Source organism: Rhinopithecus roxellana, chromosome 19 (assembly GCF_007565055.1).
Source record: "Rhinopithecus roxellana isolate Shanxi Qingling chromosome 19, ASM756505v1, whole genome shotgun sequence".
NCBI lineage: Eukaryota > Metazoa > Chordata > Mammalia > Primates > Cercopithecidae > Rhinopithecus > Rhinopithecus roxellana.
Genome location: NC_044567.1, coordinates 42,461,512 through 42,532,747, shown reverse-complemented (window position 1 = coordinate 42,532,747; position 71,236 = coordinate 42,461,512). Strand labels below are relative to the sequence as shown.

Sequence of the window (71,236 nt, the reverse complement as noted above, 5' to 3'; positions counted from 1 at the left end):
AGCACGGTTTAAGAAATTGGTCCCGGCCGGACACGGTGGCTCAAGCCTGTAATCCCAGCACTTTGGGAGGCCGAGACGGGCAGATCACGAGTTCAGGAGATCGAGACCTTCCTGGCTAACATGGTGAAACCCTGTCTCTACTAAAAAATACAAAAAATCAGCAGGGCGAGGTGGCGGGCGCCTGTAGTCCCAGTCACTTAGGAGGCTGAGGCAGGAGAATGGCGTAAACCCGGGAGGCAGAGGTTGCAGTGAGCTGAGATCCGGCCACTGCACTCCAGCCCAGGTGACAGAGCAAGACTCCGTTTAAAAAAAAAAAAAAGAAAGAAAGAAATTGGTCTCTGTCTCATGGGACCTGTCCAACTTCCCCTGCTTTCCTGTCCTCTGGATAACTTCCTCCCCAGGAACCCCCTTCTCTCTCGGTTCCCACTCAGCCGCCTTCAGCACTTGAAAAGTGAGTTCATGACCTGTGTTCTCACTGCTCTCAGGGAAGCCTTCAGCCCTAAGAGCTGCCTCCCCACTGCTCAATCACCCCCTCCCCAAAACAGGCCCCCTTTTAAAATCCAGCCCTCACCCTTGCCTCCCAGAGCAGCCCAGAGGTTGATACTCACACCACAGCTGGCTGGGAGCAGAGGCTGCTGGTCTCGTAGTAATCTACCACAAAGTTGCGAGGAAGCTTCCTCACGGTGTAAGAAAAGCAGCAGGCGGTGGGACGGTCTGAGCCCACTGAAAGGAAAGGCCAGGGTGAGATCAACACTGCACATGGGAGCTGTTTATTTTGGCTTCTAATTTTGCGTCTTCATTGAGCATCCCTGTGGAGCTACCAGAACCCCAAAGAAGGTCCCTTGTATCCATTCCCACCTAACCTGAGCAGGACTCTTATTCTGAATAGTGGATCTTCAGAGAAGAACAAGAAAGAAATCTAGAAGGGTGGAACTGGATTCAGTCTCAGAACACATCGCACCCCCTTCATGTGACAGATGGGGAAACCAAGGCACAGAGAGGGACAGGGCTTGCTTGAACAAGTAATTAGAGGCAGAGCCAATTCAACAGTCTGACTTCCAGCCCATCCTTTTCCTCTGCTGGTTGCTAATTCTTAAGAAAATAGGAACTTGAATGTTATTGAATATCTACTAGACTCTACATTTAGCAGCAGACTTCGCGGCAATCTTCCTAGCTGCCTTTTGTCCCATCCCCAGATCCCACAGCTAGAATAAAAGACTCTGCCTACACCTTGGCTCTGGAAATAGCAGCTGCGAAAGTAGACTTACTTGGTGCTGAGAGTGCTGGAGAGCAGAAGGCAGCTACTAGCACGAGGAGAGACAGGACAGTCACGCACAGCTTCATGGTGTTGGTGGAAGAGAGGTTTTCTCAGAGGTGAGGCTACAGAACTCAGAAGCTTCGGAACCCAGCTGTGTCCTGTGCTGATACTGAGTTGGGAATCTCTCTTTATAAGGACTGTGAGGCCTGGGACAAATGTGGGGGCTCAGGAGAGTGAGTGGAATTTCCATGGTAGAGATGATGTCATGGCTCCTGAAGCTAGCTGAGTGAGGAGTTCCTCTCAGCTTCTCTTCCCCAGGGCAATGTCATCATAGAGCAAAGATGAGGGAGGTTCAAGGGAGAATAAAAGGGAAGTGGTACAACCAAAGGCAGCGACCGAGACTGGGGAGACAGCTGCAACCCCCAGAGGAAAGATGGAATGTTCACACCTGCTACAAGTGGCTTGTAGACAAGAACTGTGCTGCTCTTGGTGGTTGGCACCCCCAGATACTGGAGGGTTCATGTCAGTCTTTCCAGGATGGCCACAAGCCTGGCCCCCAGGACAAAGGGGGAGCCAGGACTCCCCCATCCCCTTCCTGTGCCTTCTTCTGCTGAGCTGAGTGCCACTGACTTTTGTGCCCCATGTGTTTCCTTGGGCATGAAGAGTCCAGCATTGGATGTGCAGAGGAACCCAGGAGGGTGACTCAGGAACATTTGTAACTTCTTATTGGACAATTACCTTGTATCAGGCACTGGGAAAGCTGTCTTACACATATTATATCTAATCCTACCATAACCCTGAGCAGGGGTGTGTAATCTCATTTGACAGATAAGACAATTGAGGATTCGAGAGTGGTCCACTGATGTGCTCACTGCCACAGAGCTGATGAATGGCACTGCCAAGATTTGAATCAAGATTCATCTGACTCCAAAGTCCACTTTCTTTCCATGCTGTAGTCTCCAGAATAAACATAGAGTGTGATCACAAAGATAAACCGTTGACTGATAGACTGCTAGGAGCTATTCCACACTCAGAGACCGATTGTATTCGGACTTAATTCAGGAAAGGGATAGAGCCAGTCTGTCCTAGAACAAGGAGGGAACGGAGGAGAAATAAAGATTTCAGGATATTTTCTTGGACCAACAAAAGAACAGGACAAATAAACCAGTAAGAATCAAGTTTGGAAGACCCAGACAGAGAATGTTCTTCTAGTATAAAAACAGGATTGAGCTGGGTGTAGGGCCTCACACCTGTAATCCCAGCATTTTAGGAGGTCAAGGCAAGTGGATTGCTTGAGCCCAGAAGTTCGAGACCAGCCTGGGCAACATGGTGAAACCCTGTCTCTACAAAAAAAAAAAAAAAAAAAAAAAAAAAAAAAAATGGCTGGGAGTGGTGATACACACCTGTACTCCCAGCTGCTCAGGAGGCTGAGGTGGGAGGATCACCTGAGCCCAAGAAAGTCCAGGCTGCAGTAAGTGGTGACTGTGCCACTGCACTCCAGCTTGGATGACAGAATGAGACCCCGTCTCAAAAACAAAGCAAAGCAAAGCAAAACAAAACAAAACAGAATTGTATACCTAGTAATAAGTTTATCTGTGTTACAGACAAAATGTGTAATCTAAGGATGTGGGTGTGTCCCAGCCAGTCCATGGGGAATGTCTGTGCTCATGTTAAGCCCTGACTGGTTTGACAGTTGCTGAACATCTGTACAGAAGGTGAAGCTTACAAAGGCCCTGCATACAGGAGTGTGCAAAGTTGGACAGTTGAAGGGAATTAAGATAACTGGATCAATATCTCTATCTACGTTTAGCTCTACTACTCTAACTCACCTGCTCACCCCTAACCCCACATTGTTACCTGCTATTCTCTGAGAAAGAAAGCAGAAGAGTAAAAAGAGGGAGCCATGACTTCAAACTATACTACAGGGCTACAGTAACCAAAACAGCATGGTACTGGTACAAAAACAGACACATAGACCAATAGAACAAAATAGAGAGCTCAGAAATAATGCTACATACCTGCAACCATCCGATCTTTGACAAAGTTAACAAAAACAAGCAATGGGGAAAGGACTTCCCATTCAATAAATGGTACTGGGATAACTTGCTAGCCGTATGCAAAAGATTGAAACTGGACCCCTTCCTTACACCATGTATAAAAATCAACTCACAATGGATTAAAGACTTAAATGTAAAACCTAAAACTATAAAAATATGACAACCTGTAAGATAACCTAGACAATATGATTCTGGGCATAGGATCTGGCAGAGATTTCATGATGAAGATGCCAAAAACAAATCGCAACAAAGCCAAAAACTAACAAATGGGATCTAATTAAACTAAAGAGTTTCTGCACAGCAAAATAAACTATCAGCAGAGTAAAGAGATAACCTACAGAATGGGAAAAAATATTTACAAACTATGTGTCTGACAAAGGTCTAATATCCAGAATCTATAGGGAATTTAAACAAATGTAGATGCAAAAACCAAACAACTCCATTAAAAAGTGGGCATTGAACATAAACAGACACATTTCAAAAGAAGACATACACGCAGCCAAGAAACACAAAAAATGCTCAACACCACTAAACATTAGAGAAATGCAAATCAAAACCACAATGAGATACCATCTCAAACCAGTCAGGATGGCTATTTTTAAAAAGTCAAAAAATTACAGATGTTGATGAGGTTGTGGAGAAAAGGAACAGTTATACACTGCTGGTGGGAATGTAAATTAGTTCAGCCATTGTGGGAAGCAGTTTGGCAATTTCTCAAAGAACTTAAAACAGAACTACCATTCAACCCAGTAATCCCATTTTTTGGTATATACCCAAAGGAATATAAATCATTCTACCATAAAGACATGTGCACATGTATGTTAATTGCAACACTATTCACAATAGCAAAGACATGGAATCAACATAAATGCCCATTGATGATAGACTGGATAAAGAAAATGTTATATATATATATGCGCCATGGAATACTTCTATCAGAAAAAAAAAAAAAAAAAAAAAAAAAAAGAACGAGATCATGCCCTTTGCAGCAACATGGACGGAGCTGAAGGCCATTATTCTAAGCGAACTAACACAGGAACAGAAAACCAAATACTGCATATTCTCACTTATAAGTGGAAGCTAAACATTGAATACACATGGACACAAAAAAGGGAACAGCAGGCACCAGGGCCTACTTAAGGGTGAAAGGTGGATGGAGGGCGAAGATAAAAAACAAACAAACAAACAAACAAACAAACAAAAAACCACCTATTGAGTACTATGCTTATTACCTGGGAGATAAAATAATCTGTACACCAAACCCCCACAACACATAATTTACCTATATAACAAACCTGCACATGCACCCCTGAACCTAAAATACAAATTAAGTAAAAAAGGGACCTACAGCATCTGGGAGCCAAAGGAGAGGTTGGAGCAGGATCCTGGGGTACTTCGGGGTCATTACATGAAGTACGAGGTCATCGTACCTTAGCATTCTCCCTCACTCCCCCACCCGCACACACAAGCTGCACTTCTCTCCTCTGTTCTCTCCCCCTTTTCTTTGAACAGCTCTTGCTTTAAATGTTCTGATCTTCTCCAAGACCCTTGCCCCCAGCTGCAATGTTCCGTGTTCCCTGGTAGCACATGTGTTGGTACCTCTCCTGACTTTTCCTAGTCGGTGCAGTTTCATCTTCATGCATCAAGGGCCTTACTTTAAGAGAAGCAGGCCGAGCTAATTCCCAGCAGGCGAGGCGCCACCGACCGCTGAAGACTACAAGCCCCAGCGGGCTATGACGGAACGCGCCCGGGAACACCGTGCCCACAGCTCGGGCCAGCGCCCGAGGATCATCCACAGGGCTAGATGGCTGCGTCGGGGCGGGAGCGGAGGTGAGCGGGCGTTAGGGCCCTGCGCCCCCGCCGGCCCTTCCTCCAGCGCTCTGTGGACCCCGCAGAAGGCGCTCGCCTTCCTAGCCCGCAAACGCCTAATCGATTTTTCTAGCTGTGGCAACTGGGAAGTCCAGAAAGATCCTCCGCTCGCATAGGCAACTTCGGCCTTCCCTGCCCTGACCTGGAACCTCTGGGAGGGCTGCAGAGTAAGTGCCGCCTCTGCGCTCTGACGGAGGCAGGAGGCCTGCGGAATAGGTCCCTCTGTTCCGACAGGTGCGACACTTAGCGCTCCATGCCTGCGGGCTCCGGGAGGCATGGCCTCCCCCAGGGCCGCCACCTCTGCTGGTTGCTCTGTGCTTTCACCTTAAAGCTCTGTCAAGCAGAGGCTCCTGTGCAGGAGGAGAAGCTGTCAGCGAGCACCTCAAATTTGCCATGCTGGCTGGTGGAAGAGTTTGTGGTAACAGCAAGAGTGCTCTCCATGCTCTAATTTCCAGGCTAAAACTACCCCTGAGTTTGGTCCCACAGGGTATGTAGAGAAAATCACATGCAGCTCATCTAAGAAAATTGAGTTCAAAAGCTGCCGCTCAGCTTTGATGGAACAACACTTATTTTGGAAGTTCGAAGGGGCTGCTGTGTTTGTGGCCCTGATCTTCGCTTGTCGTGTCATCATTCGTCAGCGACAACTGTACAGAAAGGCTCTGGAAAAGGTCCGGAAGCAAATTGAGTCCATATAGCTACATTCCACCCTTTTATCCTGGGTCTTAGAGACCCAGTCTCAGACAGTGAAAGTGAAATGGACTGATTTGCACTCTTGGTTCTTTGGAGGCTTGTGGTGGAATCCCCTTTTCCCCGTCCTCTTCTTTCAGATCATTAATGAGCAGAATAAAAAGAGTAAAATGGTTTCCTTCCCTTCTGTAACTTGGAGCAGGAAGTCATGGGGGCAGAGAGGGAAAGGAGGTGGCTACTTAAGGCCTCAATCTACCAAGTCTTCCCCACTACTTCTCCCTTGTTTCCCCTCTTCTACTACTTATTTCAGACTTCTGGGATACAATTTCAGTTAAAACGTTTATTTATCACTCAAAACTTATTTCCCCTCAACCCTATCCCCAAAGAAGAAATAAAATCATAGATACATAACCAAAAAAAAAAAAAGAGAGAGAAGCAGAATGTGTCTCATGTTCTCTAGATTCACACAGACTTCGTTATCTATGACATTTTTATTCAACCCAATGTACTAACCATCTGCTGTTTGTCAGGGCAGACAGAGCTGAACGAAGCCCAATCCCTGCCTTCAAAGAGTTCCATGTCTAGAGATGGCATTGACAGTGACAGAAATAACTATCCCACGAGGTAGAATAAGCTAAGTGTCATGTCAGAGGAAGAAACACAGTGTCAGGAAGCCTGAAGGATGGAGAAGGCTGTCCAACATCTGTAGATGAGTAGCTCCAAGTTAAGTCTCAATCCCCACCAGAGCAGCTGTCTGAATGAGCAGGGTGGAGGGGTATAGGAGGATGTCCTGTTCTGGGTTTCAGGAGAATATTGATTGATAAAATGGGTGATTAAGTCATCACTGAGCCATACAATGAGTTTGTCTGTTGACTTTTGTTTCCTAGCCTTGATCCGATCTTTGGCTCATGGAGGTAAAAGGTTTTGAGGGGTCTTCGTGAAGATACTAACAACAATACTGTGTCTGCACCAGTGGAAGTCCACACTGAGAGTAAAAAGGACTTGTATCATTTTGTTTAGCCACCCCAAGATTAACTCCCCCCACCCCAAGAGTTAGGCACTGGTGCCATTTGGAACTCCTGGAGGGCAAATGTGGAGACTGGAAAGTCAAGGGGAGCCAATAAACAATGATAACAAATGACTCTCGAATACACGACAAAAACGATGCTCATGTTCTCTAGAGAAACTTCCCTGACCCCTTTCCCAAGTAAATCCTGTGTCCTTCCCTGTGCTCCTACATTCTCCTGAACTACTTCCTTCTTGCCACCTATCACATATTGATCTATTCTTGTGGTTGCCTCCCCAACTGGAAAGTGAGCTCCTTGATGCAGAAACTGTGTTATGCTTATCTCCATGGAGGGGATGCGATGAGTAATATGGACTCAAGATGTGAACCCCTATATAGCCAAATGAGTAAGCTGAGCATGAGTGAACTGGGTGTTCTGACACTCCACCCAAAAGGTGATTCCTCAGCCCTGATAGTGTGGTACTTCCCCTTCTCCCCATGCTCAACCCACACATCCAGCAGTTTTATCATAATGGATGCTATTCTTGGACTCAATTCTTTGTAGCTCAGGGTTGCAAGAAGTGACAGCAAGGGTCATCCATGGTTCCAGGGAGCTCCATTCAGAGGGCCACCCCCTCACCCCTGAGCAGGGAAGCGCTTCTTTCCCCCTCATTTGTGGTCATTTAGAGGTTTCCCCCTCCACATTCTCGACCACCGCTATATTCTTAATTCCATTCTGGGCATTTTTACATTTGTCTTGTCATGTTATCCTCAACTTCCCAGTCTGCAGGCAGGCCCGCAGCCATAGCAGTAACGTGACCTTGAAAATGTCCTGCCATTTTTCATTTTCCTCAGCATATCCATGGCCTGTAGTTTTACCTGATCCCAATCTGTTTTGCCACTGAATAGATTAGGAAAGCAAAACCTAGAGAAGTGAAAAGACGTGATCAAGGTCACACAGCATGCATGTCAAGACCCAGGGTCTTCAACTCCCAGTTCAGAGATGACCAGAGTCGCTCTACAGGTATGACCCTCTGAGATTACACGTAGAGGCAATCTCTGATCATAACACTCAGTCAATCTGGACATGCTGGCCTCTCCTAGAGTGCTGAGGAGACCACCTGGGTGTTGGGGTCAAGAGGTAGCCTCTAGGAGGTGGGATGGGTAGAACTACAGAACCCCTGGAGAGCAAATGTGGAGACTGGAAAGCCTGGAACATAGGGTCATTTGCCAAGATAGTAAACCAAGAGGCAAATCTTGTGGTTTTGCCAATATGGTGTCCAAGTCTCTTTGGAGGAAATGGGAGCAGAAGCTGAATTGTGAATTGAAGAAACAAGTACACAATTATCCAGAGTGCAGAATTCTTCAGGATGAAATTCGTAGGACAATGAGCTGGTTGGAGCAGCTCATCAGTGACTGCCACTCTCTGACTACGGAGCTGGCCGGCCTCGCTCTTCTTACCGTGGAAATGGACCTTGGTCACCTGCCACAGCCTGCTCTTAGTTGTGAAAGGTAGAGGTCAGGAACTTCAGGAGATGTTAAATTCCTGAGAGAGGGGTAAAGCCTCACCAGCAGTCATGAGATCAAGAAAACTTTCAGTATTCCTTATGAAACATCTTCCTTCAAATTGTTTCTGGCCTCTTTCCATGCAGGTCATAGGGAATACTCCAGCAAGAGATGAACATAATTCAGTAAAGCTTTATTGAGTACCTACTGTGTGACAGGCATTGTGTCTGAGGGTGAGGGTATGTACTTTAGATGGTGGTAGTAAAGTGTTAAGGAAAACTTCCAAAAAATGTGAGACCTGAATTTTTTTTCTGAAAAAAAAAATTATAGGCCAGGCATGGTGGCTCATGCCTATAACCCCAGCACTTTGGGAGGCCGAGGTGGGTGGATCATATGAGGTCAGGAGTTTGAGAACAGCCTGGCCAACATAGTGAAAGCCCGTCTCTACTAAAAATACAAAAACTTAGTTTGGCGTGGTGGCGTACACCTGTAGTCCCAGCTACTCAGGAAGCTGAGGCATGAGAATCTCTTGAATCTGGGAGGTGGAGATTGCAGGGAGCCAAGATCGTGCCACTGCACTCCAGCCTGGGTGACAGAGCGAGATTACTGTCTCAAAAAAAAAAAAAAAAAAAATTATATTAGTTTGGTTTTCTTTTATAGAAAATATACATGGTCATTGTACAAAATTCAGAAAATATAGGGAGGCATAAATAAGAAAATTAAAATTCCCCTATCATTCTGTACCTAGTTTTATATTTTATTATCGGTATTTAATATTCTTTCATGAAGTAGTATATCTTATTGTTACTTAATCTTCTTCTGTGTCATTACAAACTTAAATATTACTCAAAAATGGCATGAGTATATGCATGATATTTTATTGCATAGATACACCAAAAGTATTTAATCACTCTACTACTCACATCAGTCCATTTACATGGCTCTAACTTTTCTTTATTACAGGTTGAACTGAGATTAGCCAGGCAAAGACAGGGACAGGGGTATACAGGCAAAGAACAAGAGACCTGCACTTGTTTTTGATGTAAAATGGACATATTGAAATAGTTCAATAATAATAAAACAGTAATAGTAATAATAGTAGATAGCACTTAACACAGCACTTACTATGAACCAGTAATGTTCTCTGCCTTTCATAGATATTAATGCATTTAATCCTCACAGTGGCCCTGTGAGGTAAGTGCTGTAACTATCCCCTTTTAAACACGAGGAAACTGAAGCACAGAGAGGTATGTAACCTATGGCAAAACACACAGCTGACACACAACAGATTTGAAGCTGAAGCCAAGAAGTCTGGCTCTAGAGCATGAATAAACCAGAAAAGGGAAGTGTGCTGTATTATAAATTTATGTTAAAAGCATAACAGCCAAAGTTTCTGTTATTCTAATGTAAAATGTCTTTTCCATTTTGCATTTTGCATGCCTTTGAACAGCAAGATCCATGGATTTCCTGTTTTCCTTAGAAAATTTGAGGAATTACAGGACAGGGTTGGTGGCTCATGCCTATAATCCCAGCACTTTGAGAGGCCGAGGCAGGCAGATCACTTGAGGTCAGGAGTTCAAGACCAGCCTGGTCAACATGGTGAAACCCCATCTCTACTGAAAGTACAAAAATTAGCCAGGCATTGTGGTGCATGCCTGTAACCCCCGCTACTCAGGAGGCTGAGGTGGGAGAATCACTTGAACCTGGGGAGAGGCGTAGGTGGGATTGGAGGTTGCAGTGAACCAAGATTGCGCCACTGCACTGCAGCCTGGGCGACACAGTGAGACTCCGTTTAAAAAAAAGAAAAAGAAAAGAAAATTTGGGAATGATGTAGTGTTTTTCCTTAATTGTTCTAAATATGAATCCCTGCAGCTGTCATGGGATGTGCCCACTTTTGTAGTGTTACACTCTGCCCCGTGGTTTATAAGAAGGGGAAATTGTGCTTTACCAAGTCAATACCTCCTTCATTAAAATCAGGGAAGAGAACTGCACAAATAAGGAACCACAGGTAGTGCAAATAGACTGAGTCTTGGTTTTCAGGAAGTCTCAGCATGGCAAGCCACGAGGCCAGAGAGTAGACAGGGGTCAGGGTACAGAGAAGCTTCCATTTCATGCCAGAAACGATGCAGAATGTTTGCAAGATGTTAAAAGGAGAGAAACTGAGACTGATTTGAGCTTTAACAAAATTATATTGGATGCTGTATGGTGGGATAGATTAAAAAGAGACAAAACTAGGCCAGCCGTGGTGGCTCATGCCTGTAATCAATCCCAACACTTTGGGAGGCCGAAGCAGACAGATCACTTGAGGCCAGGAGTTCAAGACCAGCCTGGCCAACATGGTGAAATCCCGTCTCCACAAAAAATACAAAAAATTAGCAGGGCTTGGTGGCATATGCCTGTAATCACAGCTACTAGGAAGGTTGAGGCACAAGAATTGCTTGAGCCTGGGAGGCCAAAGGTCGCAGTGAGCCAAGATTGGGCCAGTACACTCCAGCCTGGGCTACAGAATGATAAGAAAAGAAAGGAAGAAAGAAAGAAAGAGAGAGAGAGAGAGAGAGAGAGAGAGAGAGAGAGAGAGAGAGAGAGAAAGAAAGAAAGAAAGAAAGGAAAGAAAGAAAGAAAGAAAGAAAGAAAGAAAGAAAGAAAGAAAGAAAGAAAGAAAGAAAGAAAGAAAGAGAAAGGAAAGGAAAGGAAAGGAAGGAGAGAGAAAAGAAGGAAGGAAGGAAAGGAAGGAAGGAAGGAAGGAAGGAAGGAAGGAAGGAAGGAAGGAAGGAAAGAAAAGGAAGGAAAGGAAGGAAGAGAGAAAGAGAAGGGAGTTGCTAGGACCCTCTTCTAGTTGTCATGGTGAGAATCCATAAGAACCTGACCTAAGACACAGGCGGTGGGAATGGTGAGAGGCAGACGCACGTAAAATTGAACGTAGACTAGAGTTGGTGATTGAACAGGTGTAGGAAGTGACAGAGAAAGAGGTGACAAGGGTGACTCTCAGCTTTCCAGCTTGGAAGATTGATAGGAAGAGGCACCTTTTATTGCATAGAGAATATGGAAGAAGGGGCAAGGGACCGGGAGAGGGATCAGATCCAGTACCAAGACATACGCCCTGACCTACTGCACACATGCAAGAAATGGCCAGAGAAAATAACAAGGACTCAGGACAGGAAACAAGGGGCTGGCTGCAGAAAGAAGGGGCTGTGTCAATGAGACATTGTCTAAGATGCAAGACAGGGGACTCCAGGCTGCTGTTCTCTGCCTGCAGGAAAGGCGGGGCCCACACCTGCTGCAACCTGACCACACAGACCACATATGAGAAAAGGAGGCCAAAGCTGGGCCCAACAGTGTGTCATCATCAGTGAACCCATCCCTGGGGCGCCTGCTGCCAAAGGAGATAGCAGGGGGTGACACTCAGGGAAGTGGAGCATTAGGGCCAGAATCTGGAAGGAAAACAATGCCCCGCGCCAGAGCACGGGCAGCAGCGCACAGTGCAAGGGAAAGACGCCACAGAGGACAAACTGCTCAGCCAGGATTCCCCACGCTCGGACTGGGACGCTTTGCTGGACCAAGGTGGGGCCTCACAGAGGCTGCAATGAGCCAGAACGCTGGGACACAAATCAAACCCCTCCATGCTGAAGGGTCCACGGTGTTGACTGCTGGCTACTTTCTGTCACCACCACCTGAGGAATCTTGGGTGGTCTGTTTCCCAAAGATCAAGACCGTGACACCATGACCTTTTCCTTCCTTTCTTTTCTCTTTCTCTCTCTCTCTCTTTCTTTCTTTCTTTCTTTCTTTCTTTCTTTCTTTCTTTCTTTCTTTCTTTCTTTCTTTCTTTCTTTCTTTCTTTCTTTCTTTCTTTCTTTCTTCCTTTCTTTCCTTCCTTCCTTTCCCTTTCTTTTTCTTTCTTTCTGTCGTTCTTTCTTCTTTCTCTTTCTTCGTCTTCTTTCTTTTTTCTTTCTTCCTTTCTCTCATTCTTCTTTCTTTCTCTCTTTTTCTTTCTCTCTTTCTTCTTTTTTCTCTCTCCCTCTCTTTCTTTTCTTTCTTTCTTTTCCTTCCTTCCTTTCTTAAGCAAATCATAATCTTTTAGATCCAAGTTACTGAAAACTTCTTTATATAATTTACATTTCTCTTTCAAATTGCATCTTTATCAGGACATTCATCCTTTATTTTTTGAAATGGAATCTCACTCTATCACTCAGGCTGGTCACAGTGGTGCGATCTTGGCTCACTGCAACCTCCCGGATTCAGATGATTCTCCTGCCTCAGCCTCCCGAGTACCTGGGACTACAAGCATGTGCCAACACGCCTGGCTAATTTTTTGTATGTTTAGTAGAGACGGGGTTTCACCTTGTTGGCCAGGTTGGTCTCAAACTCCTGGCCTCAGGTGATCTGCTCACCTTAGCCTCCCAAAGTGCTGGGATTACAGGCATAAGCCAATGTGCCCCGCTTCAATTCTCATTTTATTTAAAGATTCTTCCTTGGCTCTGGAGACCTATCACACTTCTGACTCTCCTGATTCTCTTGTGTGTGTGTGTGTGTGTGTGTGTGTGTGTGTGTGTGTGTGTGTGTGTTTGGATGCATGTGCAGGTTTGTTATATAGGTAAACTTGTGTCATGGGGGTTTGGTGTACAAATGATTTCATCACCCAGGTATTAAGCCTAGTACCCATTAGTTATTTTTCCTGATCCTCTCCCCACTCCCACTCACCATGGCCTTTCTTATCCTACCCTACCCATTAGTATTTCAACTCCATAGTGAGAGTTCAGGCATAACACATATTGTTAGTCAAATCAGTGATTTATTTATTCATCAAATAGATATTATGCTTCACTATATGTCAGGCATTGTGATTATCACCAGAGATACACTGGTAACTAACACTGACAGTGGAATATAAAACTGACCAATTCCATCTGTATGACCCTGGCTACGTCATTTCAACTGGGAACATCAATTTACCACCTAGAAAATGTCTAAGACCCTCCCAACTCAACCCCGTCCTACATCTCCTTTACATTGTTCGTTCAAGGTATATAAATTAAGCACATGCTATGCATGCGACCATATTTCACTCCAAGCAAAAACACATGGTAAAGGGATATATTTCCTGGTTTGGGGATTGATAGGGAAAGTCTTACAAATATATAAACACTGAAATAGAATTACATATTCAATAAATCACCTTTATCATAAAGACCACAATAATAAGAGATAGAGACTAGGTCTGGAGGCTTATCGTGTTATAACCATCATGTGCTAGGATTTGGTTTAAATCAACCAACAAGACATGGTCTGAAGTTGGTTTATGATCTGAGAAGACACTCTAAAAAATCTGCCATTATAGGATTGTTGTGAGGATCAAATATAATAAGTTGTGGTACAGGACGTGTAGCATGCGGTACCTAGAGTCAGACTACCTGGATTTGAATCCCTGCTCTGCTAGTCATCAGCTTTATGGCCTTAGGAAAATTGTTTAACCTCTATTTACTTTGGTTTCTTCACCTGTTCAACTGAGAAAGTATAATGGTGACTAAATCATGGGGCTGTTTTGAAGAGTAACAGTTCAAACACGTAAATCCCTATTGTGGAAACTGGCGCATGGTGGTCTCTCAGTAAATATTACTTATTGTGAACTAAAATTTGTGTAGTTGCTAGTCTATCATTAGCACGAAATAAAAGTTTGTTTCCAAACTCTCACATTGCCTTCATTAAACTGTAAATTTCTTGAGAAAAAGAAACTAAAATAAAATCAACTGGATGTGGTCTAGATTTTTGAAGAGCAAATTACATAGATAACTAATATAACACACTGTGCAGTAATCACAGAGACAGAGGACACCCCTAACCAGAACACTGACTGATTCAGCAGTTTCCATTTCCTTTTCTTGCCCTCCACAACTCACAGAAGCCAGCTCTCAGAAACGGAATCACGAGTATGGAGGGGGTTCCCCTAAGAAGTGAGTGAGGGAATGCAATTCGGGGTATCAACCGAGAGCTAGGAGGCAGAGGGTGGGGTGAGAAGCAGGCATTGCTGTGATGTAGGTTTCTAATGAAACAAGTGGCAGAGATACCTTTACTTGGAATTGGTAGCAATAGGGGAAGATACGTGGATGCCAAAGCTCATGTGAAACCTACCACGGTCCCTGATCTTGCCTCTGCTTCTCCTCCCTCAGGACTGGCATTAGCCATCATTGGGGTAGGATGGAAAGAGAGCTCATGTGTATTAAAAGACCTAACTCTACAGACAGAAAGGACAGAATTCCAAAGGTGTGGTCCTACTTGGCTTCTGTCCTCCATTGTTCTCCAGCATCAGACATATCAACTCTAGCCCCTTTGGGGGGAATTCAAGGCCTGTCCTGGTTTGGTTCCAATTTAGCTTTATCGTCCATATTCGGCCACCACTCTGCAGCTCCACTGAAGCACCCCCTCTTTCCTCTGAGCCCACAATGTCACACCCAGGACTCTGCCTCAGCTGGGCCTCCACTGCCCACCCATCTATAGATGCCTAAATCCCGGGCAGTTATCCAAACACAACTAAAGTTCCATCCCTTCCATGAAGCCTTCCCCAACCCTCTGGTGGAAGGTCACTTCTTCCCTTTGTGGGGTTCTGAGCTTTCCCTTCTTTTTCTATGAGGAGTCTTAGCACTTTCTACTAAGTGCTACTATTACCTGTTCACATACTCTACCTGTCCCCACGAGACCAGAGGCATCTCAGAAACAAAGATCATTAAAACCAACTAAATCTATTTCTCATTATAAAATGAGGTATGCTGATTGATTGTGAAAGAATAAAATAATAAAGTATGGAAAAGAAAAAAAAAAAGCATATAATCTAGCTGAGAAGGTAGAGACCCTTCCACACCACTGAAATTATGTATTGAAAAGAATAAGGAAAAACTTGCTTCAGTTTGACACGATTTATGTAAGCGTAGTATAGGATCCTTAAAATGGTTCAAAGAAATGGAAAATCAAGACTTCATTTTGGCAAAGGCCATTGAACAGAAACTTTAGCGTATTTATCAATAATTTATTTCAGATTAAACAACTGACCACAATCCACTTTTCAACCAGTGATGCTGGAAATGTTTTAAAACAAAATTAGTTCATGAATATGTGGGCTGATCAAGAAGGTAATAAAGTCTCACTAAGTAAAATGAGAAAAATTCAGAAAAAGAAAAAAATAAGAAAATAAATCACCCAGGTACGTATCACACACATATAAGCACTATTCATTCTTCAAGGTTTGTATTTCCAAGCCTATGTATTTTTTCCACGCCTAGGGTTGGCAAGGAGTGTATATATATATATATATATATATATATGTACAAATATATGTGTATATGTTTAAATATATGTATATATTGTACAAATATATGCATATATAGTACAAATATATATGTAAATATATTTGTACAATTCTTCAAAGTTTGTAGAATTTGTATAATGTCGTATCTTGCTTTTTTAAACCACTGATGTTATAAGTGTATTTCTGCCACTTCATTCTTTTTAGAGACTTAATAATAAATGATCTAGTGGATAATTTATCATCCCCTGATAGAGAGAAATTAGCTTTGCTGAATTTAGAGTTATAAATGATGCTGGGTCAGGTGTCTTTATGTTTGAAGATGACTCCATATTTGGGTTGTTTCCACAGAACTCTTTCCTAGAAATGTTTTTTCTAGATTAATGGCTATGAATATTTCTAGGCACCTGACATATTGACACCCACCTCTCAAGTACTTTTATGATCCACAACTAGCATTTAACACAGCGCCCTAGTCACTCCGAGACTAATAAATAGACAAATGACTGAAACGTGACCTCCAGCTTTCTATTCCTCAGCTTTCATTCAGTTCCTTGCCTCTGGGAGGAGGAAGGGCTGTGCAGCCCTCCACAGCATCAGCCCATCAACCCTACCCCTGTTGTTATAGCAGCTGAGGAAGCAGAATTGCAACTCTGTGGGAAGGACTGGGGCCGGAGAGTTCATGCATAGACCAGTTCTTATGAGAAAGGACCAGCTAAGAATAGCTTTGGGTTGACACACACTCCTCTTCACACTCACAGGAGAAACCATTTCCCCATGAAGCTAGACCAGTCATGAGTTGAGAGCTGAGAGTTAGAGAATCGCTCAGAGATGCTATTCTTGGATATCCTGAGCCCCTGTGGTCACCGGGGACCCTGAGTTGTGCAACACTCAGCATGACAGCATCACTACGCTTAAAAATTTCCCTCCTCACCCCCAGATTCCATTTCCCCATCCGCCAGGGCTGCCTATAAAGAGAAGGAGAGATGGCTTCAGACTTCAGGAGGACACAGGCAGCAGAGAGTGGTCAGTCCCTTCTTGGCTCTACTGACACTCGAGCCTACATTCCAACACCTGCTCAGAATCATGCAGGTCTCCACTGCTGCCCTTGCTGTCCTCCTCTGCACCGTGGCTCTCTGCAACCAGATCTTGGCAACATGTGAGTCCAAGTTTTGTTGTGGGTAACACCACTCTCTGGCCATGGTTAGACCACATCAGTCTTTTCTTGTGGCCTTAGAGCCCCCAAGAGAAAAGAGAATTTATTAAAGGGCTGCCAAACATCTTGGTCTTTGCCTTCAAGACTTTTATTTTTATCTGTAGAAGGGATCTTAGCCCCCTAGTCTCCAGGTATGACAATCTAGGCAGGGGCAGGGGAGTTACAGTCCCTTGCACAGATAGAAAAACAGGGTTCGAAACAAATCAGTTATCAAGAGGCAGAATCCAGGGCTGGTTCCTTCCCACTGGGGTCTGTTGTTCACTGTCCAGTTCACCCTAGGTCTCTCAGGAGGCCTGTCCCTTGGATGTCTTATGAGAGATACTCAAGGCTTCTCTTGGGCTGGGGTATGACTTGAACCAAACTAAATTCCCTGAAGAGAGCTGAGATAAGAGAACAGACTGTTCAGGTATCTGGATCATACAGAGAAACAGAGAACCCAGTATGAAGAGTCAAGGGGAAGGAAGAAAATAGACAGAAACAAAGAGACATTTCTCAGCAAAAACGCCCAAATGCTTTCCAGTCACTTGGTCTGAGCAAGCCTGCCTTCCTCAACCGTTCAGGGATCAGAAACTGCCTGGCCTTTTCTTCTGAGATGTGCCTCAAGCTCATTCTCTTCCTTTCTCCGCAGTTGCTGCCGACATGCCGACCGCCTGCTGCTTCAGCTACATCTCCCGGCAGATTCCACAGAATTTCATAGCTGACTACTTTGAGACCAGCAGCCAGTGCTCCAAGCCTGGTGTCATGTAAGTGCCAGTCTTCCTATTCACCTCTAGGGAGGTAGGGAGGGTCAGGGTGGGGGCACAGACAGGCCAGAAGGCCATCCTGGAAAGGCCCAGTCTTCCAGAGCCTATCGGGGGTACAAGACGCAGGGCTCCGAGGTGTGACCTGACTTGGGGCTGGAGTGGGGCAGGTGTTACAGAGTCAGGAAGGGCTGCCCCAGCCCAGAGGAAAGGGACAGGAAGAAGGAGGCAGCAGGACCCTCTGAGAGCCCCCCCGCCCGGAGTCCCTGAGAGAAGCTCTCTAGACAGAGATAGGCAAGGCCCCCTGAGAGAGGAGCAGGCCCTGAGCTGCACAGGACAGATAATGGGATGGAGGGGCCATGGTGGGCCCAGGATTCCCCTGCTGGATTCCCCAGTGCTTAACCCTTCCTCCCTTCTCCACAGCTTCCTAACCAAGAGAGGCCGGCAGGTCTGTGCTGACCCCAGTGAGGAGTGGGTCCAGAAATACGTCAGCGACCTGGAGCTGAGTGCCTGAGGGGTCCGGAAGCTTCGAGGCCCAGTGACCTCGGTGGACCCAGTGGAGAGCGGGAGCCTGAGCCTTGGGAACATCCCTGTGACCTCCACAGCTACCTCTTCTATGGACTGGTTGTTGCCCAACAGCCACTGTGGGACTCTTTTTAACTTAAATTTTAATTTATTTATACTATTTAGTTTGTGTAATTTATTTTCGATTTCACAGTGTGTTTGTGATTGTTTGCTCTGAGAGTTCCCCTGTCCCCTCTCCCTTCCCTCACACTGTGTTTGGTGACAACTGACTGTCATTTGCCTGCCATAGGCAGTCATGGTACCAAAGCCACCAGACTGACCAATGTGTATCGGATGCTTTTGGTCAGGGCTGTGATCGGCCTGGGGAACTAATAAAGATGCTCTTTTAAAAGGTAAACCAGTATTGAGTTTGGTTTTGTTTTTCTGGCAAATCAAAATCACTGGTTAAGAGGAATCATAGGCAAAGATTAGGAAGAGGTGAAATGGAGGGAAATTGGGAGAGATGGGGAGGGCTACCACAGAGTTATCCACTTTACAACGGAGGCACAGTTCTGGAACATTGAAACTACGAATATGTTATAACTCAAATCGTAATATGCATGCTCTAGGAGAATTTACTCCTCGAATGGACACCATTAAGCAGAGCACTCTGTAGCGCATATTCATGATGAATCAAGCGTTTAACAGCAATTACTTACATTGCTGAGGCTTACTCCTTCTGAGTGCTTTTTATGCATTGTTCATTTAATCTTACCAATGCAATAGTACAGCTTAGGTACTATTAATACCTCCATTTGACAGAAAAGTAACCCAGGGCTCAGAAAGGTTAGGCAACTTGGTTGAGGTTATACAGCATGTAAAAGGTCAATTGCGTTTCAAAACTGGACTTTTATTGAACTACAGACTATGCTGTTAACCACTGACCAAGTTATTTCCCGAAACATGATCCACCTATACTCAAACCTTACCCTATGCTTTAGCGGATGATACTCTATCCATTGCAACCACTTTCTGGTCAGGATTCTGAGTTGACATAGAGTGTTTGAGCAGTGATTGTTGAAGCCACTTAAACAGGATCTTTAGGTGTAGACCTGGGAACTGATATGTTTATCAAGCTCATGAGATGTTCCACAGCATGTTAGTGACTAAGAGCCACTGTCAATAGAATTCACCACTGTTTTCTAAATTTGTTAAGTATCCACATATGGCAACAGGTGTATTATACAGTATTTCTCTAGAATCTACACTCTACAGAATAAATAGCTAATGTTAGAGAAGGAAAAGACAACCAAATTCTGTATGGATCAGGATGCTGTCTATAGGTTTACTGTGAAAGGTAAGTTATTTATTAGATGAATTGCTTGCATTATATATACAAGAAATGCACACTAAGCTGAGGTCCTTTTTGCAGAAGAAAGAGAAATTCAAAATATTTGTGTGAAAACCAAACGTGTTAATTTTTAAGAGCTATACTTATTTCATTTTGTTTAAAATAATCTAATTTTTGTGACCAAAGATGTTTAGAATTGTACGGTTCAAACTCTTTAAGGCATAATTAAATACTCCTACTTAGCAAATATTAAAATGCACATACTATGTGACCCACATCCCATTTGACCTGATCCTATTTCTAGGAATCTGCTTTATAGAAACACTGCCAAAAGATAAGAATATGTAGACATGAGGATATTCTTTGCAGTATGGTTGGTAAAGAGCAAAGAAATGCAAACAGTCATCACTAGGGGATTAATCAGTAGAGGATTAAGACATCCATCAATGGAACATTCTGCAGTCAGTAAAAAAACAGTAGCACACATCTATATCTGTAGGAAGCGTCCATAATATTATTTGTAAAAGGCATATCTATTTACATCCAGTATATGAATATATATTCTCTATATACGCTACAGAACTATCTGTAAAGGATACTATTTTGTTTTATTTTTTAAAGTCACATACACATATATATTTACATAGGCAAATATTTGAAAGATACACATCCAATAGCTAACCGTTGTTTCTTTGAGGAGATGAGGCTTTTTTTCTTTTTTTTTTTTTTTTTAGGAATGAGGGTTTTTCCTTTTTATATTCTGCACTTTTAAAACTTTGAGTTATTTTCTGATTAGCTTGCATAGCTTACCTCTCTGGTCTTACCATACCCTATTCTTTGATGGGTGATATTCCATCCATCGCAACTACTTTCTGGTCAAGATTCTGAGTTGATGCAGAGAGGATTGAGCTCAGCCTAGTTTACAGCATTTTGATGCCATGATGACTTTCATATAATGAGGGTACAGCAACAAACATGCCCTTTTGACAAGGTTGTTCTCTCTCTCTCTCTCTCTCTCACACACACACACACACACACACACACACACACACACACACACGAGCAGCTTTTGTCCCCATAGATGCAGTGAAGGTGTCATCATTCCTTCTTTATGGGCTTTCAGGAGAATATAGGTGCGTACAACCCTTGCCTGCACTGAATTGTTTCTCAAGGCCCAGAAACCCAAAGCTAAACAAAGTTTAATCATGCCCGACATTCCCTAAATACGAGTGTTATGAACAAACAGAGTAAGCTGAACAAAGACCCCTGTCAGGGAACGGGAGAATGGGAATTGCATTTTTAAGCAGTTCAGCCAGTCTGACAGTCCCTAGCTCTCCTCTCTGGGGGAACGTCCTCCATGGACAATCTGAGATGTGCATTGTGGAGGATTTGCTTTCTGGAGGCTGCTGACTTCCCATCTGTGTGAGTTAGCCTGAGGTTGCCTTTGGTATTGTGTAATCAGCAACTGTTTGGAACCAGTCTTGTGGTTTCTTTGGCAATGTGACTCCATTCTAATGTCTGTAGGCTACTATTTGTTTCTGATCAATTCCATGGGCCAGGTAGCCAGAAGCAGAGAAGTTGTCAGTTACATAGTTCGCATTTGCATTTTACCTGGGGTTGGGGATGTGCACTTTCTTTTTTCTTTCTTTTCCTTTTTTTTTTTTTTTTTTTTTTTTGAGATGGAGTCTCCCACTATCACCTGAGCTGGAGTGCAGTGGCATGATCGCGGCTCACTGTAACCTCTGCATTGCAGGTTCAAGGGAGTCTCCTGCCTCGGCCTCCCAAGTAGCTGAGATTACAGGTGCCTGCCACCAAGCCCAGCTAAGTTTTTGTATTTTTAATAGAGACGGCATTTCACCATGTTGGGCAGGTTTGTCTCTAACTCTTGACCTCGTGATCTGCCCATATTGGCCTACCAAAGTGCTAGGCTTACAGGCATGAGCCACCGCACCCGGCCGGGGATGTGGACTTTCTAGCACAGACCTCACTACCATTGTCACCCCAACCTCCCAGCTGCTGGCAAGAGACCTCTGCCTGCATCTGGACCCATGTGGAGGTGATGAATATTTGACCCTTGGCTTCGTTAGGTCTCTCATCTTCCTGTCTCTGCTCATGCTAACTTTATCTTAGAGTAGAAAATTCTGCATTTACAGCTCTTCAAGTCTCCAGATTACTGGATTCTCAGTCAACAGGCTGGAAGGGCCTTTTTAGCAGGTTGCATTTCTTCTTTTTCAATTTCAGATGGGCCCATTTCAAAGTAGCCTAAACTCTTTCTTAAAGGACTTTACTGATGTAATACATAGCTACTAAATTCCAATATTCAGAATCTTTTCTATCAAATTCCTTAATGCTGCAGCCTTGGTATTTGGCACAGGCTTTTAGCACCAAAATAAGACAGACCATAGTTCAACCAGCACGTGCAATACCTTGTAATGGGGATTGCAAAAGGTAGTGCCCAGACAGGACAGCATGGTGAGTATCACCTGGGAACATGGTAGCAATGCACATTCTCAGCCCCACTTCCTTTCTTAATGGACCAGAGCCCAGCAACCTGTGTTTTAACAAGGCTCCAGGTAATTCTGATGCATGTAAGGCTTAAAACTCACTTTCATTTCACAAGGTCCTCACCAAGTCACCTCCTACTTTCTCGTTTCAGCCAGTTCCACACTTCAGTCAGGGCCTGTGACTTTTAACAGACCCTGTGTCTCTGCACAGATACAGATCTCTGTATCTCTCAGGATGCTGGCAGTTTCCGGGCAGAAAGCAAACAAGCAAATCCAACTCAAAGAGGCTTTGAGTAAATGCACCTTGTGGCTCCAAGACTCCAGGGCATCGAGGTGGCCGTAGCTCCAGGCAAGGCTGGACGCAGCAGCCCTGTGGTATCTCATGAGTCCTCTTTGTTTCTCTTTCTGATCTCCCTTTCCTGTGAGAGGCCCTGGGTGGCTGCCAGTACCTGCCAGTGTGACATGAATCCTTGTTCATTTTCTGCCGTAAAGAGTGAGTCTGTGTTCCCATTGGAAAAAGTATCACTAGGCCCTTTCGGATTTGACTGACTTCGGAACCCAATTCCTAACCAATCGCTGTGGCTATGGGGATGGGTTTCAATGATTTGCTTAAGTTAATCAAGGCACATAACTTGAACCTTTGGGTTTAAAGAATTTTACATAAATTTAAAGCCTGAGAATTGTGGGGAAGGGGGTTATCCCCCGAGGAAATGCGAGTTTCTGGCATCAGGAAACATGCAGAATAGATGCTGGTCAGGAAACACATGTTTTCACTATAATGTGTTTGTTTTTTTCCTGTTAGTTTTGTCTTGGTGATATAACAGGCACTAATACTTTGTGTGTGATAAACATTTCTTCTCCCGTGCTCTCTAGATTAGAGACTATTAGTCATCCACTTTCCTGAATGACTTTATTTTTTGTTTATTTGTTTTTTTTTTTTTTTTTTTTTTTTTTGAGACAGAGTCTCCCTCTGTTGCTCAGGCTGGAGTGCAGTGGTGTGATCTCCGCTCACTGCAAGCTCCACCTACCAGGTACACGCCATTCTCCTGCCTCAGCCTCCCAAGTAGCTGGGACTACAGGCTCCCACCACCACGCCTGGCTAATTTTTTGTCTTTTTAGTAGAGACGGAGTTTCACCATGTTAACCAGGATGGTTTCAATCTCCTGACCTCGTGTTTCACCCGCCTTGGCCTCCCAAAGTGCTGGGACTACAGGCGTGAGCCACCGCGACCAGCCAAATGACTTTATTTTTAACAAGATGCTGACTTGTGCTATTTCCTGTTGCCCAATGAATGACTGTTGCCCAAGTTTAAGACAAAAGAAACATAAGCTCTTCATGATGTCATGGTAACCACTAGAAAATGGGGCTACATACCCGCTCCAGAACATACTGAGGAAGACAGAACTGGCCCTGCCACAAGCACTACCCACCTTCTTTCATACAAGCCAAAGATCAGCCACTGAGGATGCAGGAGGAGATGAGAGAAGTCTTAGAACAATGAGTCCTCAGTAGAAATTGCCCATGTTAAGGAAGAGAAGGGAGTCTTTTCACAGGAGATAGACAAGGGGACTGCAAGCGAAGGAGACACTTCATACTTGCAGTTTTTATTCCTCCTCTTTCCTGGGAACTGCACCCACAAAAATACATTATGTGGAATTGACCACATCTCAACTGTTAATCCCAAAAATTAAAATAAGCTGATTTGCATCTTGAGTTTTTTAAACTTATCACAACATAAGCATTTCTCATGTCATTGCATTGTTTGTAAAGGCTGCTTAATAGCCAATCAAGGGAAGATCCCATAATTTTCTTAGCCATTTCCATATCATAGGCAATTTAAATTGGGTCCAATTTTAAGTTGCTATAAATATGCTGGGGACCAAATACACTTATGCATTGTTCTTTTTTCCCGTATTTGAATTTATTTCTATAGAGAATAGATTCTTAGACATGGACCCTCTCGGCCAAAGGCTAAGAACATTTATTTCAAGGTTCCTGATGCATATCAGCACCCATATTAAACATATCTTTAGGTCCTTTGCTTAGCATGTATCTCTCTTGAATGAACAGATGTCTGAAAGCCTGGAATGAACAGATGTCTGAAAGCCTGGCTGTACTCTCATTGCTCAGTAGCTCAGGCTTCGCTAATACAGCTCTGTCCATCTGCGTGTGGTTTAAGTTGGGTTCTGCTGCTCAGGACTCCTGGCATCACTGCATAAGTCAAGTCTACACCATTAGAACAGCTGTGGGATAACACAGAAGTTTCTGCTCTGCCAGGGGAAACTATGACTACAGAGCTTTAGTGAGGAAGAACTAGCTAGGTGGTCCTGGGTGACACCAATATCTCACCTCCTCTCGCTGTGGAAACCACTTCCCCATAAACAGCCTTGAGACAACTGAGCACTTGAACTGTTCTCGCAAATACCCTGAGCCCTGTGGCTACCAAGAACCCCTCGCATGTGCAAGTCAACAAGACACCACAGTGCTTAAAAACATGCTCTCTCATCAGCCCCGGTTTCCATCTTCCCATGACTCAGGGCTCACCTCTTAAGATAAGGGGACACAGCTCGGACCTCACAGCTGGCGACTGAGTGCCCAAGCCCTGTCCTCTTCTGCTCACACTCTTGGGTCCCCACGTCCTCCTCATTCACAATGACCCCTGTTCCTGGGTCTCCTCTCACGAGTCTGTGTTTGTCCTGCTGTGTTTGTCCTGCTGCTGTTTTGCTGTTGTTGACTTCTGGCTGGGGTCAAACCACATCACCAAAGACCAAGGACAGAGGTACCTAAGTGAAACAGGAAACTTCCTAAGGGATTTTCAAAATGCCCTGGGCTGTCTGTTCAGGAAGATTTTCGTCCCAAAAGAGTTTTCACTTTCTATTCTATAAACCTTAAAGACAGGGTACGGTCTTGTCCTACTTAGGGAAGGAGAACATTGAGTAGGTTTCAATAAGGGGCAGAACTCGGCTACAATCGCTTCCCGGTGGCCAGCCTGGCCAACACGGTGAAACCTCATCGCTACTAAAATACAAAAATTAGCCAGGCATGGTGGGAGGCACCTGTAATCTCAGCTACTCGAGAGGCTGAGGCAGAAGAATCGCTTGAATCCAGGAGGCAGAGGTTGCCTCCCACCATGCCTGGCTGGGATGGCACCACCATACTCCAGCCTGGGTGGCAGAGTGAGCCTCTGTCTCAGAAAAAAAAAAAAAGACGCAAAGTGTTGGCTCATCACTGTTGTTTGCAACTCTGTTTGTAAAACAATCAATATAAATAAATTCTATAAAAGATGAATAGTGTAAACCATTATGGTATAGCCACATAATAAACAGAAAATTACTGAAAAGAATGAAGTAGACATACATACTGAAATGAAAGGTATCTAAGATATTAATGTAAAACTATGTATATAGAATATACATTCCATATGTGTATCTCTATACCAATCTCTATATTACCACATATTTATTATATAACTGTATATATAATAATATTGCTTTAGTAAAAGTTATATATATTTACACAAACACAAGGACATTTGATGTGATCTATCCCAACCTATTAAATGTGATTTCCCTGGCAACCATGATTTTTAAGAAATGAGGACCTCCACTTTTCATTTTCCATTCTTTGTGCTTTGATTTTCATAAGTATGAGTATGTGATTTTTAATTCAAAAACCAAGATTTGAGAAGCTGGGGCGTTGCCCTAAAAACTGGTTCTCTCTTAGTTCTCTTGAACCACTTGCTCTGGGTCTTCCATTGAGGGGACAAGCTTTGCAAATTTCAGTTTAGTTCAGAGAGCTTCAGGAATGTTCGCTGCTGCTATGTTACCCATTGTATCAAGAGATCAAGGCAACAAACATGTCCTGTCTAGATCCAAAGAGTACATTTTGACTCTCTCTCTCTCTCTACACACACACACACACACACACACACCCCTCTGCATAAATAGCTTCTCTCACGCAACATTTTATAATCCCTTCCAATTTTGAGATACTCTTCCTCTAGCCCAACATCATAGCAAACCAGCTAGGGCAAGTGTCGGGGCATTATCCGGAATCATGACAGTAGCAACCTCTGCCTTGATGAAGCCATAGAGTCTCATCCTTTTTTCCCCTAAGGGCTCTCAACATCTGATGACTGACACCACTGGCCCATGAACTTTCAAATATTTCAAATAGATCTAGGATTTAGTTCACATCTCAACAACATGAATATTGCATAAATCCTTCGTATATTAGATGAATAGTAAACTGACAGCCTATTATAATCAGGGGAAAAGGAAAAGCAAAAGATTCTAATAGGCTGCAAGTTCACATTGGCTGGGCCTCTTTCCCTGGTTAACCTCTTTTTTAAGCGGAAGTGGCAGACAAAGCAGGGTTCACTAAATAGTCCACATGATCCCCTTCATGGCATTTGCACTGGGCTCTTGTGGCTAATTCTGGCCAATGAATTGTAAGATTAAGTGAAGCATGTCACTTCTGGACCAAGACAGTTAAAAGTAGTATGCCTTTTCTGTCTTCCTTCTCATTCCAGAATCTATAGCTACAGGATGGAAGCACCTGAATTCCTGGGTCACCACCTGGAGGAGAGCTGCTCTAGGATCAGTACTGCTCAGAGTGTAGTTCATGGGTCAGCAGCATTGGCATCACCTGAAACCTCATTAGAAAGGCAGAATCTTGAGCCTTACCCGAGATCTTAGAAACAGAGTCTCAGGTGGAACCCAGGAATCTGTGTTTAAACAAGCCCACCAGGGGATTCTGATGCAACCAAATTTTGAGAACCAGTGATCTAGCCCACATTAGATTTTGTGTGAATGGAAAACTTTTACCTTGTTATTCTGCTGGGGGTTTGTTTGTTATCTAGGCACAACCTATCAAACCTTACTGTCACAGAGTGAAAACATAAAATGCTTAACTTTTCTCCAATCATCAGCTCCATCTTAACATCTTGGGCAGATTCCATCGTTTTGGTCACATCCAGTTATTAAAATTCCTTCAGTTTAGAACTCTAATCTTAAATTTGACTTAAATAACATTTCTACTTCTTCCTTTCTCCTTGCCCTCCACCACAGCAAAACAGGCTCTGGTAGTTGGAGTGTGATGAAGTGTTTGTTTGGTTCTGAGACACCCTCTCTCCTTCTCCTTTTAACTCCTCTGGCATGTTGGGAAGAGGGGTGGTCTGTGTGGGGTAATATAAAGAGAAAATGTTGCCGACGTGGTGGTTTGTACCTATAATCCCAGTGCTTTGGGAGGCCAGGGCCAGAGGAACACTTGAGGCCAGGAGTTGGAGACCAGCCTGGGCAACACAGTGAGACCCTGTCTCTACAAAAAAAAAAAAAAAAAAAAAATTAAATTAGCAGGCATGGTAGTGTGCAGCTATAGTCCTAGCTACTCAGGAGGCTGAGGCAGGAGGATGGCTTGAGCCTAGGAGTTCTAGTCTGCAGTGACCTGTGATCACACCACTGTACTCCAGCCTGGATTACAAAGCAAGATCCTGTCTCTAAAAGAAATTTTTTTTAGTTTTTAAAAGAGAAAAAAAATTCTTTTAATGTCTTTTAGATGTAGTCCCTGTCCCCACTGCTAGGTTATCCCTGCATCTTTTTAAAAAATATTGAAATTATGGGCAATGCATGTATATTTTCCTCAGATAGATGGGCATTCCTGAGGGTCCTCTCTCTGCATAGCTTCTTAGGTGAAAGATCCCACCCTGGCCCAACATCTTTCACCTCTCTCTTCTGCTCACACCACTGGCAGCATACCCTGGGCCTTTGCTGGCCTGGAAGACACCACTGAGCATGTTACACAAAAGCACCATGGAGCACACCTAGCCCCGTGCAAGTGCAAGACCTTACAGGTGATGGGCAGACTGCCTTTCAGCACCTTCTTACCCACACATCCAGGGGCCTTTGTAGACAGCAGCCCTGAGACCACCCCACCAGCTACTGCTGTTAAGATCCTTGTCAGCTAAGCAGTGGATCTCCTGTTGGTAGGATGAGCACTTTAAGACTCAAAGGGGATACTGTTAATAATTATGTTGGCACAACTGGCATAAACTGGGTCATTTCCCAGACAAAATGGGACATGTGATTCCCCTGACCTCTGCAGAGTGTCATGGGAGGATGGCTTGAGCCCAGCTCCCTTCCGCAGGATCAATGGAAAGCTCCCTTCCGCAGGATCAATGGAAAGCTCATTCCATGTGATGGGAGAGCAGCCTCCGGCAATCCTTTTCCCTGCTTTGGTTCCTATCTCCTGTTTTCTTCTCCCCTGCTCATTTTGGCTCAGGCAAATCATGAGGTTCACTGTGTAAGCTGACATCCAACTGGAAAATGAGTTGCCTTGTTTGCAGGCACTTCCAGTTTGTACAAGTTACCCTCTGGAGACCCTTTCACCAGGCTTCAAGAGCAGTTAGAAGTAATGACCTCTCCTTCACAAAGGTGGAACCCACTAGGCTGGCCACTTTCTTTCCTCTTCTTATGTCCACAATGCCCTGGAAGGATTGTCTGGCCCCAGCTGCTAGTGACTTAGTTTAGAATATAAAGTCTATAATGAAAACTTAGTCTCGGATTTGGGAACTAGCCATCATTTGTGGGGCAACAGGGTGTATCCCAATCTAAATCCTTTTACAAAAGCAGTAAAATAATTCAGGAAAGACCAGGCACAGTGACTCACGCCTGCAATCCCAGCACTTTGGGAGGCCAAGGTGGGCAGATCACCTGAGGTCAGGAGTTCAAGACCAGCCTGGCAAACATGGTGAAACCCCGTCTCTACTAAAAAATGCAAAAATCAGCTGGGCGTGGTGGTGGTGCGTGCCTGTAATCCCAGCTACTCAGGAGGCTGAGGCACGAGAATCACTTGAACCCAGGAGACAAAGGTGACAGTGAGCTGAGATCATACCATTGCACTCCAGCCTGGGCGACAAGAGCAAAAACCCTGTCTCAAAAAATAATAATAATAACAATAATGATTATTATTATACAGGAAAATACAGAATGGCAAAGGGGTATATTATTACTGTATTATTAATGTAAAAATTGAGTACAATGTTGAATAAAGTAAGAAAATCCCTAAGACAACTGGTATATAACAGGAGAGTCTGGACTGAACTCCCAGTTTGGGAAGAACATGTCTGGTATGATGTAATCACAGGCAGGGGATTGGTCATCTGCACATATCAAGACAGAATTAATATGAGAAAGTTACACACATTTGGTAGATACCAGTTGGGTCCCAACGTCTTTCTCTCTTTCTTTCTCTTTTATCCTTAAACGATTCTTTGGAAAAGCAACCCCTCTGGTAGTCTGTGTGGTTTTGAGCCCATCAGCATTGCTTATTATAGACACTGGTCAGCTCAAACAAATCAGTAAATCCACTTCCCTGGCCACAAAGACGAATTAAGATATAGGTTGGCAAACTTGCTCTGTAAAGGACCAAATAGTAACTATTTCAGGTTTTGTGGGTTATACAGTCTCTTTCACAACTACTCAGCTCTACTTTGTCATATGAAAATATGATTCCTTCCAGGTAAGGAGTCCTTGCTAGACTGTGGGCTATAAGCAATACACAAACAAATGAGCCCAACTGCATTCCAATAAAACTGTTTTATGGACACTAAAACTCAAATTTCCTACAATTTTCATATTTCTCAAAATATTCTTCTTTTGGGTGTTTTCAATCACTTAAAATGTAAAAACTTCTTAGCTTGCAGGCCATACAAAAACAGGTAGTAGGCCTAATTGGGCCCAATGGCCATAGTTTGCTGACCCCTGGGTTAAGAGATGGGCTCTTAATCCAAGCCAGCCAGACCAATAAAAGTGGAACTCAGGCTCTTGGCTCAAAATATGAAGATACAGACATTGTCTTCCCAATTTGCTCTGGAAGTTTCTGGAAGCTATTCTGCCAGTAAGGTAAGTAGGATGAATATAGTAACTTCGTTCTAGGATGGAGCTCTCAAACGTAGGGAGATCAGAAATTCAGAAAGACATGTATAGTCTACAGTGAAACAAGGACCACTGAATCAAGTTTTGCCTGCAACTAATTCTATTTCTTGAAGCTTCAGTTATGTGAACTAACAAATTCCTTTTATCATTTAAGCCAGAATGAGTTATTTTTCTGACACTGTGACTTAAACCATCCCTAACTAACATGGACTGCAGTGTTGTAAGTGTAGGTCCCCAAATGTGGAACTGGCTGAGGGCAGTAGCTAAGGTCAAAGTCAGTGGGGATAGCTCTAGTTAGCAAAACAGCCGGTTACCCCCATGGCCTGTTATATATTCTAAGGCCATCTTCGAGCCAAAGTTTTATCAAAACGGAAAATTCAGGGTATTGGAGACTATTTCTTGCATCAGTCTTCGTAAGGCCCATTAAGAAGAAATTAACTTACTTTGAAACTGATTCATCTGATAGCAGAGAAGGGGGAAAAGTAGTTTTTTAAAGAAGTGTACTTTCGGCCGGGCGCGGTGGCTCAAGCCTGTAATCCCAGCACTTTGGGAGGCCGAGACGGGCGGATCACGAGGTCAGGAGATCGAGACCATCCTGGCTAACACAGTGAAACCCCGTCTCTACTAAAAATACAAAAAACTAGCCGGGCGAGGTGGCGGGCACCTGTAGTCCCAGCTACTCGGGAGGCTGAGGCAGGAGAATGGCGTAAACCCGGGAGGCGGAGCTTGCAGTGAGCTGAGGTCCGGCCACTGTACTCCAGCCTGGGCGAGAGAGCGAGACTCTGTCTCAAAAAAAAAAAAAAAAAAAAAAAAAAAAAAAAAAAAAGAAGTGTACTTTCTGCTTGCTGCCTGAAAACCAAGCTATTTAAGAATCCAGTGATCTAGAGCTTCCAGACTAGAAGAGCAGAGTTCTCCACTCCAAGCTAATGTTAATATCAGCAAAAATGAGGAGGTGAGAGATTAGGCAGGACAGGAAAGCAGGTCCTGAAGCAGCCCAATCCACCTCCTTCTCAGATCCCACCTTGTCAATATTTATCTTGATGATAAAATGAATGTATTGGTCAGTTATCCAGAAAAACAGAAACAATAGACTATTTCTATCTATAGATATAGATTGGATACCAATGTTTATATATATATATATACCCCGAGATATTTATTAGGGGAATTGGGCTCCCACAATTATGGAAGCCAAGAAGTCCTGCCATCTGCAAGCTGGAGAACCAGGAAAGCCAGTGGTGTGATTTGGTCCAAAGGCCTGAGAACCAGGACAGACGAAGTTGTCAGTCCTGGTCCAAGTTCACAAACCTGAGAAGGGGTCAGGAAGGGGAGGTGATGGTACAAGTCCCTGTCTGAGTCTGAAGACTCAAGAATCAGGAGCATGGACATCAGAAGGCAGGAGAAGATGGATGTCCCAGTTCAAACGCAGACAGCAAAGTCACCCTTCCTCGGCCTTTTTGTTCTATTCGGGACCTCAGTGAATTGGATGATACCTGCTTGCATTGGTGAGGGCAGATCTTCTTTAGTCTTCTGATGCTAATCTCTTCTGTAACACCACACAGACACACTCAGAAATGATGTTTATCAGCTATCTGGGTATCCCTTAGCTTAGTCCAGCTGACACATAACATTAACCATCACAATGAACAGCTGTGCTCTTCGTGAAGGTGCGGCTGTATTCATCAGAGGCAGGGAGCTAAAGAGGGCGGCCTTCATGCCTGTGGCATTGTTTCACCAGCAGGGGGGCAATGTGGAGTTAATACAACGGGGAACCGGTGGGCGGTGGAAGGGCTGACCACAGAGCTCCCAGTGCTGTGCTGGAAGAGACGTGTTAAAAACCCAGTTCTAGAAATAACTGTATCTGATAGATTTTCTGCTTATGATTAACCATCCAATGGAATGAACCAAAAATAACTAGATCAGATGTCTTCAAAAATTGGAACAAAGTTGCATTGCCTCTGAAACCCTAATACTGGCTCAAAACAGCCTATGACCGCACACCAACAGTGGTTCTCAAACTCGGCTGTGCATTAACATCTCCTGGGGAGTTTTTAAATCACTGATGCTGGGCCCCACATCAGTCCAATTAAATTCATGACTTTGGAGGTGAGGCCCTGGCACTGAACTTTTTTAAAGCTCTCGTAAGTGATTCTAATGTGAATTCAAGGTTGAGAAGCCCTGTTCTACACTTAAGCCAATCACTAGACATCTCCAACAGGAAACAGACACCTCCATAAGCGGTATTCCTTCTTCGGAGGATTGCCAGATACAATTTAGGATACCCTGTTAAATTCGAGTTTCAGGTAAAGAACAAATCATTTTTTGTACAAGTAGGTCCTAAATATTGCATGGGATATGCTTACACTAAAAAAGTATCCATTCTGTATTTTTATTTGCTAACTCTGGCCACCCAGACCCAAGCCTCATCTCAGATAGCCATGGAAAACATCCTCCCCAAAGGCAGAGTGGGGAACAAAGATAACATGACCAAGACATTCAGCCAACTTCCAGGTAAGGAGTCCTTGCTAGACTGTGGGTGATGTTTCCCAGACTTTCACTAATATAAGTACTTGGCCCGAAACCCAGCACTTGGTAAGTCCTCAACAGATGTTAGCCATCATTCTGAGGAAAGCTTCCTTTATGAAAATGAGCTTGTGTGCATAAATATGCATTGCAGTTTCATCTTGGTATTCATTTAAGTAGAAAATTTTTCTATCGCATTTCAGTTACAATATGGTTTATAAAATAATGGTGTCTGTTTCAACTTTTCAGGAAAACATCTCCACGGAAACGTCTGGTATGACTGTAGAAGTACTCGGTCCCTACCTTGTGGTTTCTGCCCCTTTTCTCTACTCCTCCCCCAGAATTCCTGTCAATCTGTGATTCCGATTAGTGAAATAAAATCAATAGAGTCGTCACAGTGAGAATTCTGGTTTACCTTTTATATAAGTACTGCCAATATATTAAAAGGTGATGCTGAGCAAAACCATCCAATAAGCATTTGTCATTTGATACATATGTCTGCTGAGAAAGCTAATCACACTGATTGATCCACACATTGAATGTGCAAAGAGTTGAAGGGAAAGGGTGATAAAGACAATGTCATGAGATGTCAGAGAAAATACTCATTTCATAATGCAGTTCAACAACAGAAATCAGTTTCAAAATGAAATATGATGCATAAACTAAGATTAACGTTAGTTAATGTGGCTGGGCATAGCAGATGGGACTCTTAGAAGAGGTGGCCTCCAGGGTGGCAGGGTCATTGCCCTGGCTCAGGCTCCTGCTCCCTCCTGGGCCCACCAATGTCACTGGGTCCTCGCAACTTCCGGGCCCCTCAGGCAATCAGCTTCAGGTCACTGATGTATTTCTGGACCCACTTTTTATTGGGGTCAGCACAGATCTGCCGTCTTCTCTTGGTGAGGAGGCTGTGGAGAAGGGAGGAAGAATTAAGAACTGACGAATTCATCAGGGAAATCCTGTGGCCTCTGCATCCTTCTCTGTCCCAGGCATCTCAGGGCCTGTCCTCACGCCAGTAAAATTTCTCCTCAACTTCGGGGTTCACAGGCCTTCCCCAAGTGTCTCGGATGCGGTTCCTCAGGAAGTCAACTTCCTGCTGTCATGTCTGCTCTCTTCCCTCTGCCCAGGGGCAGGCTCTTCAGGACTCTGCAGGTCCCAGGCCAGGTCAGAAAACACTGCAGGGGCCTCCCATAGAGTCCTTCACCTTGATGGGCCTTAAAGAGCTGAGTACTCTGAGGGGACCTCACCCCAGACCTCCCAGCCTCCCTCCCGAGGGGTGGGCAGGAGCACTGGCACTTACATGACACCTGGTTTGGTGCACTGGGGGCTGGTTTCAGAATAGTCAACTATAAACTTTTGTGGAATCTGCCGGGAAGTATAGACGAGGCAGCAGAACTCTTTGTTGGTACCCACTGCAGGAGACAGGACAGAAAGATCCCAAGTCATTGTTCACAAGGCAAGCCAGCTGCTCCTGGTCCCTTTCCTTGAGAATCAGGAAGAACTGGGAGACATCACTCCTTGGGGTGGGGATGTGGGCACAAAGAGATCCAGAAGGAAGCTGGCATTTCTTCTTTCCCCTGACATTTTAATTTCTGCATCTTTCTCTTGGTATTTCTCATTCTCTGTCTGTCTTGGTTCTGGATCTCTATGTCTCTTTACTGGAAATTTAGTTTTCTGAACAAACTATTTTCCATCCCATCTCTCCTTGGGGAGTTCCATCTGAGTTCATAAGGAGAGCCAAGGCGTCACCACTGAGAACCAGCTGGACCTGATCTTGTCAAAATCCCCATGGGCCTCCATTTTCTCATCCATAGAACGGGACTCACTCACTCTCCCTCTGTCTCCCAGAGCAGGAGAACGGAGTTGCTGAAACCCCTTAGGAAGAAAAACTCTCCCCAGGAAATGGTCCCTGAAATCCTTCTGAAGTTCTCTACTTGGAGGTCTCAGGGATGGACTTGGGCAGTGGGGTCCAAGCCATGGCCAGACAGGGGGGCACAAAAGCAAAAGACAAATTCACATGGGGCAGAGCGGGTCTGAGGGCAGAGGCCGTCAGTGAAGAAAAGGACAGCAAGGGCAGCTGTGGGGGTCCCCAGGATGCTGGGCAGAGTGTGAGTTCACGTGGCGGCCGGGAAGAGCTGAACTCAGGACTTGTAGCTGCTGCCTCCTTCTGGGGTCTCAGCCGTCTCTTCTCTGTACGGGCAGCCTTGGGGTATTAGAAGATATAAACTTGGGGAGACTGAGGAGGAATTTTGTTTTCTCTTTTCATTTTTTAAGCTTTTAAATTCGGGGTACAAGTGCAGGCTTGTTACATAGGTAAACTCATGTCATGGGAGTTTGTTATACAGACTATTTCGTCAGCCAGATATTAAGCCTAGTACCCATTAGTTTTTTTCCTTATCCTCTTTGAAGGATAAATTTTTCATCATGATATTGGTGTCATGCTGTGCATTGCACAAACCAGGAGAGCCTCACCACAAAGGTTCAGGTTATTTGCAAAAATGGTTCAGTCGCTCCCTTGGTGAGGAAATGGTTTCCACAGTGAGAGGAGGTGAGATGCTGGCGTCACCCTGAGACTGGGTTAGCTGGTGCCTTCTCCCAAGGGCAGATCTGTAGATAAAGTCTTTTTCCCATGGAGCGGAACCTTCTGATAGCCTCCGCAGCTGTTCCGACAGCATAGATATGCCATGGACGATAATGCCAGAAAATCGTGAGAAGCACAACCCCAGAGAAAAGCATGCCTGGATGGAGACAGCAGAACTGGAGAAGTGCTACAGGAGGGGCGAGGTTGAGGTTGGCCTATCAGACATTAGCTCATTGAACCTCTACAATATGCCAGTCCCTGGGTTAGCTGGGTTAACTGACGGCTAATAGGAATGATGAACCTTAAAGAGTTGTTACTCTTTGATCAGCAAGGTGCTCTGCCAGGGATCTATCCTATGGATATAAACATAAAGATGAACAAAGTGTTTGCCACAGCTTATTTGTAACAAAAGATGATGTACAACTAAATAAATTATGGCATATTCACCTCTTGTAATAATAATTAGTCCTTAAAACTGAAAAAGTAAATAAATCAGAGCCAGGCGTGGTGGCTCATGCCTGTAATCCCAGCACTTGGAGAGGCCAAGGTGGGAGGACTGCTCGAACCCAAGAGTGTGAGACCAACCTGGGCAACATAGTGAGAACCTGTCTCTGTAAGTTTTTTTTAAGTATCTGGGCATGCCTGTAGTTTCAGCCACTTCAGAGGCTGAAGCAGGAGGGTTGCTTCAGTCCGGGAAGTCAAGCCTACAGTGAGCTCTGATCATGCCACTGCACTCCAGCCTGGGCAATAGAGTGAGACCTTGTCTCAAGTAAATAAATAGATAAATAAATAAATTTAAACAGGCAGTCCTCCCCAAGTTTGTTCAACAGCTCAATTGTGTCATCAAGAACTCAGGCTTCTTAAAACATCTCCCCTTCCCCCATCATTTCATTGGCTTTTCTTATTTGAGCTTGTCACCTCGTGGTCACAAAATGGCTGCTGCTTTCTCAGTCATCACATCCTCACAATGTCTCATCCACAAGCATACGAGGGGGTCTCATAGAGTACAGGAAGAGCAATGTTACTAGTGTTTTTAGTTCAAATAGCTTTTTATATGATTTGTCATGTGAACTATAGATTACACCGAAAAGTGGTAAAGCTAATTTTGAAAACATATAAAATACAGAAAAGAATAAAAACTCATTTAGGATCCCAAAGCTGGGCAGGCAGCAGGCAAATGGAGGCAAAAACGTGAGAATTTTTTCTACATTCCCTATTGTGGCATATATGCATTCTGATGCCAAATCTGAAAAAAATACATTTCATTGAAGGTAGGAAAAATTCTATACCCAAACCCAGCTACTTAAAAAAAAAAAAAAAAAAAAAAAAAAAAAAAACCACACACAGTTTGGTGTATTTCTTTCCAGTGCAGTTTTTTCCTAGGCTTATGATAGTACTTTGCTCATTTGCTTTTTTCCTTCTTTTTACTGTGTCTGGTGGGGGAAGACATTACTGTTGTCGTGATACAGGTTTTAATTTTGTATTTTTTTATTTATACAGCCATGCATCACTTAATGACAAGAATACGTCTGAGGAACTTGTCATTAGTCCGTGTTGTTATTGTGGGAATATTATAGACTTACACAAACTTAGATGGTGTAGTCTGCCATACACCTACGCTGCATGGTACAGCCTGTTGCTTCTAGTCTACACAGTTGCACAGCATGCCACTGTACTGAATACTGTAGGCAACTGTAATGCAATTTTAAGTATTCGCATATCTAAACATATCTAAACACAGAAAAGGTATAGTACAAAGACAGAATTATAATCTTATGGGACCACCGCTGTATAATATATGCAGTTTGTCATTGACCAAAGCATTGCTATGCCATACATGACTGTACTTAACATTAAAAGACTTTTCCACATCATTCCAGTATTTTTAAGAACTGCCTAATTTACTCAAGCCTAGTACATTAATATTATCATGTACTACTATAACATATGTGGGTTGGTTTCAATTTTTCTTTTTTTTTTTTTGGATGGAGTCTCACTCTGTTGCCCAGGATGGAGTACAGTGGTATGATCCCAGCGCAGTGCAACATCCACCTCCTAGGTTCAAGCGACTCTCCTACCTCAGCCTCCTGAGTAGCTGGAACTACAGGCATGCACCACCACACCCAGCTAATTTTTGTATTTTTAGTAAAGATGGGGTTTCACCATGTTGGCCAGGCTGGTCTCGAACTCCTGACCTCAGGTGATCTTCTTGCCTTGGCTTCCCAAAGTGCTAGGATTACAGCTGCAAGCCACCGCAACTGGCCAGTTTTTCATTGTTATAAATCATGCCAAACATCTGTATGCAAAAATCTTTCTCCATAAGTGAGGTTATTTCTATAGGATATTTTCCTAGCTGTAGGTTTCCTGGGTGAAAAAATAAGGGTATCTAAGGCTCCTGATCTATATAGACACCCCATAGGTAATGCATATTCATGTCTGTTACCCAGTGTCAAACCCAATGATGGCATATTGTAGGGACCTATGAATGTTCAATGAATCAAACAGTGGTTAAAAGCCTGGCCGCATCATTCTTGTTATTCCCATAGTCCAGACTTTCCCTATTCCATTTTGTCCATTTGGATTTGGATCAAACACAACTCGAACTACTTAAGATTCTGGGGTGTCATCTTACATGGCACTTCTGTGCAATGGAAACACAACACTAGAAATATCTGTTCCATAGGAGGAAATGACCATGGTGCCATTCACAAATAGATCTGTTCTTGATAGAATGTACCTGCTAAGCTTGGCCTCTTAGTGACACCAATTCTTGACTTCCTCCTCATGAGTTAACCATTTCTTAGAAGCACTCCGATTAACACGACATAAAGGTCCTTTTCACCCAGGGTGTGGTTTAAGTGTGACTTGTGCTGCCCAGAACGCTGTGGCATCACCATTTATGTCACACCATGTGGTCAGAGGAGATGCAGCACAGCATTAGAAATCTGCTCTGTGGAGGAAGTGTTAATCTGAAGATCTCTCCATGTATGTATGACTTCAACACTAACATCTCACCTTCTCTCACTGTTAAAAACATTTCTGCACATTCAGGCCCAACAAGTGAGCAGTTGAGTTGCTCTTGTACATCCTAAACCCCTGGGGGACCCAAGGTACCCCAACATGTACAACTCAGAGCATAACACCATGCACTTAACATCTTCCCCTCTGGTCATCCCCAGTCTCCAGCTCCTCATGGTTTAGAGTCGCCTGTAAAGGGTTGGAGACATGGCTTGGACCCCAGAAGGATGTAGGCGGGCAGCAAGTGCCCAGTCCTGTCTTGGCATTGCCTACACTCCTCTGCCTGCCCAACACTGAACAGGTCTTCTTTGGTGCCCTCCATCTCCTCTCCATGGCCATCAGCTCACAAGTCTCATCTGTCCCTTGAGACTCTCTTGACCCTTGTCCTTTCTTCATTTTAGAGTTGTTTCCCTATGCTCTGGGCAGACTTTTAAGCCATAATCACTTAATTCTTGTGGATTAAGATCCTCTAAGTAAAATCAAAGAACTTCACAAAAGGTTTCAAAATGTTCTGGGCTATTTTCCGAGGACTTAGATATCTAACTTAGATCTGAAAGGCAGAAGAGGGCTAGGACCCATTTTTGGTTGAGGAAACTGAGGCCTAACTCAGTCATTCACCAGATGCAAACTCTGGGTCTAGTTGGTTCCTAGGGTGTGGAAGTGGCAGAGTTCCCTCAGTTCTACCGAGAAGCTCTACTCCTAGAGTGATTTACAGAAGAGGGTCTCTTGCTGGGAAAAGTCTCTGTAGACTGAAAGAAGTTCCTACCCAAAAGAGATGGAACAAAGGCCAGCGTTTCAAGAGCTATACTCCCTGAGGAGGGAGCAAGGGAGTGAGAGTAAGACAGAGGCAGAGATTTAAAAGAAACATTCAAAGTCAAGGATAAATGACTTCCTTAGTTCCTTTTGTGCCCTACTCCACAGCCCTGAGCAGTGAGGTCTTCATCAACTTCTTGCTGGTCCCTTTTCAAGGATGGAAGAAGTTTACTTGGTTTTTCTCAGGCTCTGGATGCCGATTCCCTCACAGTTAAGGCACCACATCGTCTCCTGCCTCTGTTATGTTTCTCCATATCCACTGCAAATTTGCTGACTCCAGCAGCCAGTGCTCTTGCCCTGGCGTAATGCGAGCACCAGTCCTTCTGACTGCAGATAGGGCATATGGAGGAGACAACCCACGGGATAAGGGACAAGGAGCATGTAAGCACAAGTAGGAGGCGGGAGCTAATATGGACTTTAATATCCAGTGTGAAGGTAAAATGAAGACATTTCCAAGTAAGCTAAAAATGGAGACTTCACTATCAGAAGACCCGCAGTTACGAAAATACTAAGAAGATTCCTTTAGGCAGAAGAAAAGTGATTGCAGATGGAGCTCAGAGATGCAGAAGAATTTAAGAGAACAGGAAGAGCAAATATGTGATGAAAATTAAATGAATATTGACAGTATAAATAATTAAAATATAGAATTTTAATTTTAAGACCACTCACCACTGGTTTTATAATAGGCAACCAAAAATTTGCAGTGCATCTACTGGGAGGTGTAGGAGAAGCAGCAGATGCATGGGGTACGAATCTAATCTGAGGCAACAAGGGCAACAGGAATTGCTCAGGAGAAGAAGCCCAGGCGGGTCACAAAGGAGCAAAGGGAGAGAGCATAGCTCAGAGTTGAGGCCTGCAGGAAAAGAAAGCTGGAAATACTCTGGCTTCTTGTTTGTTTCTCCTTAATTTCCCTAGTCTTATCTCCATTTTAGTCTTTATTTTACCCTACAGGGAATCAAGGGCTCTCTGAATAGTCTATTCCCTTCTCCTAACTCTCCTTGGGGAATTTTTTTTCTAATCGATTAAATCATAGATAGCTGAGAAGAGTATAGACATCTTTTATGTTACCCAAGGGGTTGAACTCTAGGAGACTGCTGAGGTCATTGTAAAACTTACCAGCACCAGAGAACTAAATAGACCTAGATTCTACCTCATGCTAATAACCCAATGAATTAGACTTCAACCATCTCATTTATCTCAGTAGGATATAACTTCTCTGACTCCCATCCTGCCGCCCAGATCAATAGACTGCTTTTCAATCTTCTTGAAGAAAACAAAGATGTCACTTTGAAACCCCATTGGAGGATCCCTAATTTCACACGGGGGTTTTCAGGCCACAGCACCTGGAAGATGTGGCCTGACTTCTGCCCAGGGAGCCATCAAAGCACATGGATGACAGACTCACCTTGTGCACAGGAGCAGAGGGCCACGGTGCAGAGGACAAGGAGGGCAGCTGCAAGGCCCTTCATGATGCTGGGCAGGCAAAGAAGTGGTCAGAGCGAGCTGGGGCTTGGAAATTCACAACTCCTGGCCTCCTTCTGGGGTATGAGCTGTCATCTCTCCTTTTTATAGGCAGCCCTGGACCATGGGAACATTGGAGGTGCTGATGCAAGACATTTTAACTTTGGTGGTGTCATGTGAGTTCTCAGCCCAGGGTTGCCTATGGTTACTTGAAAGGTTTAGGGTACAACAAAATGGTTCACTTGTTGACTGAGGTGCTTATGGGGAAGTTGTATCTCCACATGGGTGACTAGGAGTTGGAAGCACCCAGGGATTATGCTTAGGATTATGCATAATCATGTGATTATGTTTTCACATGACAGATATTTCTCAGAAATGAGTTGTCACAGCCTCCTTTGGTAGAGCAGAATGCTTTGATGGATTTTCACAATTGTTTTTCCTTTTAATAGAGTCACATGCTTCAATCTTTTATATACAGTTAGGCCTTTTGTGATCTAATGAGAAATCTTCCCCTATCCTAAGGCAATAAAGATATCCTCCTCTGTTAACTTGTAGAAGCTTTATTGTTTTCGCATTAATATTTAAATTACAATCCATCTGGAGTTGATTTTTATGTTTGGTGTGAAGAAGGGTTCAAGATTTGTTTTTTGCCACATGAATACCCAATGGACCTTGGCAACTCATTGGTAAATCCATTGTATAAGTCAGGATTCCCCAGAGACACAAAATCAATGGTGTGTGTATACAAAATAAGAAATTAGAGAATTGGCTCATTTAATTATGAAGGCTGACAAGTTCCAAGATCTGTAGGGTGAGCTGGCAAGCTGGAGACCCAGGAGAGCTGCAAGTGTAGTCCCAGTTTGAGTTCAAAGCCTGAGAATGGGCAGGCTTAAGGCCCAGGAAGAGACGATGTTTCAGTTTAAGTTCAAAGGCAGGAGAAAAACCCATGTCCCAGTGTGAAAGCAATCAGGCAAGAGGAGTTCCCTCTTACAGGCAGGAGGGTCAGCCTTTTTGTTCTATTCAGACCTTCAACTAATTGAATGAAGCCCACCACATTAGAGAAGGCAATCTGCTTTACTCAGTTTATTGATTTCAATGTAAATCTCATCCAAAAATGCCCTCACAGAAACACTCAGGGTAATGATTGATCAAATGTCTGGGTACCTCATGGCCCAGTCAAGTTGACATGTAAAATTAAACATCACAATCATCATTTTCCCTTTGTTTTGCGGTGCCATGTTGGATCCATATACGTGTGGTCTGCTTTTGGAATTTCTGTTCTGTTCCAATGGTTTATTTTCTTATCCTTGTGCTAATATATTATGTTAATTTGTTTTTCACTTTAAAGGAGATATCCCTGTATGCCCCTGACAACTGAACCCATAAAACCTTTGCTAAAATGACAAGTCCATAAATATTTATAAGATTTATCTCCCACCTCATGGAATACATACGTTTTTTCTTTTTCTTTTTCTTTCTTCTTCTTTTTTTTTTTTTTTTGAGATGGAGTTTTGCTCTTGTTGCCCAGGCTGGAGTGCAATGGCACAATCTTGGCTTGCCACAACCTCCACCTCCCGGGTTCAAGCGATTCTCCTGCCTTAGTCTCCCGAGTAGCTGGGATTACAGGCATGCACCACCACGCCTGGCTAATTTTGTATTTTCAGTAGAGATGGGGTTTCTACATGTTGGCCAGGCTGGTCTTGAACTCCCAACCTCAGGTGATCCACCCACCTTGGCCTCCCAAAGTGCTGGGATTACAGGCAGGAGACACCGCACCCAGCCAGAATACATATGTCTTACATGGTGTCCAACATATGGCCACTTCTTGTCTATCATGCCCTATCAGCAGGATGTCACCAACGTAATGGATGACTGTGTTGTTTTGAGAGATACATGAAAATTCAGATCTCTTCAGACTATAGTATGCAGAAGATGAGAGTTAACAGTCCAAGGGAAAACTATAAATGAATATTTTCCATTCACGTGAATGGGAACTTTTTCTTATCCTCTTTCCTACTTGTTATGGGACAGAATGCATTTGCCAAATCAATCAAAGTACATAACAAATCAATCAATCAAATGAAAGTACATAACATGTATTTCATTCCTGGCATGAGTCAGCACCTGTTTATAGAAGCTGCAATCAGGCTACTACTTGGTTGAGCTCACAGTGTTCCACAGTCATTCTCTAGGATCCATCCAGTTTCTGCAGAAGCCAGACTTACAAATTAAATAGATATGATAATAACCATTTTCCTTGCATTTTTTATATCCTTAATGGTGGCATTGCTTTCCACCATCCCCTCCACTAGATTGCAATATTGTTTCTAATCTACTCTCTTTTCCTGGGAGAAGGGGACAGTTTCAGAGATTTCCACTTCACCTTCCCTCTAGGGATGCTTGTTCTATTAACCATTGCCACAACTCTCCATGGGACAAGACCCCTTGATTGTCACTCCAACCTTGCTGTCTATAATGATATTTAGAACCCCTTGGCTTCTGTTTGTTAAATGCTGCTACCTAGCCTCTACTGCTTCAAAGTGAGACAGCTTCACTGCTTCAAGGAGAGAGGGCCCCACTGCTTCAAGAAGAGAGAGCTATCAATGGGCCAAGTTTTGTGACAGTCACTTTTACCATCAGCCCTAGTCTATAAAGAAGGCTGGACCACTAACTTCTTAGAGATGCTGGTGCTCCTCTTACCAGGGAGTCTTGGTGGCTTTGGTGAAGAGTGCATTCACATGGAACATAATCTGGTGAGCCTTCTGGCCTCCTGTAATGTATCCACTCCAGCATGACCACTTCCATGACTCTTTTAATCCCTTCCTTCTCCATCTGTCATGGCAATTCGGGTATTTTAACTTCACTCAGCATGAGCCATTGCTTTCTCAGGCTTCTGGAGCCTTTCTGGCAACAAATCTGTACCAACCCCCGGGTCCTCGTCAAGAGGTTACAGCCTATACCCAGAAAGAATAATCCCAAGTCAGTAAGTTGTCTCTTATAGAGGCTTACATTCCAACTCCTTTTATCAAGCAACCTCAAAATCCAAACCCAAGTCTACTTCCCCTGCTCAGGCTGACACATGCTTGCTACATTTTGCTAGTGCTTTAGAGTATAGTCCCTTTTCTCCCTTATTAAGAATATAATTTATTGACACAAGAATGTGTTACCAGAAGATATGGAAAATATGAATGGTTTTATTTCTACCTAGGAATTAAATCAATAATTAAAAACCTTTATTAGAAAACATCTTCATACCTAGCTGGCTTCATAAGCAAGTTCTACCAAACATTTATGAAAAAAAAAAAATGGAAAGATAGCCTTTGTAACAAATAGTATCTGAGCAATTGGACGTCAAAGACCAAAAAACAAATCTCAACATAAACTTCACACGTTGTGCAAAAATTAACTCAAAATGGATCATAGACTTCATGACCAGGGTGATTCAAACTCCCATTAAAGTTGGAGAAGTCAAATAAACTGGGACATGTGTGTTATGTAAGATAAGACATTTAGAAAAAAATAAGAATTGAGCCCAAGAGGTGGAAGTTGCAGTGAGCTAAGATTGTGCCAGTGCACTCCAGCCTGGGTGACAGAACCAGACTCTGTCTTTAAAAAAAATAATAAAATAAAAATAAAATAAATAGGAAAAATAATATTAGGACCTAGGACTGGGTAAAAAAAAAAAAATTCAGATTTGATACCAAAAGCATGCATAATCCATAAAAGAAAAAAGCAACACATTAGATTTCATCAAAATTTTTAAATCTTGCTCTTCAAAAAGACCTTGTCAAGAGGATGAAAAGACAAATCACAGACTGGGAAAAAGTAATTACAAACCACTTAATTGACAAAGGACTTGTATTCAGAATATACAAATAATTCTCAAAACTCGAAAGTAAGCAAATGTACCATCCAGTTAGAAAATGAGCAAAAAACATGAACAGACTGAGGAGAATACACAGATGGCAAATAAGTAACAGTATTTTGATTGTGTGGGATTTTAAAGTCCTTATTTTAAAGATACATACTGAAATATTGTGGTAGTCAGAATAACATTTCCCCCAAAAGAATGTCCGCATCCTAATCCCTGAGACCTGTACACAGCAAGAAGGAATTAAGGTTGCTAATCACTGACTTTGAGATCGGGAGAATATCCTGGAGTATCTGAGTAAGCCCAGCATAATCACAAGGATCCTTATAAGGGAGGAAGGAGTGTCAGTATCAGATTGACACAATGTGAGAAGAACTGGACTATCCACTGCCCACTATAGCCAACCCATGTGGGCAGCCTCTAAGAGCCAATAAAGGCAAGAAATTGGATTCTCCCCTACAGCCTCCAAAAACAATTGCCACCCCACTAACAGCTTGGTTTTAGCCCAGTGAGGCCCATTTCAGACTTTTGACCTCCAAAACTGTAAGAGAATAATTCATGTGGTTTTAAGCCTCTACATTTGTGGTAATTTGTTATGGAAGCAATAGAAACTGATATAAATATTTAGAGATAAAATAATGCTGTAGTGGTTTGTAAAGATGGCCATATTTCTTTGATACTTCTCTCATTGATAGGTGAGATCTAGGTTCTCTCTCCTTGAATCGGGACAGGCTTGTGACTGTTTTCACCAAGAGACTGTAGTGGAAGAGATACGCTGTGACTTCTGTGGCTAGGTCATAAAAGGCCATGAGTATGACCCTAGTTTACTAGGAACATTCATCTTTGAGTCTCAAGGCTGCTATCTTGAAAGGGCATGTTGACAGCTCCAGTTGACAGTCCCAGAGGAGCCTGTCCTTCAAACATCCCAGTCCAGGCGCCAGATGTGTGAATGAAGAAATCATCTTAGAAGAGGATCTTCCAATCCAGATAGTGAAGGTTACTTATAATAGACGATTGTGACATCATCAGTTAAATCACATCTGTATAGTCCAAGCAGTTGTGAAAGAGCATCAGCACCTTCTACTCTACAGGAGAGAAATAGTCAGCCCATGGTTCATAGATACATCCATCTCGTGAGAGAGCCTGTGGCCATACCAAGTCCTGATCACCCACTCACTAAGGAAATTATTTCTTCAGAACAACTTGAACAGATTGAGCAAACAATTTTCTCAGAAGTGTCCCCATTCGATGGAGAAATTGAGCTTTTTTTTTTTTTTTCTTTTTTTTAGATGGTGTCTCGCTCTGTCACCAGGCTGGAGTACAGTGGCGCGATCTCAGCTCACTGCAACCTCCACCTCCCGGGTTCAAAAGATTCTCCTGCCTAAGCCTCCTGAGTAGCTGGAATTACAGGCATGCACCAACATGCCCGGTTAATTTTTGTATTTTTGGTAGAGACGGGGTTTCACCATGTTGGCCAGGCTGGTCTCAATCTTCTGACGTTGTGATCTGCCCGCCTCGGCCTCCCAAAGTGCTGGGATTACAAACGTGAGCCACCGCGCCCAGCCTAAGTTAAGCTATTCTTGCATATACTTGGACCTTCTGTGTTGACCAAAGGGTGTTGGCAACCCCTGAATTATGTAACTCCCAACATGACACTAACGTTCTGATTAAAATCTTTTCCTCTAATCATCCCCAGTTTCTATCTTCCCATACAATGGAATTCTCTATAAAGAGAAGGGGCAATGGCTTGAACCCAAGAAGGAGGTGCTAGCTTCAAGTACTCAAGCTTGCTCGTCTTAGCTATGATGACACTCAAGCCCAGAATCCCTTGCCTGCCCAGCATCACACAGGCATTTTCAACTGTCTCCTCCTATTGTGGTCCTCTGCTCCCAAACCTCCTTGGTACCATAAGAGAGTGTCATCCCTTCTGCCTTATTCAGATGTTACCCTCTTTGGCTCCAGGTGGGACCACACCAAACATGCCCTGAAAATAAAGATCACCTGAGTTGAAAACGGAGCACTCAAAACAGGAATTCGAATCGCCCTGGCCATTCTCTTCAAAAAGACTTTCTTTCAAAAATGTCCAGGCTATCACATTCCACCAAGTGGTTCAGAGAGTGGGAGCAGGAGATGCTAATTTCCACTTTCCTGATAAGATAACTGAGGCCTAATTCACAGAGTAACTGGCAGCTCTATTTATTTCCCACTGGTGCGTGTAAGCCTAAATTCATGTCAGCTATTCCCTAGAGCCCTGTCCTGTTGGTGACATGTGAGATATCCTAGCTTCATCTCTTTCGTATTGTGATATCATAGGACAGATAAATTTCCCTCCCAAAAGAGATGAGCTGGAAGATGAGACATTTTAGTGAGCTAAATCCCTAAAAGAGTAAAAATAAAAATCAAAATGGAGTAATATAGACAGAGGCAAAGTAAGAGGCAAAGTAATCTGTAGAAAAGATACCTGTGTCCCAGTTCATCTGAATTCCCCAACTTTAAGAAATGCTGTGTCTTTCTCGTTCCTTCTGATCTTTTTTGGATTAAAGGGAGGGCAGGGGGCATAGAGAGGGGAAGTTGGTTTTCTTTGGCTTTTCAATAACTCAGTCTCTTGCTGTGCCTTCTCCTACGGCAGGTGTTGACTCCACAGACTCCTGCTGCTTCCCTTATACCCCCAGAAGATCCCTCAAGATTTTGTAGCAGACTATTACAAAACCTGCAGCCTGTGTTCTAAGCCCAGTGTTGTTTAAGGGTCATTCCTCTTGCCCATTCCTGAGGGAGACACTGGAGCAGCCCCCATGGGTGAAGGGAGGGGGACTGGTCACCATCCTGGGAATACCCAGCTCTCTGGGCCCATCACAGGCACAGAAGAGTCTCTGAGGTATTTTCTGAGCAGTCCAGGGTCATCAGGGAGACAGGAGAGGCTGGCCAAGGGCAGAGGAAGAGAGGGGGAAGACATGGCAGCAGGAGGGTGCTGACTGAAGACACCCTCGCAGTATCTCATGAGATACTCTGGGAAACTGGAACACTAAGGCATGGGAGCTGATTGCTGAGAAAGAGACAGACTCTGAGATAGCAAGTCAGAAAGAGAGATGGAGGGGCCACCATGGGCCCAGACATTTCCCAGCTGGCTAGATCCTTCTTAATCTTCTGCCTTCCCCCATAGCTTCCAGACTAAAAGAGGTCAGCTGGTCTGTGCCAACCCCAGAGATGCTGAGTCCAGGAATACATCAAAACCCAGAGCTAAATCTAAATAGCCCAGAAAAAAAAAATTAAATCCATCAGTAGATTGGGGGAAAGGGAGCTGAGCCAGAAGAATAGCACTTACAACCCCAGAAACTACCTCCTTTATGGTCTAATCCCCCCCATAACCAAACCACACTTAAATTTTAATTTAATTCACCTTTATTGTGTATTTCCAATTTTGAATTGTTTTTGTTGAATGTTTTCTCTAAGAAATCACATAGTACACAGTGATTCTAGATAGTGCTGAATATTTGTGCTAAATCTTCTCTCAAGATATTGGACCAAATCCATCAACCACAAGAATTTCTGGATGTGCACTTTTCAATAAATTTTTGATCTTTGCACTATGTTGTAATGTTATTAATATAATAAAAACACTTTCCTTTATTTCAAAGCAAGACCTTCCTTCATATGCATCTTTACTCTTTAAGAAAATAAGTCAAACTTTCTTAAGAAAAATGAAGCTTGGCGCAGTGTTTCAGGCCTGTAATCCCAGCCCTTTGGGAGGCTGAGATAGTAGGATCACTTGAGCCCAGGACATCCAGACCAGCCTGGGAACATAGTGGGATCCCATCTCAATAAAAGAATTTAAAAATTAGCTTGGCATGGTGGCAGACACCTGTAGTCCCAGCTACTTGAGAGACTGAGATGGGCGGATCGCTTGAGCCCAGGTGTTCAAGACTGCAGTGAACATGATCATGTTACTGCAGTCTAGCTTTGGTGACAGAGTAGAAAAAAACAAGAAAAAAAATTAAAAATGATTTAAATTTATTGAGAAGTTATTATGAGTTAAGAACTTTCAAGTATTGGCTCATTTCTTTTCCTGAGAATATCACTATGATGCGTATACCCTTGTTGCCCAATTGGCAGATGAGGAAACAGGAGTCCGGAGAGTTTACATAATTTCCCACAACTATATAATTAGCAGTGGTGGGATTTAAACCTGGGTGCATGCCCTGTGCTCTTAACCATCAGATCTCTGCCTCTCAAGGTGTTATTACACCTAGAACAGAAGTAACCTGACATTTCTTGTTCCATGATGTGAGCATTTCAGTTCCAATTAGCCAGGTCATCCTCTTGGGTGGGCAAAGTCAAATGACTCAAGTCCCTCCATCTATTACCACATCTTCACTTTTCTCCTGCTTATCAAGCTAAAGGTCAGAGTGCAGGCCAAGACTCTCTGCTTGCCATCTCTCTCCCTTCCCCTCCCCCCTACTCAGGTACTACTGGGGCACATCAACAAATAAGTAGCCTATATAAAATGTAACCAGATGAAGAGAACACTCCTTCTTTCTTTGATGTTACCTCCAATAGCTACAGACTTTTCCCTTGGAATGCTCTCATTTGCCTTTATGGGAGCAGCAGAGATCACAGCTCTGCTGTGATCCAATACCATTACCATTTTATGATCATGGTTCACTGCAGCCCCGATCACCCAGGCTCAAGTGATCCTCCCACCTCAGTCTCCCAAGTAGCTGGGACTACTATAGCACTGTAATACTCCCTGCCCTGGGCTATGATTCTCTCCTCTCCCTCTCTTTTCTCTTTTTTTCTTTACGTCTATAGATTGGAAGGATGGGGAGAAACTTAGGGCTAGTCCTGCCATCTCCAGGAAATATTATCCCTCAAGGTAGTATGTTATGGTCTTTTTAGAATAAGAAAACAGCTTTTTGCAGCAAGATAAATCCCATTCAGCATCTTGTTAAATTACACAGAAAATTCCGGGAAGACAGAGAGGGCAGTGAAACTGCCTAATGCTGAAAAATGAAAGAAAATAATTACTCATCAAATTACTCCAGAATTTGCAACTTTGATAGAAAATCCACATCTACTTCCCCCAATTTTTAAAGAAGATATAAACAACGTAAGTAAGAGTTAATGTTCTTCATATACTAAGAACAAATTCATAAGAAAATAACAAAACATATTACACACTTAAATGTATTGAACACTGTAATTTTGCTTCTAAATGAAATTAACGTTTCCCCCTTTCCCGGTATTCTTTCCTCACTATAGAGTTGAAAATGGCCATCCAGGCCGGGCGCGGTGGCTCAAGCCTGTAATCCCAGCACTTTGGGAGGCCGAGACGGGCAGATCACGAGGTCAGGAGATAGAGACCATCCTGGCTAACACGGTGAAACCCCGTCTCTACTAAAAAATACAAAAAAAAACTAGCCGGGCGAGGTGGCGGGTGCCTGTAGTCCCAGCTACTCCGGAGGCTGAGGCAGGAGAATGGCGTAAACCCGGGAGGCGGAGCTTGCAGTGAGCTGAGATCCAGCCACTGCACTCTGGCCTGGGCGACAGAGCGAGACTCCTTCTCAAAAAAAAAAAAAGAAAAGAAAAAAAAGAAAAAGCCATCCAGAGGAGGTCACGGTGTTGCTGAATCCAACAGGAAAGCAGGGCTCTTGGGGTACAAATGAAGAGTGAGCTCTATGCCAAGTCCTCCTCTATGCAGACACGGTCCAGGCTCCACTCACATTGGGATCTTTAAGTGTGCTCCCTCTGCCTTTCCAACTATTTGTATCTCTGTGTCCAAAGACTTGTGCACAAATGTTTATATAGCTTTATTCAAAATAGCCCCAAACTTTACTTTATTCAAGATATAACCCAGATGTCGTCAAGTGGTCGATAGGTGAACCAAGACACATGCATTCCTCTTTTTTTTTTTTTTTTTTTTCCGAGATGGAGTCTTGCTCTGTCGCCCAGGCTGGAGTAGTGCAGTGGTGTGATCTCGGCTCACTGCAAGCTCCGCCTCCCGGGTTCACGCCATTCTCCTGCCTCAGCCTCCTGAGCAGCTGGGACTACAGGCGCCCGCCACTACGCCCAGCTAATTTGTGTGTGTGTGTGTGTTTTTGGTAAGACGGGGTTTCTCTGTGTTAGCCAGGAGGGTCTCGATCTCCTGACCTTGTGATCTGCCCGCCTCAGCCTCCCAAAGTGCTAGGGTTACAGGCATGAGCCACTGTGCCCGACCTACACATGCATTCCTAAAAACCACTACGTTATGCAAAACCATGCAGTAAAACCTATAGAGCTTATGGGTAAAATGAGTTTGAGTATTTGAACACTCAAATACTTCATCAGTGACATATTTTTAAAATAAAGATAGAACCCTAGTAAAAATGGAAGCACAGTTTTATAAATGCTAAGTATTTAACATAAATGCTATAATAAATACAGCACTTTACTATGAAAAATACCTGAAATTTGCTTTAAAGTGGAAGTCAGAAGGGCTACAGGTTGTCAATTATTGTGAAGTGGTAAAAGGAAGGTTGTCTGGCTAGGTGTGGGGGCTCACACTTGTAATCCCAGCACTTTGAGAGGCCAAGGTGGGAGCATCACTTGAGGCCAGGAGTTTGGGCAACATAGTAAAATCCTGTCTCTACAGAAAATTCTTTAAAAGTTAGCTAGGCATGATGTCATGCACCTGTAGTCTTAGCTACTTTGGAGTCTGAGATGGGAGGATCGCCTGAATCCAAGAGTTAGAGGCTGCAGTGGGCTATAATGGCACCACTGAACTCCAGCCTAGACAAGCTGCTGTCTCAAAAAAAAAAAAAAAAAAATTGAAAAAAAAGGAAGGTTGTCTTAGATCAGAAAGGAAGTTGTGGATAGGTGTAGCTCATAACATGGGGTGAACTAGGATAGCTAGTAGGTATTTGAGACATGTGTATGCACACATGTTTTGTGTATTCTTTTCTTTTTTTTTCTTTTTTTTTTGAGACGGAGTCTTGCTCTGTCACCCAGGCTGGAGTACAGTGGCGCAATCTCAGCTCACAGCAACCTCCGCCTCCTGGGTTCAAGCGATTCTTTTGCCTCAGCCTCCTGAGTAGCTGGGACTATAGGTGCACGCCACCATGCCGAGCTAATTTTTCTATTTTTAGTAGAGACAAGATTTTACCATATTGGCCAGGCCGGTCTTGAACTCATGATCTTATGATCCACCTGCCTTGGCCTCCCAAAGTGCTGGGATTACAGGCGTGAGCCACTGTGCCCGGCCCATTTTGTGTATTCTTATATGGCTTATTCACTGAGTGTGTTTCATGGATAAAATCACTTGTAAGCAAATGGAAAAATATGTGTTATGCTCAATTTTTTTCTGACACATCAGTCATATTGTAACAAATTCATATTTTCTTTTTTTGTTATTTTATTTTATTTTAGATGCAGGAAGGGTGCTTGTGCAGGTTTGTTACATGGATATATTGCGTAATGGTGAGGTTTGGGCCCCTAGTGAACCCATCACCCAAATAGTGCACGCTTTACCCAAAAGGTAATTTGTCAGCCCTCATCCTCTCCCACACTCCCTCCTTTTGCAGTCCCCACTCTCTATTATTTCAATCTTTATATCCGTGTGTACCCATTGTTCAGCTCCCACTTAAAAGTGAGAACAAGTGGTATTTGATTTTCTGTTTCTGAGTTATTTCACTTAGGATAATGGCCTTTCTCTCTGTCCATGTTGCTATGAAGGACATGATTTCATTCTTTTTATGACTGCATAGTATCCCATGGTGTGTATATTTACCACATATTATTTATCCAATCAACCACTGATGGACACTTAGGGTGATTTCATGACTTTGCTATTGTGAATAGTGCTGCAGTAAAATATGAGTGCAGGTGTCTTTTTGATAAAATGATTTCCTCTGGATAGATGCCCAGTAGTGGGATTGCTGGGCAAATGGTAGTTCTATTTTTAGTTCCTTGAGAAATCGCCATACTGTTTACCATAGAAGCTGAAGTAATTTATCTTCCCACCCACAGTGTGTAAGTGTTCTTTTTCTCTGCATCCTCACCAACATCTGTTATATTCTTACTGTTTAATAATAGCCATTCTGACAGTGTGAGATGGTATCCTATTGTGGTTCTAATTTGCATTTCTCTGATGATTAGTGATATTGAGCATTTTTCATATATTTGTTGGCCACTTGTATGTCTTCTTTTGAGAAGTGTCTGTTCATGTCCTTCGTCCACTTTTTAGTAGGGCTATCTGAGGGATTTTGTTGATTTATTTGAGCTCCTTATAGATTATGGATATTAGTACTTTGTTGGATGCATAGTTTGCAAATATATCTCTCATTTGGTAGGTTATCTGTTTATTCTGTTAATTGTTTCTTTTGCTATGCAGAAGCTTTTTGGTTTAATTAAGTCCCATTTGTCTATTTTTGTTTTTGTTGCATTTGCTTTTGAGGTCTTAGTCATAAATTCTTTGCCTACGTCAATGTTCAGAAGAATTTTTTCTAGGTTTTCTTCCAGGATTTTAATAGTTTCATATCTTACATTCAAGTTTTTAATCCATCTTTAGTATTATTATAACTTTTGTCTATGAGGAAAGATAGGGGTCCATTTTCATTCTTCTGCATGAGGCTGGCCAGTTTTCCAAGCCCCGTTTATTGATTAGGGTGTTCTTTCCCTATTTTCTATTTTTGCTGACTTTGTTATTATAAGTCTGTGGCTTTACCTCTGGGTTCTCTGTTCTGTTCCACAGATCTATGTGTCCACTTTTGTACCATTATGCTATTTTGGTTACTACAGACTTATAGTATAGTTTGAGGTCAGGCAATGTGATGCCTCTGATTTTGTTCTTTTTGCTTTAGGATTGCTTTGGCTATTTGAACCCTTTTTTGGTTCTATATAGATTTTAGAATTGTTTTTTCTAGTACTGTGAAAAATGACACTGGTAATTTGATAGGAATTGTGTTGAATTTGTAGACTGCTTTGGACAATATAGTTATTTTAATAATATTGATTCTTCCTATTCATGGGCATGGGGTGCTTTTCCATTTGTTTGTGTCATCTAGTTTCTTTCATCAGTGTTTTGTAGTTCTCCTCTTTCACCTTCTTGGTTAAATGTATTCCTGAGTATAGGAATACATTTTTATTTTGTGGCTATTTTAAATGGGATTGAGTTCTTTATTTGGTTCTCAGATTAAGCACTGTTGATGTATAGAAATGCAACTATTTATGTACATTAATTTTGTATCTGAAACTACTGAAGTCATTTATCAAGTCTAGGAGTCTTTTGGCAGAGTCTTTAGGGTTTTCTAGGTATAAGATCATGTCATCACTGAACAGAAATAATTTGCCTTCCTCTTTTTTAATTTGAATCACTTTTATTTCTTTTTCTTACCTGATTACTCTGGCTATGACTTCCAGCACTATGTTGACTAGAAGTGGTGAGAGTGGACATCCTTGTCTTGTTCCAGTTCTTAAGAGGAATGCTTTCAGTTTTTCCCCATTTAGTATAATGTTGGCCATGGGTTTGTCATGTATGGAACTTATTATTTGGAAGTATGTTCCTTTAATGCCTATTTTGTCTAGGGATTTTATCATGAAGAGATATTGAATTTTATCAAATGCTTTTTTAAATCCATTGAGATGATCATATGGTTTTTGTTTTTAATTCTATTTATGTGGTAAATCACATTTATTGATTTACACATGTTGAACTATCCTTGCATCCCTGGAATAAAATCCACTGAACTATGGTGAATTATCTTTTTGATGTGCTGTTGGATTTGGTTTGCTAGTATTTTGTTGAGAATTTTTGCATCTATGTTCATCAGGGATATTGGCCTATAGTTTTGTTGTTGTTGTTATTTCTTTTTTTTTGTTTGTTTGTTTTTTTTTTTTTTTGAGGCGGAGTCTCGCTCCGTCTCCCAGACTGGAGTGCAGTGGCCAGATCTCAGCTCACTGCAAGCTCCACCTCCCGGGTTTTACGCCATTCTCCTGCCTCAGCCTCCCGAGTAGCTGGGACTACAGGCGCCCGCCACCTCGCCCGGCTAGTTTTTTTGTATTTTTAGTAGAGATGGGGTTTCACCGTGTTAGCCAGGATGGTCTCGATCTCCTGACCTCATGATCCGCCCGTCTCGGCCTCCCAAAGTGCTGGGATTACAGGCTTGAGCCACCGCGCCCGGCCTGTTGTTGTTATTTCTTTGCCAGATTTTGATATTAGGATGATGGTGATCTCATAGAATGAATTAAGGAGAAATCTCTCCTCCTCAATTCTTTGGAATAGTTTCAATAAGATTGGTACCAGCTTTCCTTTGTACAATTGGTAAAATTCAGCTATGAATACGTCTGGTTCTGAACTTTGTTTTTCTTGGTAGATTTTTTTAAATTATTACTGATTCAATTTCATTTCTCCTCATTGGTCTATTCAGGATTGTATTTCTTCCTGGTTCAACCTGGGAAGTTTGTACGTTTCCAGGAATTTTTCCATTTCCTCTATGTTCTCTAGGAAGATAGAGGTGTTCCTAATAGTCTCTGGTGATCTTTTGTATTTCTGTGGTATCAATTGTAATGTCACCTTTATCATTTCTGATTGTGTTTGTTTGAATCTTTTCTTTTCTTGGTTAATCTAGCTAGAGTTCTATCAATTTTTGTTTATACCTTCAAAGGGCCAACTTTTCCTTTCATTGATCCTTTGTATTATTATTTTGGAACTAATTTCGTTTGGTTCATCTATGATTTTTGTTAATTTTTTTCTTCTAGCTTTGGGTTTGGCTTGTTCTTGCTTTCCTAGTTCCTTGAAGTATGATGTTAGGTTGTTAATCTGAGATTTTTTTTCTATCTTTTTGATGTGGGCATCCCTAATGATATAAGCTTTCCTCTTAACACTGCTTTTGCTGTATCCCAGAGGTTTTGGTATGTTGGGTCTCTATTTCCATTTGCTTCAATTTTTTAATTTCTGCCTTAATTTCACTGCTTAACCAAAAGTCATTCAGGAGCAAGTTGTTTAGCTTCCATGTACTTACGTGGTTTTGAGAGTTCCTCTTGGTATTGATTTCTAATTTTATTCACTGTGGTCCAACAAAATACTTGATATGATTTCACTTTTTTAATATATTGAGATTTGCTTTATAGCCAAGTATACGGTCAATTTTAGACAATGTTCCATGCACATATGAAAAAAATTATATTCCGCAGTTGTTGGGTGGAATGTTCTTTCAATGTCTAATAGGTCCATTTGGTCAAGTAGTGTTCAGTTTAAGTCCAGAGTTTCTTTGTTAGTTTTTTGCCTTGATGATCTGTCTAGTGTTGTCAGTGGGGTGTTGAATTCCCCATTATTATTGTATGGCAGTCTATATCTTTTCTTCAGTCTAGTATTAGTTGTTGTATACATCTGGGAGCCCAGTGGAGCCCATACCACTGGGTATGTGTATATCTAGGATAGTTAAATCTTCTTGTTGAATTGAACCCTTTATCATTATATAATGCCCTTCTTTATCTTTTTTATTGTTGTTGATTTAAGTCTGTTTTATCTGATATAAGACTAGCAACCTCTGCTCTTTTTTGTTTTCCATTTGCATGACGTATCTTTTTCCTCTCCTTTACTTTGAGCCTATTGGTGTCTTTACAAGTTTGATGACACTCTTGTAGGCCACAGCTGATTGAGTCTTTTTAAAATTCAATTTGCCAATCTATATCTTTTATGTGGACTATTAAGGCCACTTACGTTCAAGATTAATATTGACATGTGAGGTTTTGTTCCTGTAATAATATTGCTAACTAGTTGTTCTGTAATCACTTTATAAGATCTGTGAACTTTGCACTTATGTGTCTTTTTATTGTAGCAAGTATCATCCTTTTGTCTCTATGTTTAGACCTCCTCTGAGTATTTCTTGTACAGTTGGTCTAGTGGTGACAAATTCCCTTAGTGTTTGTTTGCCTGGAAAAAACTTTATTTCTCCTTTGTTTAAGAAATTCAGTTTGGCAGGATATAATATACTTGGCTGACATTTTTTCTTTTCTTTAGGGAAAAGACTTTATTTCTCCCCTGTTTATGAAATTTAATTTTGCAGGATATAATATACTTGGTTGGCTTTTCTTCTCTTTAAGAAGGATAAAAGCCTGGGTGCAGTGGCTCACACCTGTAATCCCAACACTTTGGAAGACTGAGGTGGATGGATCACAAGGTCAGAAGATTGAGACCATGCTGGCTAGCATGGTGAAACCCTGTCCCTACTAAAAATTAAAAAATAAAAATAAAAAATAAAAAAAATTAGCCGGGCACGGTGGCAGGCACCTCAGCTGCTCGGTAGGCTGAGGCAGGAGAACGGCCTGAACGCGGGAGACGGAGCTTGCAGTGAGCTGAGATCGCGCCACTGCATTCCACCCTGGACAACAGAGTGAGACTGCTTCTTAAAAAAAAGAAAAAAAAAAAAAAGAAGGCTAAAAATAGGATCCCGATCTCTTCTGGTTTATAAGGTTCTGCTGAGAAGTCTGCTGTTAGTCTGATTGGACTTCCTTTATAGATGACTTGATCCTTCTTTCTAGCTACCTTCAAGAGTTTTTCTTTAGCATTGTACTTGGATGGTCTCATGACTATATGCCTTGTTGATGTTAATCTTGTATAGAATCTCACAGGTGTTCTCTGAATTTCTTGTATCTTGATGTCTAACTTTCTAACAATAAGAGAAATTTTCCTGAATTATTCCCTTGAGTATGTTTTCCAAATTGCTTACTTTTTCTCTTTCTCACTCAGGAATGCCTATAAGTTGTAGGTTTGGTTGCTCTACATAATCCCATATTTCTTGAAGACTTTGTTCATTTTTTTAAAATTATCTTTTATATTTTTCTGACTGGATTAACTCAAAAGATCAGTCTTCAAGCTCCAAAAGTCTTTCTTTTTCTTGGTCTAGTCTATTGATAAAGCTTTCCACTATATTTTGAAATTCTTTTATTAAATTTCTTCATTTCCGGAAGTTCTGTTTGTTTGTTTTAATGTAGCTGTCTTTCATATCCTGAATGGTTTTTCTGGTTTCCTTCTGTTGAGTTTCAACTTTCTCTTGGATATCATTGAGCTTCCTTACAATTCATATTTTGCATTCTTTATCTGTTATTTCAGAATCCTCATTTTGGTTAGGATCCATCGCTAGAAAGTTAGTGAGAGCCTTTGGGGTTGTCAAAACATTCTGTCTTTTTGTACCACCAGAGTTCTTGAACTGATTCCTCCTCATCTGAAAGAGCTGTTGCTTTTTATTTTTGAATTTGCTGTTATTTGGATGGAAATTTTATCTTTTTTTCCCTTGAAGGTATGACTGTCATGTATGCTATGATTCTTTGCTTCATTTCTTGGTACTTTCAAGGGACCAAGGCTCTGTATAGGTTCCTTGGTTATAGACAGCTTTTGTGCAGTGTTTTCCTAAAATGTTGCTTGTTTTAGCAATGTATTGTGAGTATAAGCCAACTCATTATCTTCTGTGGGGCTGAGTGTGGAAGTCTCAGGAAGCTGATCTCACACACTAGCACTATGCCCTTCTGATAGCTGGCTTTTTATTTGGTGGTGCAGTTCAGTCTCCAGTCCAGTAGGTGGGTAGGTGGCACTTAAGAGTAAGAGCCAACTCACCCTTGGTAGCCAAGTGATAAGGAGAGGCACCTGCCTGATGAAGGGTGGTTGGGGAGTTTGTGTTGGGATAGGCTGAGGTCTTGGGGATAGGGACAGGAGAGGTTGAGAGGGTCACTGCACCAGCTTATCACCCTGGGCAGGCAGGAACACAATCTGCTTCCCTATCATGCCTCTGTCACAGGGCCTGCAATATTCAGTTCATACAGACATTGTCCTTTGGCTCCTGGCCGCAGTGTGACTGAGGTCTGCAGAAACACCCTTCTGGTGGCTACCACTGAAAGGGGCTCAGGGCAAAGCCTCTTCCTCCGGGCCAACTTTGCGACTTGTCCGCCCTCCATTGCCTGCTTCTCCGTGTAGGAAGAGGGAGATGGGCCCTGACTTTTGTGCATGCCCAGGTAGCACAGGCTTATTTTCAGTGGGGGTGCAACTTCTGCAAGTGGCACCCGGAAAGGCTGTCTCCACATGTGCTTGCACCAGCCTCCAGTGGGGAAAGCCTCTGCTGTGTCTGCAATGGTGGATGAGGGAGAAGGAAATGACCCCTCTCCACACCTATTCTCGGCCACCAGTGCCACCCCCTTCAGTGATCAACACCATTCCCACATTTCCTCTGTCCCAAGGGAGGCTTTGACAGGCTGTACTGCATCCTCCCCTAGGGATGCCCACACTGAGGGCTAGATCTCAGGGGAACTCACAGCTCTCCGGGGACCCACTGATCCCCTGTGGGTGCCAAATTTAGAGTGAATTCTGGAGTATGTTTGCAGGGAATCTGGTAATGCAACTTAAGGGTTGAGGTTCACTGGCAGGGCAGTGGCCCATAATGGGTGCACAACCATTATGGCATCCACTGTTTCAGGTAGGGCCTGAGTGGAGTGCAGATCCACTAGCACAAACTGGTCAGCAAATTCTCTCACCCTGGAAAGTTACCAAATCACCACCAACAGCATTGCCTGTGGTTGCGAGGGCAGAGGGATTCCCCATCAGCTTAGCGGTCAGCAGTTTGTTGCAGGGATGAAGGGAGCAGAGAAGCATTCCCACCTACCTTTACCATGGGACCCCCAAGTTGCTCAGAGGTCAAGGTCTGCCAGACTCTTGCTGCTTTCCTTTTCTGTGCCCCAGCTTCTTCCCACGGGTTCTCCGGCAGGTCCTGGCTCTCTTACCTCAGTTTTCCATTTGGATCATGACCATTAACCAGTAACTCTGATCTTCTTTCTGAAAAGAACTCGCATCCAACATTCCTAGTCAACCATTTTTTAATTAAATTAAAAATAATTTGCATTTTCTAAATATGCATTATAGCAGAAGTGACTATATACATCCATACAATGGAATACCATTCAGCAACAAAAAGGACCCAACTAGTGATACATACAATGATGTGGTTTGAATGTTTGTCTTCACCCAAATCTCATATTGAAATGTGATCCTCAGTGTTGGACCTGGGGCCTGGTGGGAGGTGACTGGATCATGGGTGCAGATTTCTCATGAATGATTTAGCATTATTCTCTTTGATACTTTCCTCACAATGGTGAGTGAATTATCATGCGATCTGGTCATTTAAAAGTGTATAGCAGCCGGGCGCTGTGGTTCCCGCCTGTAATCCCAGCACTCTGGGAGGCTGAGGCAGGCGGATCACGAGGTCAGGAGATCGAGACCATCCTGGCTAACACGGTGAAACCCTGTCTCTACTAAAAAATAGAAAAAATTAGCCGGGCGTGGTGGCAGGCACCTGTAGTCCCAGCTACTTGGGAGGCTGAGGCAGGAGAATGGCGTGAACCCAGGAGGCGGAGCTTGCAGTGAGCTGAGATTGCGCCACTGCACTCCAGCCTGGGGGACAGAGTGAGACCCCATCTCAAAAAAAAAAAAAAAAAAAAGTGTGTAGCACCTCCCCACTCTCTCTCTTGCTCCTGCTCTGGCCCTGTGATGTGCCTGCTCTCCTCTCACCTTCCACAATGATTGTAAGTTTCCTAAGGCCTCCCCAGAAGCCAAGTAGATGCCAGCATCATGCTACCTGTATGGCCTGCAGAACCATGAGCCAATTAAACCTCTTTTCCTTATAAATTACCTAGTGTCAGATATTTCTTGGTAACTATGTGAGAATGAACTAATACATACAAAAGTATAGATAAATCTCAAAAGCAGAATGATAAACAAATGAGTCCAGATTGGGAAAAAGATACAAACAGTATTATTCCATTTACATAATATAATGTAAAAGGCAAAACTATAGAGACAAAAGTCAGATCAGTGGTTTCCAAGGACTGGGGATAGGAGAAAGTGACTACAAAAGGAGCACAAAGGGACTTTTTGGAGTGATGGGAATGTTATCAGTTTTGATGGTAGTGGTGGTTACATGACTGTCCATTTGTCAAAACTCATCAAGTTGTGTTCATAAAAATGATTAATTGTATCTGTATTTAAATTATATGTCAATAAATCTGACTCCCTGCCACTCCCCCAACACACACACACACAGACACACACAATCAGAGGGCTACAGATGTGGGGTGGGGGGTGGGTAAAGCAAATTGAACTAAACTCCAAAAAGTGATGCAGTGAACTTTTAACTTTCAATAGCTGTGTCTGAGTTAGCATGACAGATAAGAATTCCGAGGATCCCCAAATGCAGAGCAAGCCTGTACCCATCTGCCAACTCTTTCCTACAAGTCCCCACCAAGAGCATCGTTAGCATACTAAGGGCTGGGGGCAATAGAGCTGAGAGAGAACCCCTTGAATTGTGTTGGGCCTCCACTAAGTTCAAAACAATGATATTCCAAAGGCAGAGGAACAGGAAACAGAAAGGAGTTCTGTCTATCCAGGGTTCTCCAAATTTTCAGCTACTAAAGGTAGAGGGCATGGAAGGAATCTGAGATGAATCCATCGAAGGCACTCTAGGCTATTGAAAACAGAGGGTAGGAAAGCTAAGAGGAATCATTCTGGAACACTTGGGCTTTCAGCCACTGAAATCAGGTGCAGTAGAGTTTAAAGAAATCCCTCTGGGAGCATTCCAGCCCTTCAAAAAATTTAAAGTAGCTGCCTTCCAAAATCCATGGTAAAAGCAAAGCAAAATCTCTTGAGGTGCAGAAAGCTAAGAACAGGACTATGAAGAGAAATTACCAGTGACCCTGATGGGCAAATAGACTGTAAATTTTTTTTTTTTAATTTCCCATGGTCCAGAAAGCTGGCAACACAAAGAGATCTTAAGAATCTTGCCAATACTCAGGTCTGAAGCCCTGCAGAAGGGAAAGTCTTGAGCCTGTCCTCAAAACATTTAAAGCCCAGTGCAAATTGAGTCACGCTAAAGCTGTAACAAAGCCCAGATTTAGCTCAACTACAGATTAGATTGAATCAGTTCCATACTCTAGCAGCCTAAAAGAAGAGGTATGCCTATTCTGGGTGTATTATTTGCTTCAGTCTTTATTGTTTTTATACATAAAATGCCCAACACAATAAATTTTGAGACATGCAAAGAAATAAGAAAATGTAACCTGTGATCAGGAGAAGAAATAGTTAATAGAAGCAGAGACAGAGATGTACTGGATGTTAAAATGATCAAATGGGGACTTTAAAAATATATATGTGGTAAAAATGATTAAAGATTTGTTAGAACAGATGGCCAGTGTGAAGGAAAGGATGAGAATTTCACCACAGACACTGAAATTTTTCAAAAGAAGCCAAAAAAGGAAAACTGGAAATGCAAAATGATATCTGATAAATGGTTGCATTAGCTAGGCTAATGGTAGACTAGACTGGGCAGAGAAAAAGACTGGTAAAATTGAAGATGGGTTAATAGAAAGACTCTAAAGTGAAACACACACAAAAACATGCTGAAAATAAAAAAGAGCACATCCAAAACACATAGGAAAATATAAAATAAAGTAACATACATGATGTACTTAGAATACTAGGCAGAGAGGAGTGAGAGAATGGGACGAAAAAATATTTGAAATCATAATTGACAAAAGACATACATCAGACTACAGATCCAAAAACCTTGGAGACCTCAAGCAAGGTAATCAAAGAAAATGACAGTTAGGCACAACATAGGCAATGGCTGAAAAGAAAAGAAAAAGAGTAAACCTTAAAAGTAGCCCGAGAAAAGATACATTACATATAGGGAAACAATAATACAAATGATGTCTTACATTTCACCACAAATGATGGGAGCAGAAACATCCAACTTTAAAATCAAGTTAGAATTTCTATGTCCAACAAAAATAGCCTTCAAAAATGAAGGCAGGGGCTGGGCACAGTGGCTCACGTCTGTAATCCCAATACTTTGGGAGTTCGAGGTGAGTGGATTGCTTGAGCCCAAGAGTTTAAGACCAGCCTGGGCAACCTAGGGAGACTACCTCTCTACAAAAAAAATTAAAATTAGCTGGACATGGTGGTGCATGCCTGTGGTCCCAGCTATTTGGGAGGCTGAGGTGGGGAAGTGACTAGAAGCCCAGGAGTTCAAAACTGCAATAAGTCTTGAATATGCCACTGCATTTTAGCCTGGGTGACAGAAGGAGACCCTATCTCAAAAAAAAATGAAGACAGAATAAAGACATGTTTAGACCACAAACATTATTAAAAGAAGGTCTTAAATCTGAAGGGAAATAGTATCAGATAGAATGTAAGACCTGCAAAAGCAATAAAGAGAACCAGAAAAAGGAAATATCTAGGTAAATAGTAAAGACTCTATTTTACATCTTTACACAAAATAATAATATTATATAATAATGTCAACCATTTAAGCAAAAATAACATTAGTGTTAGAAAAATCTCAAAATAATCATGCTAAGTACAACAAGCCAGATCAAAAAAATATGTACTGCATGATCCCATTTATATAAATTTCTGGGGAATGCAAAATAATCTACAGTGACAGAAAGCAGATCATTTGTTTACTCAGGAGGATCAGTAGAAGACAGGAATTATAAACGGATATGAGGAAACTCTCTAGGGTGGTGGCCATATTCATTATTTTGATTGTCTCACAGGTATACACATACGGTAAAGCTTATCAAATCATACTCTTTAAATTTAGGCGATTTATTTTGTGTCAATTATATGCCTCGATAAAGATATATACACACATACACATACATCTTATATGCCAAAATGTTAGAGTTAAACCCAACCATATCAATAATTACATTAAACATGACTGGATTAATCTCGCCAGACTAGTTTTCAAAAAAAGCAACACCCAACTGTATTTTGTTTATTAAAAAATGTATTTTAAATCTAAAGACACACACAGGTTGAAAATAAAAGGATTGAAAAAGGTACACCTGGCCGGGCGCGGTGGCTCACACCTGTAATCCCAGCACTCTGGTACACCAGGCCGGGCGCGGTGGCTCACACCTGTAATCCCAGCACTCTGGGAGGCCGAGGTGGGCGGATCATGAGGTCAGGAGATTGAGACCATCCTGGCTAACACGGTGAAGTCCCGTCTCTACTAAAAATATAAAAACTTAGCCTGGCATGGTGGCGGGCACCTGTAGTCCCAGCTATTCGGGAGGCTGAGGCAGGAGAATGGTGTGAACCCAAGAGGCAGTGGTTGCAGTGAACTGAGATCACGCCACTGCACTCCAGCCTGGGGGACAGAGCCAGACTCCGTTACAAAAAAAATAAATAAGTAAATAAGGTACACCATGCAAATAGTAAGCATCAGAAAATTGTATTAATATCAGACAAAGTATATTTCAAGAAAAAGAATATTACTAATTAGCCGGGGGTGGTGGCAGGCGCCTGTAGTCGCAGTACTCGGGAGGCTGAGGCAGGAGAATGGCGTGAACCCAGGAGGCAGAGCTTGCAGTGAGAGGAGATCGTGCCACTGCACTCCAGCCTGGGCAACAGAGTGAGACTCTGTCTCAAAAAAAAAAGAAAAAAAAAAGAAAAGGAAAAAGAGAGAGATTTTCTAATAAAAGGATCAACTCATCGAGAAGATATCATAGTCTTAAATGAGTATAACTTCAAAATACATGAAGCAAATACTGAAAGAACTAAAGGGAGAAACAAAAACTTCCCAATTATATCTGGAGATTTTAATGCCCAACTTTAGTAACTGCTAAATAAACAGAAATCAATAAGGATATGTAAATCTTAACACAATGAACTAAATGGACCTAACTGACATTTATAGGTTATTACACCCAACAAGTGAAAAATACACATTCTTTTTCACACACACACACACACAGAACATTCACCAAGATACATTGTATGCTGGCCCAAGAAACAAGTCTCAACAAATATTCAAGAATCAAAATAATAGAGTATATTCTCTGACTATAATGGAATTTGATTAGAAATCAATAACGAGAAGATATTTAAACCTCCCCCCCACCAAATATTTGCAAATAAAGAATGTAATTCTAAATAACCTGTGGGACAAAGATGAAATCACAAGGGAAATTAGAAAATAACTGAATGATGAAAACCGGTCATATAAAAAACTACGGCATTATGAAGCTAAAGCAGCACTTAGAAGAGAACCCGTAGCGTTCAATGCTTCTATTCAGAAAGAAGAAAAGTGTAAAATGAAAGAATGAAGCTTCCACCTTAAGAAGGTAGGAAGTGTTGAGGAAACTGAACCCAAAGGAAACAGAAGAAAGAAAATAATAAGATCGGTATGCACTGAAACAGAAAACAGACTAAGAAAAAAGAAAATCATCAAAGTCAAAATGAGTCATTCGAAAGACTGATAAAATGTTTGCTGCTTCTCAAACATTTTCCAGTAGGTTATTCACAAATTTGCGTTAGAGACCAGCAGCTGATGCTCTCAGCAAGTAGGTGTAGCCCTCTTGCCACTCCTGGGGGAGAGAGAGACATGGAGGGATGCACAGCCCCCAAGACTCAAGAGATGGAAGGGGAACCTGGGAGACCCAGACCTCTAGGCACCCATTAGACATGCAGGACATAGGGATAGGTCCCTGGGGTGTTTTCTGCATAGACCCACAGCCCGTAGGGAGCCAAGGAAGAGCCACCTTCCTGCAGAGAAGAGAAAAGGAAAGGATACCAGAGGGAAGTCAAGCTGAGAAGAAACTCATGAGCAATTTTTTAAAAAAAATCTAGGTCTTGGGGCCAGGTGCGGTGGCTCATGCCTGCAATCCCAGCACTTTGGGAGGCCGAGGTGGGCGGACGATCTGAGGTCGAGAGTTCAAGACCAGACTGACCAGCATGGAGAAACCCTGTCTCTACTAGAAGTACAAAATTAGCAGGTCGTGGTGATGCGTGCCTGTAATCCCAACTCCAGGAAGCTGAGGCAGGAGAATTACTTGAACCCGAGAGGCAGAGGTTGCAGTGAGCCAAGATCGTGCTATTGCACTCCAGCATGGGCAACAAGAGCAAAATTCCGTATCAAAAAAAAAAACTGTAAAAATCAGGTTGTGGAAAAGAACATTTATTATGACCTCATTTTTGTTTAACTGTATATCTGTATTATACATAATGACTACACATAAAAACATGACTTGAAACTCACACATCAAAATATTGATAGTAGTAAGGAGAATTTTTTCATTTCTTCGATTTTCTTAAAAATTCTATTAAAAAGCAGGCACCTTTTTTGTTAAAAATTGTTTTAAATTGCATATAAGATTTTTACAACGAAATTGAAATTGTACACAACTTGTGAAAACATGGGATATGACTTTTTTTGGTATGGTCCCATGTAGGGAAAAAGCAAACAGGGAAAAAAGATGAAGATACATCGAAGAATGTTATTGTGGGATCACAGGGAATTTTTGCTAACTTCTTTTTGCTTAAACATTTTCAAAGTTTCTCTATAGTGTTGCTTTTTTAATTGTGAATGATAGTAAAAGTGTTTGCTTTGTTTTGCTTTAGGAAGAAAGTGCCAGAGGCTTACTGTTTGCTTAAGCTCACAGAAGGCCCTATGCTTCTTGTTTGCAGCTGAACCTCCAGTGCTCTGCTCATGGTATGTATTCCATACATATTTACGAATAAATGAATGAGTAAATGAGTGAATTTAAGAAATGAATAGCGTGTTAACTGAACAGATGGAAGGGATAAAGCAGAACATGTGGTCTCCAATTTTTATTTGTTCATTCTCTGTCCATTATAGGCTAGAATGGGGATAATTCCCAAAGATACGAAGAAATCGAAGCCCAGGATGGGTGGCTTCTTGGTCCCTCGACTTGGATGAAGTCCTCTCTATCAGTTGAGAAAACACACGGGAGAGATTGATGATCTTTGCAGGTTCTTGGGAGGCAGACAGGTTGTGGAATATTGAATATGAGAAAATAGCAAACAGCTTTCCAAAAAAGGAGAGGGAAAGAAAATAGACGATAGATTCCATCAACTTCAGAGTGGTCAGCTGCCTCTAGTCTCGTCAAGATTCTACACATACCTATGCAATTCTTATTTTAAAAAACCTCTTGCTGGCACTTCAAAAAGGAAGTAGTCACTGCAAGTCAGCATGGTGCAGTTAGGCTGAATCAAGCTGGACCAACCCCACTTCCTTCTCTGGAAGCAATGGACATCTGGGGAAGGGTGTACACAGACGGCCTCATAGTCAATGGTCAGTAGAAAACACTCTGGAATCAGCCATGGAAACAATAAAATTCTGGAAACAGATACAGTCATATGTCACTTAATGACGGGCATAGGTTTTAAGAAATGCTTCATTAGACAATTTCATTGTACAGACATCATGTACTTATACAAACCTAGATGGTGGAGCCTGCCACACACCTATGTGGTACAGCTATTACTCCTAGGCTGCAAACCTGTACAGCATGCTACTGTACAGAGTACTGGAGGCAGTTGTAACACAATGGTAAGCATTTGTGTACCTAAACATATCTAAACATAGAAAAGGTACAGTAAAAATAAGGTAGTATAATTTTTGTTTAATGTATTGCTGCTGAACAAATTATGATATTATAATCTTATAATAAGATGTGTAGTAGGCTACACCATCTAGGTTTGTGTAAGTACATGATGTCTATATACCATGACAAAATTGTCTAACAAAGCATTTCTCAGAACATATGCCTGTTGTTAAGTGTCATATATGCAGTCTGTCATCGATAGAAACATCATTATGTGGCACATAACTATATACACTGTTGCATGTGCCAGTGTGCAAAAACAACTTTACTAAAATAAGAATAGTCTAATAAAAAATAAAGCCATAATTCTCTTCATGTCTCCTTCTACAATTCCAGCCTTTCTCCTTTGAATAGGGGAAGTGGGGCCAGTCAAGCAAGACCGCAGCTCTGGGAGGACGGTGAATGTTGTTTACCAAAACATAGGAGGCAGATTATTCACTAACTTAGATGTGGGAGGCCAGAAGTTAGCATAGACACCCAAGGGATCATATGATTCAGCTATATACCAACAAAAAATGACTGCATGTACAAACTGGTAAAATTGTAATAAGATCTGTTTTGTTGATAATATTGTAGAGGCTGGGAGTGATGACTGGCTGGGTGCAGTGGCTCATGCCTGTAATCCCAGCACTTTGGGAGGCTGAGGCAGGTGAATCACTTGCAGTCAGAGGTTCGAGACCAGCCTAGTCAACATGGAGAAACCCCATTTCTACTAAAAATACAAAAATTAGCCAGGCATGGTGATGAGCGCCTGTAATCCCAGCTATTCAGGAGGCCGAGGCAGTAAAATCACTTGAACCCGGGAGACAGAGGTTGCAGTGAGCCAAGATAGTGCCACTGCACTCCAGCCTGGGTGACAGAGCAAGATTCTGTCTCAAAAATAATAATAATAATAATAATAATAATAGTTATTGTAGAACTGTCGATTTTCTAGTTTTGATGATCATAATGAAGTTTTTTTATATGGTTGTATATGAAGTTTTATAAGCTTCCCGTTAGGGAAGCTGAGTCAAGATTATACAGAAACTTTTTGTACTATTTTTGCAATTTCTATGTCAGTGTAAAGTTATTTTAAAATAAAAAGTTACCATAAAAACAAAAGATTCTTTATGACCTGAAAAAATTATTTCCTCATCATTATTGTAACTTGAACAGTTTTATGATCTTCAAAATCAGTATTTGGAGTCATAAAGTTGTAATTCAATATCAGGTAATTTCCAAACATTAACTCTGTGTGAGCTTCATGAGGGTGCCCTGAGACTGGGCTAGAAGCAGAATAATCAAGGTGGAACAGGGTTGGGCGTGGTGGCTTATGCCTGTAATCCCAGCACTTTGGGAGGCCGAGGCAGGAGGATCACTTGAGCCCAGGCGTTCACAACCAGCCTGGGAAAATATAGTAATATCTCATGTCTACTAAAAAATTTTTAAAATTAGCCAGACATACTGGTGCACTCCTGTAGTCTCAGCTACTCAGGAGGCTGAGGTGGGAGGATCGCTTGAGCCCAGGAGGTCTAGGCTGCAGTGAGCCATAATTGTGCGACTGCACTCCAGCCTGGATGACAGAACAAGGCCCTGTCTAAAAAAAAAAAAAAAAAAAAAAAAAAAAGGCAAAAAGTAAAACCACCTGTGAAAAAAAGCAAGCGCCAGAATGGACTAGTTCTTGGGCTGCTCCTTCCCTGGAAGCTTAAATTAAGGAGAGAGTCTCTCAAGGAAGCACAAAGAAGGGGCTTGATACATGGGAAATCACAATCTTAAAAATAATAACTACCATTTATTCTCCCATGTGGCTTTGACAGGTTACCTAATTTCTCTATGCCTTGGTTTGCTTCTCTATAAAATGGAGATGATAATAACATCTACTTTTCAAGTCTGTTGTGATGATTAAATTAATTAATACATACATTTAAGCTCACAGTACACCACCTGGCACAGAATAAATACTTCATAAAAATGGTAGTCATGCCAGGTTTGTGCTTTACATACATTATTTCTTTTTTGTTTGTTTGGTTTTTTTTTTGTTTGTTTGTTTTTTTTTTTGTTTTTTTTTTTTTTTTTGAGACGGAGTCTCGCTGTGTCACCCAGGCTGGAGTGCAGTGGCCGGATCTCAGCTCACTGCAAGCTCCGCCTCCCGGGTTCACGCCATTCTCCTGCCTCAGCCTCCCCAGTAGCTGGGACTACAGGCGCCCGCCACCTCACCCAGCTAGTTTTTTGTATTTTTTAGTAGAGACGGGGTTTCACCGTGTTAGCCATGATGGTCTCGATCTCCTGACCTCGTGATCCGCCCGTCTCGGCCTCCCAAAGTGCTGGGATTACAGGCTTGAGCCACCGCGCCCGGCCCTACATACATTATTTCTAATCTCACAACTACCCTGCCAGAGAGAAAGCATCAATCTCTTCCCAGGTGTGGAAACTCATTCAGAGGGTAAATGACACTTGCAGGCAAATGAGTTAATGTTGGTGAAGAAGTTAAATCTTGGGACTTGGAATTGACATCCTGGTTTCAGGTCTCAGCCACTTAACAATGGGTTAACGCCAACAAGTTCCTTAACCTTACCAAACCTTGCCAAGTTTATGTTCCTAATGGAACAAGAAAATCAACCTCTTAGAGTTTAGGGGAGAATTAAAAACATATTATATAGAAAGCACCTACCAAACTTAGGAGAGGCAAAAATCCACCTCCATTTGCTTAAGATTCCATCTGGACTCAAGAATTCAATTGACATATGATAGATTAATAGGAGAAAAGTACACAAATTTAGTTAATGCAAGTTTTTTTTTTTTTTTTTTTGAGACGGAGTTTCGCTCTGTGCCCAGGCTGGAGTGCAGTGGCCGGAACTCAGCTCAGTGCAAGCTCCGCCTCCCGGGTTTATGCCATTCTCCTGCCTCAGCCTCCCGAGTAGCTGGGACTACAGGCGCCCGCCACCTCGCCCGGCTAGCTTTTTGTATTTTTTAGTAGAGAAGGGGTTTCACCGTGTTAGCCAGGATGGTCTCGATCTCCTGACCTCGTGATCTGCCCGTCTCGACCTCCCAAAGTGCTGGGATTACAGGCTTGAGCCACCGCGCCCGGCTAGTTAATACAAGTTTTACGTGACATGAGATCCCTCATAAGGAACAGAAACCCAAAGAAGCAGTTAGGGTCAGTTACTTTTACACTGAATTGGACAAAAAATAGGAAGTTGTTAAATGTGATACGGCAAAGGGGCTGGGCTGGGTGATTAATTGGGCACAGAAATGACTAAGGTGATAAAGTTTGTTTGCATGGACTTCCCTCGGTTTCAGCTTCCCATCCTTAATAAGAATACTACTTTTCTTTCAGTATAGGGAGGACATCTTTCACATGGGCATTTTATTTCCTGCCTTTGAGAAAGAGAATAAAGGTCAAAATAAAGAATGATCTTCTTGCACCTGCTAGGTTTTTCTTTACATGCCTTTAATTTAAAATATGCCAGAACAGCGAATTTTGGGTGGCATATTCTTAATTCCTTCACAAATAAAGATCCTTATTTTTTCTCCTACAAAAAAAAAAAAAAAAAAAAAGAGGATAGTGAATTTGGTCAAGCAAGAGTGAGGTTCCTGGTAGGGATAAAGTGTGAGTGGGTTTATTATTCAATGGTGATGAAGAACTTACACAACAGAAATGGCAGATTCCAGTGCCTGTAGGTAATTTAGTGTTTTGGCTTTAGGTGTGTTTCTTATCTGAGTGAAAGGCATTGCCTCCCATTCTTGGTGCACAGAGTAGCATGTCTGAGTCTCCTAGAGCATGGCTTAGCCCTACTTCCACCTTCTTCTTTCCAGATACAAACGACAGCATCAATAAGTGCTGCTATATTTCCTGGAGGATCCCATGCAAGTATGTGATACATTATTATCTAACTCGTGAAGTGTGTTCCAAGCCCACCACCCTGTGAGTTTCACTTCATTAATCAGATTCAATGGGATGGAGACTGTCGAGAGAAGCACTAACCGTCAGAGCAGCAGCCAGGTGTTACAGACACAGGGAGAGGCGGTGGAGGGCCAGTCTGGGGGCTTTCTGGCCTGGGCTGGAGTCTTCCAGGTGGAAGCAGTTCTCAGTAAATGGAGCGGCACGGTGGGGAGGGGAAGGAGAAGGCTGAAAGGAGGCTGCTAGAAGTGGGGTGGGGTGGACTTGGGAGTCCAAGTGAATGGAATCAGTGCTGCATTGCCCAACAGGCAACTGGCAGGTGCTCAGGGAATCAATAATGCTTTTGAAAGAATACAATATTTGCAACTTCATACACATACACAAGGATCAAAGTGGCTATTATTTAAAAAAATTGAAAATCGCTTATACATTCTTATCATTATTTTTCAGTTAGTATTGGGTATTTGAAATTACATGCTGAAATACAGAATAACCTTTTTAGAGCCTAGGACCTCTCAGGTCTTGCTCTGACCCTGATTGGAGCTCATTCCTCGGGAAGGATACAAAAGCCCCCAAATTGACCAGAGACTGGAAGAAAGATGGAATGAACCCTCCTCAGCTTTTGCATTCCTCCATTTTTAATCCTTCTACCTCTTGACTCGTAATTTAGACACCAGTAAATGTCTCGCCTGCTTGGGTTTGAGGTAAACGTTAGTTCAGGGTTAATTGGATGAGCTGAAA

General features: G+C 42.6%; 3 protein-coding genes and 1 pseudogene across 4 annotated transcripts in view; 2 read left to right on the top strand and 2 right to left on the bottom strand.

Annotated features, from left to right (window-relative positions):
* Positions 1-1,648, bottom strand: part of LOC115894851 (C-C motif chemokine 4-like) — a 2,336-nt gene extending 688 nt beyond the window's left edge. The window contains exons 1-2 of the mRNA XM_030923642.1: positions 1,269-1,648; positions 609-723 (exon numbers count right to left, since the gene is read on the bottom strand). Coding sequence (XP_030779502.1) covers positions 609-723; positions 1,269-1,344 — 191 coding nt within the window. The 5' untranslated portion in view covers positions 1,345-1,648. The remainder of the gene's footprint in view (positions 1-608; positions 724-1,268) is intronic.
* A 3,659-nt stretch (positions 1,649-5,307) lies between these two features.
* Positions 5,308-6,047, top strand: LOC115894850 (annotated as a pseudogene). Its single transcript, XR_004055070.1, has one exon. The product of XR_004055070.1 is annotated as a protein JTB pseudogene (transcript).
* Positions 6,048-15,973: 9,926 nt separating this feature from the next.
* Positions 15,974-18,554, top strand: LOC115894852 (C-C motif chemokine 3-like). Its single transcript, XM_030923643.1, has 3 exons — positions 15,974-16,836; positions 17,522-17,636; positions 18,057-18,554. The coding sequence occupies exons 1-3, from the start codon at positions 16,764-16,766 to the stop codon at positions 18,145-18,147; spliced, it is 279 nt and encodes a 92-aa protein (XP_030779503.1). The 5' UTR covers positions 15,974-16,763; the 3' UTR covers positions 18,148-18,554.
* Positions 18,555-32,841: 14,287 nt separating this feature from the next.
* Positions 32,842-40,400, bottom strand: CCL18 (C-C motif chemokine ligand 18). The gene is made up of 3 exons (XM_030923644.1): positions 40,264-40,400; positions 33,747-33,858; positions 32,842-33,354 (listed from the first exon to the last, which is right to left on the bottom strand). Exons 1-3 carry the CDS (start codon positions 40,325-40,327, stop codon positions 33,264-33,266), a joined length of 267 nt encoding a protein of 88 aa, XP_030779504.1. The 5' UTR covers positions 40,328-40,400; the 3' UTR covers positions 32,842-33,263.
* Between the last annotated feature and the right edge of the window lie 30,836 nt (positions 40,401-71,236).

Excerpts from the sequence above, each read along its gene's own strand:
- LOC115894852 (XM_030923643.1), top strand. The coding sequence starts at position 16,764 with ATGCAGGTCTCCACTGCTGCCCTTGCTGTCCTCCTCTGCACCGTGGCT. Across the intron at positions 16,837-17,521 it reads CAACCAGATCTTGGCAACAT|TTGCTGCCGACATGCCGACC; the intron begins GTGAGTCCAAGT and ends CTTTCTCCGCAG. Across the intron at positions 17,637-18,056 it reads TGCTCCAAGCCTGGTGTCAT|CTTCCTAACCAAGAGAGGCC; the intron begins GTAAGTGCCAGT and ends CCTTCTCCACAG.
- CCL18 (XM_030923644.1), bottom strand. The coding sequence starts at position 40,327 with ATGAAGGGCCTTGCAGCTGCCCTCCTTGTCCTCTGCACCGTGGCCCTC. Across the intron at positions 33,859-40,263 it reads CCTCTGCTCCTGTGCACAAG|TGGGTACCAACAAAGAGTTC; the intron begins GTGAGTCTGTCA and ends TGTCTCCTGCAG. Across the intron at positions 33,355-33,746 it reads TGCACCAAACCAGGTGTCAT|CCTCCTCACCAAGAGAAGAC; the intron begins GTAAGTGCCAGT and ends CCTTCTCCACAG.